This window comes from Coturnix japonica, chromosome 10, assembly GCF_001577835.2.
Source record: "Coturnix japonica isolate 7356 chromosome 10, Coturnix japonica 2.1, whole genome shotgun sequence".
Taxonomy (NCBI): domain Eukaryota; kingdom Metazoa; phylum Chordata; class Aves; order Galliformes; family Phasianidae; genus Coturnix; species Coturnix japonica.
The window spans coordinates 8,717,292-8,788,447 of NC_029525.1; the positions used below are offsets into that span (position 1 = coordinate 8,717,292).

Sequence of the window (71,156 nt, forward strand, 5' to 3'; positions counted from 1 at the left end):
CCTGAGTCAGGGTTATGCTGGACAGCTGCTTGCTGTGGCAGCCCAAGGAGCCACCTCAGGCTTGCCCAAGGGAGATTCAGGCTGTACTGGATTACATTCTTAGGGTCATATTTAAGGCCTTAATCCGTGGAGTTATATTTGGTGGGACGGCGAAGGAGCAAGGTTTGTGTGCGTCTGCGGACGTGTCTGTGTGAGTCTGTACATGCACGCATGCCTAATTGCTTGTTTTCTGCAATACTGAAACTTTCATGGCCATCATCAGCTGATACCTGTGGACTCACCTTTGTGTAGGTTGTGATTGTTGATGTATGGAGCCAAGCTGGTTCATGTTGGATTTTATGGACTCTGGCATGAGTAATGTGATACTAATCTATAGATAAACGAATCTGCTGGTATTTATAACCAGTATGCAATTGCCTCACCCACTAACTCTGCGAGTTTGGGGACGTGACAGTTACAGTAGATAGTACTTTACTGTAGCTCTGAGCTCTTTGAGAACCTGCAGGATTGCCTAAATTTCTAAGGGAATATTTGATTTACCTTAAAGAAAACATCGGCCTTGCCTCTGGTCATTCTTACTGACAGGGAGCAGTGTGTCATCTGAGCCAGGACATAAAACACTTAAAGCCTGAGCCCAGTCAGTTAAATAAAACAATAAAATTATAATCTGTTCCTATCCTACATTATCTGGTAATTAACACATAAATAACAGTGAAATCGTAGCATGTTTTTTTGGGCCTTTTTCTGTTCTGAAGGTCACTGGGTCTCCATAGGACAAGGGGGATTCATCACACAGAATCAATTACAGGATTAGGTAATCCTCTAAAATGGGATTGAAAAGTGATTTTGTGTAGCAGAAGTTGCTATATATAATTATATATAGATAGCATTAAGTATCTTGTCATCTTGCGATTATGTACTGTGGGCATAGATTTGTTGCTAATATGTCTTTTCAACCGTCTGTGCCTGGAAAAGGCAGTACGGAGAAGTGTAGGTAAACAGCGCAGATGGTGAATCTGTACTGACTGAGTAGCTGTATGACAAATGAAATTTGGGAAATTAAAATTGTAGGCTGTGAGGAGGATCACCTATTAATCTTGGAAGTATGCCATTAAATCTAATTACAGTGTTTTGTTGATATTACCTTAGATGTTTGAAATGAATTCCCCATCAAATGATAGGTGATGAAATATACCTAACTGAAAAGCTAATCATTGGAAGAAAAGGGAGTTTTCTTGCTCTCAGTGATTGCTGGAGACATTGCAGGGGCTGAGGACCCAGCGGCACCCACCATGCTAAACCTGGTCCCAGCAGACACCACAGCATTGCCCTCACCTGGGCTCCTCCAATCCCAGTTCCCAGCCCAGTACAGCCCAACCCTCTCTGGGATGTTTATTAACAAGGTTATTCTTTTGCAAAGGCCAAGAATTAGTCACATTTTACCACTGCAGGAAAGTGACATGGCCAGAATTGTTGGCCTGAAAGAGTTTGCTTTTCAAAGTGAAGACTGATGGAGAGCCTACAGGCAGGAAAGACCAGTTTTACAGCATGACTCTGCCCAGTTTTGTTCCCTGCTCGAATCCCTTTTATTATCTTTGACATCCAGTCATCCAGATTTCACTATAAGCACATTTCAAGTAGTAAAATATGCAAGATACCGCATTATGAGTATTGTGCCTGTGGCTTGTCCTTGCTATGCAGGGTTCCTTTTGGCAGCCCCACAGCTGGAGCAGGGCAGGAGCTCCCAGCCTTCACCACCCTGCGTCCATGAGGGCAGAGCCTGCATGAGCCCTGCGGGCTGACCCATGCAGAGCTGCCAAAGCAGAAAAAAGTTATTCGTTTTCCAATTATTTTATCAATTACTGGAGTATCTCCTTTGCATCCCAATGGATATGGTGGAACTGAAGAGCCAGCGGATTGAATTTCAGTCAGACTTTTGCCTAAGTAAGAACTGAGAGCAGCTATTAGATTTATCATGCAAATACTCAGTACCGAGATAGTGCTTGGTATGCTTCACGAGGCAAACTGATGTCTGGTGATCGTGGGTATGCACAGAACTGCAGAGCGCACCCATTTCTTCCACCAGCCAGAAAGATAAATGACAAGAGCGGAAGCACATGCAGATGTTGATGTAGTGCAAAGCCAGTATAAAGTTGCCAAGTTGGGGTGCACAGCCCATTGGCGCTAGCAGAACATCATCGCTACGCCTCCAAGCTGACAGGCATTCCACCTGAGGCTTCTACACATCCCCATAAATGAGGAGGCAGGCTAGAAAGATAGAAAACAGAGAGAACAATGATATAAAAATTGAGGTTTTGACAGTCAGAAATACTTTAAAAACAACTCTCAACACAGTGCGCAAAAAGATGCTGAAAGAAAGTGATAAAATGGTTCTGTGTCTACCTATATTTTACCAAATGCTAATCGCTTAAAAGCACCTCCTGTAATTTACTGAGAGCTGGCAAGGGTGGAAGAGGAGGTTTCACGTCATTTGGAAAATATGAGAAAATTATTTTCTTTTCTTTAAGCATTGTAAAGAAATATGCTTGTGTGCTACCTGAATGGGATACTATTTACGGAGATAAAATTATGACATCTTTTGTTACACTTACCACCTTCATACAGCACTTGACTTATAACCAATTATTTGCCTGTATCAACACAGCGCAGGCCCATTACATTGGCAGTTTGCTATTTTTAGCCAATTGGTGTAAATCATGAGCGACAACTGTTCTGAAATGTCTCACTTCTGACTTGTGTTGATACTGCTGCAAGCTCAGGACGTGAGCAAGGAAAATGGCTGGCTCCGTTTTTACCTTTATTTCCCATGCAACAAGGGCTAGAGGGACTGAACGGAGGGGACTGAATGCTGTCCAGGCAGATAAAAGATCCATCTTCTTGGAATCTAAACCATGGGAGATGGAGGTGAATAAGTGGCCATAAACAGGGCAATAGCTAAAGTAAATGTTTGTGTAGATGACTGTTAAAGCAGTAGGCATCCATCTAATGGAGGCAGGCATTACTTTCGTGTCATTCTGCATTGTGCAACTTAATAGTGCAAGACCGTAACAAGCTACCAGCTTCAGCTGGTGTGGCTTCAGCCTCCTTCTGGTGATACGCTGTGAAACATTACAGCTTGAGCTTCATATTTTCCATATTTATATTCTAAAGTATCCCAAGGATTCTTTACCAAGCAGCAGAGACAAAAAGCCAGCTTCTTTGGAAATCGTTCCAAATTTATTCACACACTATACAGGCTTGCCCTGCGTGTGCAATGGCTCCCCTGACAGTGAGAAGGCACTGAGGCTCCAGAGCTGTATGAGCATAACGTTTTTGGATGGTTAATAGAAACCAACATTATCAGGCAGACCAATATTTACCCCTGCAATGGGAGCATTACTCATTGAATAGCAACTTAAACTGTCCAACTAATTTTATACACTCACAATAAATAAATTCTGCTCTCTTTTATTATCAAAATTAATTACAGACAAGGTAAGTCGTAACAGCCTCACTTTCAGCTTAGATTTAAGGACAGTGAATATAAAAACTGTGCATATCTGATTCATCAGAAATGAAGTGCCTAACCCGCATTAAATTACCCTGTCTGCTGCCATGCGGGGGCAGATGTCTATACACAATGTTGCAATGTGGTGCCTTTTGGAGGGACGAAACAGGAGGGAGGAGGAAAAGAGTTAGCTAAAATATAATGACTCTTAGGATATAGCATCATCACATCCTGACACTACTGTGATGTGGCCATTCTTCTGGAACTGACATTTGCTGTTTTTATTGGAAATGACATAACTTAAATGAATAGGTCCTCAAAATATACGTTTCAATTTCATTCAGGAGCCATCGCTCCCGCAGTAGTGTGCTGAGTCACCCACTGAGCTCTGGCGCAGGCCAAGGGAACCCGGCTGTGCTATCCTGCGTGGTTGGCCCTAGGGATGTGCCATGTTAGCAGAGTTCCCCAAGCTGCTGCCCCAGCCCATGCAGTGTGCCCCATCCCACCACACCACTGCTTGGTGATGGGAGATGCTATCAATCAGCTGTGCTTCCTCAGCCCAGCTCAGCCTTGGCTATGAACCCAATGGAGGAATTCAAGTGGAATGAAATGTCTGCTTTAAGCACACGTTAGTTTTATATTATCTGTGTTTTAATGAAGCAAAATCTCAATTTGTTGTTCTAACAGATGGTGGTTCTTCTATCTATATGTAAATTTTGAATATTCTGCTTACATTTTCAGATTTGTGAACATGAGTGTTGCTTAAGTCTGTAAAACACTTAGAGGGTGAAAAATCCCTTAGACTATAGGAATAATCCGTAAGATACACTTCTGAGATGGGGTCGGGGAGCGCCGTCCTTACAGTTCAGTACCCAGGGACAGTCTGGCCGGAGCCGGGCGGCTCTCAGGCACTGCTGGCCCCGCTCTGGGCTCAGTCCTTCTGGAGGTGACTGTGCTGTTAGATTCCGCTGATGTGCTTCTTTTACAAATCAATCATTGTAGGGGTAATTAACATTTAAAAGCCAGGTTTCTTTTAATTCCATTAATATATTTGTGACAAGAAATGTGTTGGCAGAATCCAAAGGTTAAGAGTTACAATGAAGAACAAGTTTTAGAATAAATGAAAGTTAAGGCCTAAAAGGGGCTGACAGTACCCCATTAATCTGCACACTATTGACACAATAGTGCTCTGTTGTGTCAGTGAGGGTTTAAGAAGCTTTGCGGCACATGTAACTGATGGTTTATCATATCAATAGGAGCCTGCGTGTATTGGTGCTTAAAAACCTGTGGCTGTATAATTCCCTGCCGGCACCCGCTGTAAGTGCCACATACTTTAAATCCCCACAGAAAGTGGCTCGAGCCGTACTGCAAGTTTTGAAACTGGAATAAACCACCATCTTTAAAATTCCAGCGTAGATCTGCCTACGCTCGACTATCCCAAAGCTCCGTACTTCAAATCAAAAGCCTTCACCACACAGCGATGTGATCCGATGCTCTGCATCGCATTCATCACACCGCGATGTCTGGGACGGGCAATGGGAGAGAGATCACGCAGGTTGGGACGGCAGCCCCGATCCCAGCCTGGGGTGACTGCCCGTGGACAGGCACCGAGCAGCTCTGGGAGCCAAGCGCTTCTTTTAGGTCACATTTGTGCTCTGAGCCTTTTTGTCTTCACGTTGCAATCCATTTCCCAACGCAGTGAATAGCCTCTATCGTAGCATTTTCCTGTGCTGTACAAATGTCTTAGACGAGGGCTGTGTCTGAGAAGGAGAAAATCAGGTCCTTGCACCTTTAACCAAGCAGCAGCACTTGGGGTGCAACATAGCAGCGCTGTGTTTGCTGTGAGGAAGCCCATAATGATCTCGCCTTTAGCCTGTCACCACTAGGAAACATCAGAGAGAGACAGCCAAGGGACGGACTTGCCAAAAACGTCCTATTCCCATGGCTGAGAGATTTTGTTGGCACCATCTCTAAAGAGAATTTACTATGGGCCGCATCCTGGCGCCCTCGCACAGAGGAGTCGGTTCCCGAGAGGCAGCGCTCCCCCTGCAAGGAGCACAGAGCCCGCAGGGGCCGCTCGCTGCCACCCGGTGCCACGCAACCCACCGCCCACAGGGCACAGGGCAGGGGCTCGGGCTCCCACAGGCTGGGAGCGACCGACAAGCGATGGTTTCTGTTACTTAAATATATTTCGTTGCCCTTTAAGCCTTAATTAATTAGCGTTTCACGTGAAAAAAACACCACCAACAATAACATAACCCTAATGAATGTGATGTGTGACAGCTGTTCCCCGGACTTCACGTCTGGGATCCAGCCCTTTGTTTCTGGAATAGACGTGGGCATTTCGGACGGGCACTTAAGGATGTCATTTCAAGGACGTTCCCCCCCACCACCCTCGAAGTACTCATCTGCAAAACTGACTCTCATTAGGCTGCAAAATTGCACTGCGAGCGATGGCTTTGGAAGTACGAAAGCACCGTCTGTGTCGAGGCGCAGAGCTGGCCACGCTCCGGCCGCACCTCCGCCGCCCGTTCCCCCCGGGCCACCCGAGCCGCGGGGCCGGACCGACGGAGCGCGCACATCACGCGGAGCTCCGCGGGGCCGCCCGTAGGCAGCGGTGTGAGCGGGGCGCGTCCGGCGCTGCCCGAGGCGGGGGCGGGCGGAGGCGGGAGCCGGGGCGGCGCCGGGGCCGGTACCGGGGTAGGGCCGCCCCCACCCCCCGTACGGCGCTGCTCTGCGCGGGGCTCGGCCGGGGGCCGCCGGGCCGCTCCCCGGAGCGGTGAGGGCTGCTCGGGACGGGGCGGTGGGGAGAGGGCGGCGGGGCGCGGGCTTTGCGCGGAGGCGGAGCGAGGCTGGGCGCGGCGAGGGGCGGGTGAAAACAAACACATTAAAGGGAGGAGAAAAGGGGAAAAAAAAAAGAGAGAGAAACAGGGGAAAAAAAATAATAAGGCAGGAGGGGGGCGGGAAGGGGTGGGCTCTGTGCGGCGCGCCGCCCCCGCGCTGGCTGGGCAGCGAGCGGAGCGCCGGGATGGGGCGGCCGGCGGGGGGCAGCGGGCGCAGGAGGCAGCCCCGCCGGCGGGCGGCGGCCCCGGGCAGCGACAGCGGCAGGTAGAGGCACCGCGACGGGCACGGGGCGGGGGGACGGAGCGACGGCGCGGGTCCGTCCCCGGCAGATCGCAGCGGGAGCTCGGGGCGGCTCAGCGGCGGGGACTCGGTGGGGAGCGGTGATTTACGGGCTCCCGGCGGCTGTCGGGCACTGGGAGGCAGAGGGAGCTGCGCTCCGCTTTCCGATCTGTTACGGAGGGACGCAAACCCGAGAGTCGGCTCCGAATTGTCTCCGCTCGTGGCTGGGGCGGCCGCGCTCCGTCCTCGGCTCCTGCGGAAGCGGCGCTCAGGTGCGGAGCGGGGAAACTTTGTGCGTGAGCGGGCAGCGGCCGGGCGGCGGCGTGCGGGCTCCGGGGGAACGCCTGCTTTGTTGTTTGTAAGCGCTGGACGGATATTAAAGGTCACACCGATATTTCCAGGTGGATATTCTCCCTGCGCTTTAAAGGTTTCGCTGCTTGTTTTCTTCCTGGTTGCTTTTTTTATGTTTCTTTTCGGATGATTTCCATTGCGTTTTGTCTCGTAAGCTGGAAAACGCAATTAAGTGCGCTTTAGGCTGACATGTTGAAAATCCTGTCGTTCCGGCGGGTATCCCACTTGTTAGCATGAATACAGGGCCGTGCTGGTCTGCAATTAGTGGCTTTTCCCGTCGTGGAGTTGTTTCTCACTTCAGGTCCGGGTGATGTCTGTGGCACAGCGTTTCCCTGCGAGGAGCTGAGCAGAGCCATTTGTATTTAGATGCGTGCGTGGCTCGGAATACATTGGCTGTTGAGCGTAGCAGCAGCTCTGATGGTTCATCATGCTCACATATGTGGTGCTTGCTGTACAGATGGTATTGTGGCTTCTCCGTGTACACACGCACACATTTCACACGTAATGTGCAGGAATTACAGCAAACTTCCTCTGGAACGCTGCTCAGGGCTCAGTAAATGGGTGGCATTCTTCCCGTGGTTATTTCCTTTGAGGAAAACGCGCCTCTTTCTGGGGGTACCTTTGTGCCCGGAGCTGGTTGTGTTTCTCTCCCAACTTAAATTCACTTAAATATATTTGAGGGAACAGCTTCCCGCTGTCTCTTAGTGCTGCTGAACGGCTCTCACATACAGATACTTTCACAGAGGACGTTCCGAGGTTCTTTCCTTCCAAGTCCAACAGGAAGTTCATTGTAAATCCCTGCGATCACTTTTGTGGCAGAAGAGAATAGACTTCCCCCCCCCCCCCCCCACTTTATTCACAGCATAAAATTCTCTGCACCTCTAAAGTCTGCTTAAGTCACTATTCAGTAAATTAAGCCGTATGTAATCACATTTAATGTAGTAAGTGATGGGCACGTTGTGTTGTGTTGGCAGATGCTGTACAAACATTTACTCTGGCTTAGATAAATACAAATTGCCAGTGGAGTGCTCTGACTCTTTTTCTGCATAACCATGAACTTTAACATTTTTTATATTAAGCAACATAAAGCTCAGTTGTTTGGAAAACAGGAAGAGAAAGTTTGCAGTTGGAATTTATTACTATTCTGAATTATGCGGCTCGGTCTCCAAAAGGACAGCCAAGAAGCATAACCCAGAGGTCTGAACTGCTTTGCTTAACAAGCTTCTTGCTTCCATCTGCATCTTTGGTTCCAGCGAGCAGACGCCCCCTCCCCGCATCCTGTGCTCTGTTGGTACCTGCTCTCATTTATGGTTGAGATGGAACAAAGATAACATCATCTAACAGTGCTTTGTGTGATGCAGGAGTGTGTGCCAGGAATACAGCCGTGGTCCCATCACAACCAGCTGTGTGCCTGCAGCTCCGTCTCGCGCCCTTTTGCTGGGCCACCTGAAGGGCTCCACTGCTGCAGTCAGTGCTCAGCCCTGGGAGCTGCTGGGACTTGGATGGAGAATTGTGAGGAGCACACGGTTAGATAGGATGCTTAATTACACATGCAATTAATTCTGACTAAATGGGTCTTCGATCCGATCAGTCCCATTGTGGGAGATACGTGGAAGTAAAGAGAAGAAGTCATAGAAGCTCCCTTCAGAGCATGTGTTAGGTGTTTGTAATAACTCATCTGACTGTCACACACTGACTGCAGCTCTTGGTTATTATGGTTATCTTTTTATTGTCTTAGAAACATTATAGCACTTAGCACAGGATTCAGCATTCCTTGAAGTGGAGTGAAGCTCATTTAGCTGCACGGAGCTTCCGTACAAATGTTGAAATGCTCTGGTTGTGCTTCCTTCTGAAAAGCAGAAATGTGAAGTCAAGTGGAGATCCTGGGTGTGGAGGTGGCCAGTTCTCATCAGGTGTCATGCGAGTGATGTGACAGGGACCCCTCTGGTTGTGGTCTGCCTTTGTAAGACAAAGGAAACGGCTAAATGAGCAGCTTCTGTGCTTATACAAGCTTATGTTGGGCTTAATTATGTTGCACTCTGGTATTTTTCAGAGAATGCTCTGTGTGTTTGCATTGCTTACTGAATAGAGATGGTGGTTGATTACATATTTGTATGTTAAACCTACCAATATTTCCAGTTAAGAAAAATCAGATGTCTTTCCATTGGAAAAGGTAGTAATCTGCTCCATAAGTAATTAAGAAAAGATGGAAGGTATATTATTTGCATTGGTTAGTGTAAGTTATTTTCAGTCTTAGCAGCTCTGTGTGTAATTAAAACAGTTCAAATGTTGCTTTCGTCAAAACTGCTGCTAGAACAGATGATGCCTTTTCTTATGCATCAGATAAGCTACTGCAGTTACCACTGAAATTCGTCTGAGCCATTTTATTAAGTTGTTACTCGCTCTGTGAATAGCTGCCAGCCTTGAGTTCAAAAGAAAGTAGGTTCTGATTTGTTCCCATGTCACATGGAGGAGATGTGCAGCAAAAAATCGTACTATTGCCCTTCCGATGCCGTTTCCAGGAGCTCTGTGTGCCATACCCACTTTCCCTGGCAGTGGTGTGACAGTAATTACAGTGGGCTCACTGTAATTCCTCCAAACAGGAAAGCTGTCGAGTGGTCCCACTTCCAGAGTCAAACGTTGGTGGAACCACAGAGCTCAGAGCTGCAGCTCACATACATAGATAACATATGAATTGTGCTGATTTCCCAAACTCTTCTGTGCCTTTCGGCCTTTGTTAAGTAACCCAGATTAGCATTTTAACAACCCTGAAGTGAACTCCTGCCATTCTCCCCGCTTGGACAGTGCGTGCAGGCCATCCATCACCCTGTCCTTGGCCACAACAGCCTACTGCCTCCACAGCCATTTGGAGCTGCACAGAAACCACCCAACTGTGAACAGCACAGCTGGCCACAGCAATTTTTCCTTCCACGCCACTGGCAGCATTGTCTGGCTATGGTAACTAAAGCTAACACCCAGAACAGGGAGCTGTTTTGTGCTGGCACCCAGACTCCATGGGCACAACTGGACAGGCCGCAAGATGGTTGCTGGGGTGGCGAGAGGAGGTGGCCATGGGGCTCCTTCTCACCTGAGCCCAGCATGCAGGATGCAACCTGTTGTGAGAGGGGATGGTGCTCACCCTGAGGGAGCCTGCTGGCTGCACCGGCTCCTTCAGCATGCAGGCTGGGCTGCCAGCTGCGGAAACACAACCTGTGGCTTCAACTTAGCCACGCAAACAGGCAGAGAGCACGGAGGATTTCAGCTGTGTGTTTCACACATTCTTGGAGAAGCCTTTTTAGTTCCACAACGGAAACCATGTGATTTCACAGGATCCGTGCCCAGACTCTTAAGACTTGCTACAGATGAGTTCCTTGGGTTGTTTTGCAGATGTACAAATGCAATAGGGAAGAAGTTGTGGGATTTATTGCTTAATGGTGACCTGAGCTCTAAGTGGCAGGTAACTTTTCCTCGTGGTCCTGTGTTAATCTCTCTTGTGGTGATTTTTGCATAATTTAAGCAAATTGGCTTTGCCTGACTGCCTGCCCTGTGAGCCACAGCTTGCTTGCTAGGAGGGAGCCTTGCTTCAAGAGCAAAGGAGGTCAGGAGGTGTTGCCAGGCAGGAGGGGCTGGTGGACATGGGCTGGAAGAGGAGGAGCTCAAGCAAGCAAGTGACATTTGTTCTGTCCAGAATGGTTACAAACCTTGTAAATGAAATCAGTCCCTCGACAGCTTTGATTTATATTCTCATGCAGCAGATTGGCCTTGGTCTGCCTGACCTTGGTAACATTACAGAGGTCGCATTTGCACACAGATACTCCTCTTGCAGACAGGTTTGTTGTTGCTGTTATTTTTGTTAGCCATTGTGTCCAAGAGCCAAATCCCAGTCTGGGTTTCCAATTGGATAGGCCTCAGAGAGACACAGAATGAGAAGGAGGGACCCTGTTACCCACCAGGGATGGCTGCAGGGATGAGTAGCAGATGGGTGCTGTCAGGCAAGGCTGTAGGTTGACCTGTATACCCAGCAGCCAGGATGGTGTTGGTGTGGGGTGCACATGCTGGCAGGTGTCAGAGGCAAGGAGGACTTCGATGAGGGTTTGTGCTGCAAGTGAGGATTAATTGGCTGGTGTGAACCGGTGGGCTCCACAAGTGTGTGGGGGCAGCAGGGAAGCAAACAGAGCTGCTTGTCTGTGAAGGGAACAAGCAAGCCGTGGAGACCAGCAGCACAGCACTTGCTGTCAGTACTGGGAGCAAACCCTCGGCAGAGATGAGAGGTGATCAGCTGGTCACTCAGCTCAGCTATTACTGGGATAATAGGCTTTTCTTAACATGAGCCGCATAGTTCATCACGCTCGTGCCAAATGGTCCCGACAGCTGGGCCTCAGCTCTCTGAGCAGCAGCGAGGTGCCAGCCCACGCCACCTGCTGGGGGGTGGCAGGTAGGGGTGTAGGACCTTCCCCCAGTCTTGCCGTGCTGCAGAACACGAGGCTTTTCCCTGAAGTCCCACTGATGTGCTTCCCAGGCACTTCACTGAGCACCGGTGGGGGACGAGGATAGTGGTGGCTCCTTGCAGCACTGACAGAAGGTGTTGCTGCTATTTCTGTATATGTCTATCATGACAGATGTGCTTTGGGGTCAGAAGAACATTGTCTGCTGGTATGTCCAGCCCCTGTTTATGTATCCCTTTCTTTGGGCACCCCTTCCCATGCTGTGTGTGAACAGTTGTGCATCCATCGGACCACGCAACAACCCTGGTTTGGGAGGCTGCAGAGAAAATTACATGTGTATTTAGCTTGCAGGAGCCTCAGCGTATACTTAAGTCTCCAGCTTTAAAATTTTAGATAGTGTTAGAATGAAGTCTACTGTCAGTAAGGGGCTGTGGCTCTGCCTGGTAGTGAAATGGTGGGTAAAAGCAAGAAAGAGTCATGAATGCTCAGCGCATTCCCCACACAGTGCAGTGCCCAGGTGTTAAGTACCAGGGTACCCAGTGCCTGGTGGCTCAGGGCTGTGTCCTACAGAAGCGACTCAAAGCTACCAGGCAGAAGCAGGAGAGGGGCCATTTACTTTCAAACAGTTGGCCAAGAGCCAGCGTTGGCACCCCTTGCAAATATAGCTATATTTGGTGTATTGCCGCCCAGAGACAAGTGCTGAAGGGAAGGGTAAGGATAAGAGGAAAAGCAGTGGTGTGAAAGCTGTCAACAGTGTGCGAACAACGTCCCCAGGTGTCTCATGAAAGGAGTAATAAGGGGTAAAAAATCATCTTGTGGAGTTGAATGGGTTCTTTCAATTTACAAAGTTCTGCTCTCCACGGCAGTTTCTTAAACCCAGCACGTGTTTATCAAAGATTAACACTGAGAAGCCGGTAATTTGTTTTTGCTCAGCGAATCATGTTTCCTCATGAAGTGAGTGCTATGTGGATATTTTTAGCGATGTATAGATGGTTTTGGTTTTTTCCTTAATGATAACCTCAAACTAAAATTCAGATCCCATGTTTTGGGGATTAATCTGCTTCCCTGCAAGGGTATAGATAGATGTTATTATTATTTTTGTTCTTTGTAGCACGGTGCAGGTTTTACTTTGAGAGTCGATTATGGTTTTTCCTCCTGCTAAAGCATCAGGTTTTCATCCTTGCCAGATATGTAACAAGCACCGTTCATGATTGAACAGTGGTCTTACTTGGCAAACTATGCCAACACAAACCTCAGTGTACTTAGTGCAGCTGGAGAGAAAAACAGAACTGCAGATATGTACTGTGTGTGGTTCAGATATGATCCTTTAGTCACATTCTTGCACTGGCCCAGTGCTACCAGGGATAACACAAGGGTTTTGGGAAACATTGTAGCTGTCTTGGGGTCCTGGGAAGCCAGAATGGAAGGGGAGAGGGAGCACGCTGTAATCCAGAGCTCTAAAGCCTCGGGTCCTTCCTGATCTGCCACAGATTTCCTTATGACCTTGATTCAAGCTTCGTGAACAGTACACTAATAATTTAATGTTTTTAACTTCTGAAGCACTGATTTGTGGCTTACAAACCCAAGCATTGGAAGTAGTGTGGCAGAAATATGACAATGCGTGTTGCTATGGGGTGATACAGCTCAGGCAGAAGATGGGGACAGAGGGCTGGTGCCAGCACCATGTTCTGTGCCAGGGCTGGTGTGTGCTGGCAGCTTCCCATGGGAAAAAGGCAGTTCTGAAGGGCTGAGATTTACCTGGAGTGGTGTGATATGGCACAGGGATGTGTCACAGTGTGGGGCCCAAAGCAGGCAGCCTCCAACCTCAAACTGTCAGAGAGGAGCCAGGGAGCAGCAATGGGGCAATAAGTTACCTGACTGCTTTTATATCCATTTAATAACTTCTACTGAATGTAAGGTGAGGAGTCAAGCTGGCTCGAACCCTGCAGTTATACCTCTGACTTTAAAGTAAATAAAAGCAAACCAAGCCCTCCCCAGTGCCCTGCTGTGATGCCCCCGGTGCTCTCGAGCATCAGTGCACAGACCTCTCTCCAGGAGCCCCTTGTGCTGCCCTAGGCTTGCAGCAGCACCCCTGTAGCCCCTCTCCCCCACCAGTTCCCATGTCTGTGCATACACTTACAGATGCTCACTCACAGACTACAAAAGCAGCAAATATAATAATGTGATCCAACTGTTCGGTGCTAGGCTAGAAAGAAGTGTTTTTCTGCCATTATGTGAAAATTTAGCGTGACTGGAACAGAGTCTGCATTTGATTAGGCAATTTAAGAAATGTAAGAGACTTCATACTGTAGGGCAGTGCTGCAAAACAATTGCTCAGAACATGTTCTAAAATTGGTTTGCCTTCACCAGATTTCCATGTGTTTCTGCACGGCATCTCAAATGAAAATATGAAGAGTCACGTGGCAAGGGGCTGCATTTTGATATTGTAGTAAATAAAAGCAGCAGTTTAAACAATTATTCTAAATGCTGAATTGCTTTTGAGAGGAGAAAACACAAAACTCTCCCTTTATTTGTTTTCCAGCCTGGGAAGGACGTTTCATAACACATCCTTTGACTGATGTTAGTTAATCTTTAATGCTTAACAAGATAATAGTACTCGTAACTTTGAGCTCAGGCTTCCTCTGGTTTTCCATGCCTGCATTTGTACACGTAATTGATTGTGGCCAGGAAAGTGGCAAAGCACATGCTCTGCATGTACAAAGAAGGAACGGGGTGGCCAGCTACCAGACTTGTCCATGCAGAAAAACCAAGACTGGCTAAAACCCCCCTGTTCACTGGTCTCCGGAGGCATTATTTCTGTGGGCAGGGCTAGCTGGCTGCTCCAGCATACTGATAATACCAGCGTGGTGCTTAGGATGCCCTGATGTGTTTCTTGCCAGCTGATAGTCTTGCTCTCCCCTCCCATTTTCCAGCAGCCATTTACTATCTCTTTGAAGTGAGCTGCGTCACTTTGCCGAGCAGCTTGAGCCAACAACCCCATGTCCAGTGAGGTGTAACTCTGCTGTACTCCACATGGGGAGTGCTGATGGGAAGAGGAGATGCTTTCTGGAGTGAGGTTGATGCCAGCATTGTCTGGGGCATGACCTGTTAGCTGGATATCTTAAAGACCCTAGCACTGGAGTTGCTCTGTGTGAAGGGAGCTTTGGCATAGCTGTGCTCATGCACATCACGGCTGAGACCTTCGCTGTACTCACACCTGCACATACCGGCTCCTACCTGTCTCAGCACTGCCTTATCAGGTGCTGCCTAATGGTGCTGAAAGGAGTGGCAGCCTTGCTGTTTAAATCACATTGGCCTATGGGCAGAGTGGGTTCTTGCTTCCCTTACAGCCCATGTTTGTAGCGGACTCTTAGAGGATGGAATAGGAGATACTTTCGTCTAGGTTTAGGGTTTTGTTTGAGGCTGTGTTGGGGTGGTTTGTTTGTTTTTGTATCCAAGCCTGTATGTACTATAAGTAGCGAGATCTTTGCCATCTCAGTTTGAGACATCTCTGGTTTTCAGGATAAACTTGAGATTTCAGACTCAAAAGCACACAGAAAATGCCTGACACCCCACGCCCAACTGTGGGCTGGCAGCATACCCTGCATGATGGGCTAAAGCCACCTGCCCAAGTGGGATGGCATTGTATTCTGTGCTTTGGGGTTGGAGCTTGCGTTGTCAGTCCTGCCCACAGACTGGAATTAATGAGGTCAGTGCTGAGAGTGCAGCACAAACCCCCAACATCCCTCTCCTCTGCACCCCTCCTTGAGCACTTCTGTGAATAAACACAGCCTTTGCTCGGGTGGTCACAGCTGGGCATAAGCAGTTTGAATTGATTTAACACAAGGCCTGCTAAAGTGGTGAATCCAGAGCAGGGCATGAGCTGAAGTGTCTGCGCTTTATCTCTTGCAGCTCAAGCCCAGCACACTTTCTAAGGAGCGTGTGCTTGCAGGAGTTCTGCACAACAGCAGATCTGTCCGTAGATATGAGCTGAAATCAAAGGTTGTTTGCAGCTGGAGGACTTTTGTATCACCCTGGTAAAGGAAGGTAGTTAACATTCACTCTCAAAAATTAACTCAAAATAAACATAATTGAAGCAATCACTTATGGTTTGCTCAGCATTTTATTTCCTTTCCTGCTGAAACTATCTTGCATTTGAGTAAATTTTTAATCGCAGGAGAATTTAGCCCTCAACATGCACCTAATCAGCCACTAATCATTTGCATCTTTAAAAGTCACCCTATCCATTTTGCAAGTGTTGTCAGCTTGTTCAGAGAAGAGGGGTGTGCATTCTGTAATGTTAAAAGCCTGCAAACAACTGAGGTGTAACCAGCAATACCATAAGGCAATTAAGATGAAAGCTGTGATGCTCAGTGGTGAGGTTTCATTGCTAAATATTAAACTTTTTTTTTGTACTTAGTCAGATCAAGAGGTGTTAATGCAGCAGTCCTTAAAAGAAGTCGTGTTATCTTAAAATAGCACGTTTGCTATTTGCACTTTTGTGCTCAATTAATGTCAGAGCTCTAAACATCCTAAATTTTTCTTCAGAGCTGCAGATGTTCAGACTGTTGTTAGATGTTCGGATGGTGCAGAGCACAGTTTACAAGCTGAGTGTGCCTTTGTAGGGCAGAAACTTTTTTTTCTTATCTATTTATTTATACATAACAGTGCTGTAAGTTTTTAAAGGGATGTCAGTAATAATTTAATCGCGCTTCTGTTGTTACAACCACAAATATTTTCCTGTGTTATTTGATAATTAGCTGAAGCAATTTGTCACCAAGCTCCACAATATGGATTTACCACATCATAGCAAGTCTGTAGATTTAAATGTACATTAAATCTCTGTGTCAGGCAGTGCCTGCAGCACGTTACTGAAGTCAGCCTTCATCAACAGAAACATGTTTACAGGAGAACACATCTGAAAAAACAAGTTGCAATTGCATCATTAGGAAATCTGTGTGAATATATGACCTGAAATGGGAGAATGATCCCCTGCTTCTCACATACCTGCACCTACATACCCACATGGATTAATAAGGCTGTTGTTGTTGTTGCATTGTATGTATAGAGCTTTCTGGCGTGTAAACAAAAGGCAGTTTGACACAGTGAGACATAGGGGGACTAAAAATAGAGAGATGACAGAATTTTTTCTCCCTTTTGGTAGAGTTCAAACCTATAGAGTTCAATGCAACCCGGGGCTGTGTTGGTCATATATTTTGGCTCAGATCATACAAAATTGCTGCATTTTCCTGTTCTGATGACCATCGCACTTTGCCCTTCGAGGCCCTCAGGTGGCAGTGCTGTGGGTGCTTCAGGCCCTGCCTGGCTGAGGGATGTGACACATCCACGGTGCCGATGTGTGCATTTTTACAGAGGACTCAGGGCTTCGTGGGAGGCCTGCACCATGTTTGTGTGTTTTGTGCTAAATGTTTCATCTTCCAAAAAGATGGACTTGTTTGACAAGTTCAGCAAGAGCCTGCCTGCCTTTGCTTACTACTGCTGGTCAAGGCAGAGCACCAGCACGGTACCAGGGAGCCAGTCTGTGCCTCCTCCCACATGGGAGCAGGTCCCACCAGCAGTGAGCCACCTGCAGAGCCTCACTCCCATAAGCATGAATCCCTGCCAGTGCTTCTGCTAACCTGGTGAGGGCCGGAATCTGAACCAGACCTTTTGCAGCTTGTGGTTCTCAGCACATGAGCAATCTGAACATCAAAAGATAAGCCCTGAGGCTTATTATTTAAACCTAACTAGTGCTTGGGATACAAAAAAGTTTTGGAGGGAGTTGATTACTAGTAGGTTCCCATTCACAGACTGACAGAACTGTTACTTGGTTACAAGAGGAGCTGTCTGTGACCTGCTCTCACCTGGCTGAGAGATCTTGTGGTCAGAAAACTTCACGGCACTAATAGGAGAAACTTCCTGAGCCACCTGTGAGCAGGAAGTAATGGAGGATTTCTCTGTATCTGCCTTATTGGTAGAGTGGTCTCATGCTCAAGCTTGCGGAGGTTTCATGTCAGAAGGGCTGGTTCATGCCATTAGAGCTGCTGGCAGGGAGCTTCTCATGCAGGGTCAGGACCACAGGACAGTGGGGATTTCCTGCTTAGTCAGCACCCACAGCCCTGTGGGACTGAGGGAAGCCACATCTCCAAACGTGACCAAGCTCACGGAGCAGCTCTGCCTGGTGCTCAGCATCACTGTTAACACATGGCTGTGGGTGCCAAGGAGGTGCTGTGTCTCACCTGGGAGCCTGGTTCCAGCCTGTGGGAAGGGAGGCAGTGCAGTCATTGAAGCCTCTTTGTGTTACATGTCTGTTTTTCAGCTTGTTTTTTTATTGCAGCCTTATTCTCTTTTGCCTCACCAACTTCTCCCAAAGTAACTTTCAAGATACATTTTCCACTCTGACCTATCTCAAACTTCTGCCTGGATTTGCCATACCACGCTCCCATCTGTGCTTAGCATTTTGCGAAACATTTATTGTGTTAAGGAGACTTATAATTTTGTTTTGAGCAAATAGAAGATATTGCATCAGTCTGGGTTGAAGCTATTTTGTGCAGTTTCTCTCCAGCTGGCTGAGTGCCCTTTCCCTTCCCCCTCCTCCTACGTGGCAGCGCACGCAGAGCTGACTGATGGAGTGTCACCCGCGCCTTGTCAGAGGCTGCAGAGATTAATGGGCAGGGAACAGCGGCCTCTTCCCCTTCATGTGTGATTGTTTGAAGGAAGGGCTCATATTTTAACAGAAGCGATACCCTTCTCCTCTGGGTTCCCCCAGTCAGAGTTGAAGGATGGGACTCGTTTCTGAGATTGAAGGGTGCCAGGCATAGGGTCTGTGGGTATCTGGGCCCACTGCTGGCCTTCCTCTTACCCAGCAGCACTCAGCCTGAAGCTCATTTCACTCAGGCTGCTCCCTCTGCACCAGCATGGGTTTGTGCCAGCAGCAAACATCACTAGCTCTGCTCCTTTGTATTTGTAGACATGATGAGTGGTGGCACAGAACAGATGCCAGAAGGTCTCTGGTCTGTTCCTTTCCTTCCTCCCTCGGTGCCCATGGCCAACTCTCCCGTGCTGCAGGGAGAGCTGCTGCAACCCAGAGCAGCTCAGGTGCTTTGAGCACTTTGCTTGTTGGCCTTGGTCACAAATTCAGCCTTGGTCTGCACCTCAATTGCCCAGCTGCAGAACAGGCAGAGCAGTGTGGTAATTTCCAAAAGATTGCATTTGGCATGAACTATTTCCTAGCATTTCTAAATTTATAAGAGAAATTAATTAAAGACCGGTCTGGATCCTGGCTGCGGAAAAACAATCAGACCCAGAGTATGATTGTTTGCTACATTTTCTTGAGGGTAGAGATTGCCAGCATTTCATAATCAACTCTTCTGGTCCAAACAGATACTTATTTGTAGTCCACAGTAGTGACTTCCATAATAGGTTTGACTGAAACAGGAATTATGCCTTTCACACCAGCATATCTGTGCGTACCAGAAGCACACACCTGGCTGTCATAAAGCCCTGTTCCAAAGGCTTCTCTGATTATCTGCAGAACAGCTGCTCGCCAAGTTCATTATCTTTGCAGTGGCAAAGTCTGTGTCCAGCCAACTAAAAGATTCATTTAAGTGCCTCTTAAAGCAGGTGCCCTTTGTCTGTGTGTAAGAAATCAGGGTAGTGGTTCATTTTCTGGTAATATTTTAATAAGGAAAACATCAAGGAAACTTGTGCTGACCTGGCTGGGTATGGGCTGCTGACCCCATCCGGTCAGCATAAGTGTTACCACCTCTTCTGTGTTCTCACAGTTCATATCTCGTGTATATTCAGAGTTTTGGGGTTTGTTTCTGTTCTTGATGCAGTCTCAGGGGAAACACATCCTGTGGTTTGACATTTATGAAAGTTTGCCTTGTTTTCTAGGGACTAAAAGTTGGGATTACAGCATACTGGATAGTGACCCTAACTGAGAGAACAGTCTCGTTCATGGTATACCTGGCATTTTGGTTGTTTCCTTTCTGGTTTTGTAACGGTGATATTTTTGGGTCATGGCTGTAGTGGTCCATACACAACAAACTGCCCTTTTGTCCTCAGCCACCTTCTGAGTCCAGAAGGCAGTATTTGCTTTTGTAAAGGAAGTTGCATGCAAGTTTCAATTTGTTGCCCCATTGAATTCTTCCTCGGTGAGGTGCAGGGAGGAAGGAGGGAATAAAGAAACTCTTCCTACTACATGCTCATGCTAGCAGAAGTTGTACAACTTCCAGGCTGTGTGCATTTTGCAGCCAGGATAAGGTCTCTTTGAGTCACCGTGTGTGGCCATGAACTGCCTCATCTTCTATACTAACTAAAGTTTCCATGGCTGGGTGACCATCTTGTTGCATCCCTGTTTGTATTCATTCATTCTCTAAGAAAGCAAGGCTTCAGGGAGGGCTTTTACTTGGCACTGGACAGATGTTCCTGCCCAGCATATGCCAGTTAGGTGCCTCCCTGCCTCTCCTCTCCTTGGGACAGCAGTGGGGCAGATATTTGGAGTCTGCTCCAGAAAAGGGACCATATAACCATTAATGATCTGTTATTGTGTCTGGGAGCTGCTGTGCTGCAGGACTTTGCTGAAATGTGCTTTCACAAGAAAGAACTAATTTGACTAACTTTATTAATTCCAGTTTGTTTTAAGATTGCTCATTAGTAATTTAATGCAAGATGCTTCAGCTGGAGAGGCCATGTCAGGACAAGGAGGAGCAGAGGGAAAGTGCCAGGAATCATTAGTGTTTATTAACCACTCCGCTCATCAATCTTGAGTGAGAGTTCAGCCCATCCGTTCTGGACGGGTGGACTGGGATACAGGAATATCATTAACAGGGGAAAATGCTCCTTTTCAGGTCAGTCTGTGATGGCCACGCATTCAGACAACACCCACAGCCACAACTGCCCTCACCAAACAGCGCCTGTACTGCTGCTGGTCTCCTCGCAGCCTGACCTGAACTCAGAGAGCTCGTCAGCTCTGTGGATGGAAAGAGCCTTGCCCCTAGCCAGCTGTAGGATTAATTAACAAATACAGTTTTCTCAACCCAAGTAAACATTACTAAAAGGTTAAGTGTTGTTATGAAGGGGTTTTTTAATTGCTTTTCAAATTATTAAATGATTAATACTTAAGTGCTTTGCTGGATCAGGCCTGGCACTTTGTGCTGGCGATGGATGCATCTCACAGCAATTGTAACACTAAAATCGAAAGGCTTTTTTTTATTTTTTATTTTTTTTTCTGTTTAGAGAACTCATTTAATAACTGATTCCAGCAACTGCACGGCATTGGAGTGGTGACTCAAAGCTCTGACCTGTGAATCGGGGCTGAATGAGTGCTTCCAAAAGGTTGGAGGAGGGAATAGTACTGCATTTGCCAGGTTTCTAATGAGAAATATAACCCCTGCCCAGACCACTTGTGGTTGTTACGGATCGCATTTCACTTTGAGATGTTTTCTTGCATCCTACCCAAATTGCAACTTGAGTAGCTGAATTCTGCTCACTAAAATATCTCTGCAATTTAATTGGAGAAGCAATGTTTCCATTCCCCCTCTTAAAAACTTTGCTGTATAACGCTTTGCTGCTATCACAGTATGTGCTGTGCAATATATAGAGCACACATCAAACAAGCGGAGAGCAAACAAAGCAAACCCTGAAAGCTGCTGGTGAGTTGCAAGCTTTTGGTGGCAGCAGTTGTAACCAGGAGAAGGCAGGATCTTAGGCAGCCCGTACAGCACCATGATCAGAGTCTCTTTGCCACACGTGCAAATCATGCATCAAATGCTGTTGCACTACCAAGGCAGTGTTTATACATCTACTGTGCACGTGTGTGAACCGCAGCACCAGGCATCTGGTCCCAGACAGAAGGGCTTTTGCAATGAGCACGTTAGGCTTAGAAACAAGCAATAATTTTAAAACATGGAATGGCTGTGGAGACAGATTGTGTGTGTCATGACTTTTGGTGGATAAGATTTAGGCATTTTATGGGGAATGGATGTTATTGGATGACATTCGGTGATAGAGGGGATGGAGAGAGATTGCAGTTTAATTAAAATTCTAATCCGAAGTTTGACAATTTTTCTTGCCAGGTCAGCAGCCTGCATGTTCTGTTTATTATTCCTGTGAATTAAATGGGCTGGCAATCATCAGCTTCTTCAGAAATGCCTGTAAATCCACCTAAAAATTAGCAAACACACAGATGTTTCAGAGCAGCTTTGAGCAGGGATATGACATGCAGGGTTTTCCACCAGCGTGCGCACAGGAACCTCTCATAAGCACCAGTTCAGTCAGCTGGTGCCAGCGCTCAAATGCAAAGGAGATGCACCATTTGCAGTAAGAAGTCACCGTGCTTGTCCTGCACTGCTGCAATCTCATGGTCCTGTTCCTGTTTTCCAGGTAGCTTGACAGTGTCTCCAGGAAGGCAGCGCCCATTGGTCGCCAGCCATGAGGCTTACTCTGCTGTGCGCCTCGGTGATGCTAATGAGTCTGTCCCAGTGCCGAGCTGTCAGCTTTCCTGAAGATGAGGACCCTATTAACGTTGTTGACTACCACTGTAAGTAATCTGCAAATGGTGCCAGCCACTGGGGGAAGGCTTGTAGTGCTTGCTTTTTTTTTTCTTCTTTAAATCCCTGGGAAGTTACGAAAAAGATCTGTTTCCTTTCAAATGGAGATATGTTTACTGGCTTTGTATCTTTAATAGAACACTTAATCATTTTCTTAAAAAAGCAATCAGAAATACAGCAATAACTTCAGGAAAAAGAACATTTGCTGACGTTAGCCATCTTTTTTTCATTTATATTCAAGACATTACTCAAGGAATTTAGTTTAAACCCTTCTACACCTAGTATATACAGCTAATCAATGCCATGTATTGATTCTTTAGCTCTATAATCCTGAGTGATGGTGTAGCCCACTTTTACTTGCAGATTCAAGGCAATATCCAGTATTTAGAGGACGCCCTTCAGGCAATGAATCGCAGCACAGACTGGACTTCCAACTGATGCTGAAAATTCGAGACACACTTTATATCGCTGGCAGGTAATCTTCCTTCAGTCAGTTCATTAGATTAAAATTCTTTTCTCTTCTGGTTTTGCATTAATGTGTAAAATTCATTTAGAAAAATCTGCAGAATATGATAAAAATTAGAACTGGGGGAGGACTTCCCAGAGAAATACACCATATCTATGACCAGCGCATGGAAATTGGATTTGAAGGCTGCAGTTACTGTAGTTACGCTAAACCCAGTGATCAAATACTCTTTTCCCTCTTTTATATTACTGCCCTGATAAAACCTCTCCTGATTACTTTAAACTGGGACCGACACATCAGGGACACAGGAAATGAGTATGAAACACTTCAATGTTTAGAGACTGGATTAGTCTTCAGCATAATGGAAAAGCAGTACAGTAAGGAAGAACTGGACAGTGTAAGTGCTATCTAAGGACTACACCGACAAGTCACCACCGCCCTGTGCTGCCTGTGTCCAAACCTCTCACATTTGCGTTACACACAGAAAATCCATAAATATTTTGTAAAAGTTTCTTGTCTAATAAAGTAGATTTATCAAAACTAAGCCTAATTAATTAATTAATTGACTTGTGTCTCTTTACTGCTTGCAAACAGGGATCAAGTTTACACTGTAAACTTAAATGAAGTTCCCAAATCAGAAGTTACTCCAAGCAGGGTGAGTAGATCAAAGAATGGCAAGGGAGGGCTGGTCTTTCCTTTTCTTTCCTCTTTCCTTTTCTTTCCTCTTTCCTTTTCTTTCCTCTTTCCTTTTCTTTCCTCTTTCCTTTTCTTTCCTCTTTCCTTTTTCTTTCCTCTTTCCTTTTCTTTCCTCTTTCCTTTCTTTCCTCTTCCTTTTCTTTCCTCTTTCCCTTTTCTTTCCTCTTTCCTTTTCTTTCCTTCTTCGTTCTTTCCCTTTCCTTTCTCTTCCTTTTCCTTTTTCTTCCTCTTTTCCTTCTTTCCCTTTCCTTTTCTTTCGTCTTTTCCTTTTCTTTCCTTCTTTCTCTTTTCCTTTCTCCTCTTTCCCTTTTCTTTCCCTTTCCTTTTCTTCCTCTTTCCTTTTCTTCCTTTCCTTCTTCATTTCCTCTTTCCTTCTTTCCTCTTTCTCTTTCCTTTTCCTTTCTCTCTTTTCTTTTCTTTCCTTTCCTTTTCTTTCCTCTTTCCTTTTTCTTTCTCTCTTTCCTGTTTCTTTCCTCTTTTCCTTTCTCTTTCCTTCTTTCACGTTTTCTTCACTCTTTCTTTTCTTTCCTCTTTCCTTTTCTTTCCTTTTCTTTCCTTTTCTTTCCTCTTCTTTCCTCTTCTTTCCTCTTCTTTCCTCTTCTTCTCTTTCTCTTGTTTCTTTCCTCTTTCCTTTTCTTTCCTCTTTCCTTTCTTCTCTTTCTTTCTCTTTTCCTTTCCTCTTTTCCTTTTCTTTCTCTGTGTGTTGCTCTCTTTCCTCCTTTTTCTTTCCTCTTCCTTTTCTTCTTCCTCTTCCTTCTTCTTTCCCTTCTGTTTCCTTCTTTCTTTTCCTCTTTCTTTCCCCTTCCCTTTTCTTTCTCTTTCCTTTTCTTTCTCTTTCCTTTTCTTTCTTCTTTCCTTTTCTTTCCTCTTTCCTCTTTCCTCTTTCCTCTTTCCTCTTTCCTCTTTCCTCTTTCCTCTTTCCTCTTTCCTCTTTCCTCTTTCCTTTTCTTCCTCTTTCCTTTTCTTTCACTCTTTTTTCCTTTCTTTCCTCTTTCTTTTCCTTCCTCTTTCCTTTTCTTTCCTCTTTCCTTTTCTTTCCCTCTTTTCCTCTTTCTCTTTTTTTTCTTTTTCTTTTTTTTAAATGAAATTTTCTTTTCTGCTTTGATTTCAACAGAAATTAACATGGAGGTCAAGGCAGGCCAATGACAGAGAAACTGTCGTCAAATGAAAAGGAAAACAGAAAGTAAGTTTATGTCCACGCATTGTCAAGACCAGTATTATTATGTAATCTAAGATATGCGATTAATACGTTTTAATCTCTTTTCAGGATGAATGCCATAACTTCATTAAAGTCTTTGTTCCAAGAAATGACGAGATGGTGTTTGTCTGTGGAACAAATGCATTTAATCCTATGTGCAGATACTATCGGGTAAGAAAATTGAATATGTCATTAATGTGTTGCTGGTCTTGCTTGCACCAATTATGCTGTAGCAAATATAGCTGGTGTGACTGGAGAGTGTTCCAAGGTGAAATCAAACCAGACGGAAGCCAATTTGCCAAATTAAGTTTTGTGAAAGGACAATGTTATGTTTTTATGCCAGTATACAAAACAGAAATGACAGTACCACCCATTTATTTTTCTTCTCTAGCTGAGTACCTTAGAGTATGATGGGGAGGAAATTAGTGGTTTGGCAAGATGCCCATTTGATGCCAGACAAACCAATGTCGCCCTCTTTGCTGGTAAGAACTTTTGCTTGTAATGAGTCTAAATGATTAATGACACTAAAGGAGCCAGGGAGCTTTTAAAGCTAGCACAGGAAAGCTAAAGGTGTCAAGGTGCCTCTGCTCTTAAATTTTTTAAAGGGCCTCCAAAGGATTAGAAGCTGACCTGTTAATAAATAGGTTAGATCAATTTGGGGAAGAATGGCAGTAAAAAAGGGGGGGGAAAGGAATGCAGACTAGTCAGAATTCTGTAGATTATTAAAGGCCTTTTAATACTACATTTTCAACTTCTATTTTAGATGGAAAATTGTATTCAGCAACAGTAGCGGATTTCCTGGCAAGTGATGCTGTTATTTATCGCAGCATGGGAGATGGGTCTGCCCTAAGGACAATAAAGTATGATTCCAAGTGGATAAAAGGTAATTTGGGGGGAGTATCTTCACATATACATGGTAAGTGTAATTTCAGCAGCACAGAGGTCAGATAATTCACAGCCAGCACGCTTTACACACATGCCACAGCATCAGCAAATGTGCAGCTTTCAATGCAGCATGATCACAGTAAGAAAGCATCTGATTACCAATAAAATAATTTGTTGTTGTTGTTAAATTCATTAATGAGTGATACCTGAGCTGAAATGCAATTCTTATGAGGCTTTTTTATGGTCTATTAGCCTTATGGTTCATTTGAGTGCACTCATATTTGGACATCCTAAAGTATCTGGAGGGGTGGAGACAACATTAGCTGGTATGGACCTATGGGAGAAGCCACTGAGTCACACAGCACAGCCAGTGTTGTGTGCTGACTGAACAGTTCTTGGAAGTAACTTTCTCCTTGCTCTTTATTACAGAGCCACACTTTCTCCATGCCATAGAATATGGGAACTACGTGTATTTCTTCTTTCGAGAAATTGCTGTAGAGCACAATAATTTAGGCAAGGTGGGTATTTTTCCAGCAAGCTCTCATTAGCCATGAGCCTTGGCAGAATGAAATCATCTGAAAAGTAGCAGTAACAAGTACAGCTTGCAATGTGAAATAAGGCTGTAGTACTGAATTTATGCAGTTATTCCAAAACTATAGTTTACAGGCAGAGGGGAAAAAAAACACAAGGTTGCATTCTTCTACCAAAAAGTTATTGGTATTCCTCATGCCGTGCAGTTAGGACAGCTCTATGCAGGTAGCTTTTGGTGTAGCTGTTGCCTTAACACTTGCAACAGTGAATGGAATATCTGAGGGTTTTTTTTCCATGCCTATGAAAGAAACAAAAGAACACAAAAGGAGAGTTTCAAAGAAGATTCTCTAATGTCCGTAGATAGTGAATAATTCAGTCATACCACTGCAGAGTATAATGCTAATGCCTCACCATGGAAGGATATTCTATAATAAATTATTAACTTCTTTACACGTGGTTAATTAAAGTCTTTAAATCTCACTATGATTTTGAATGGAAAAAAAAAAATGGGTGGGGGGGGACAAGCTGGCAGAGTTGCATTTGCTTGGTGATGCATTAAGATGCCTATGCACTAGCAGCTAAACATTGTTTGCTTTCTTCCTTTCTGCACAGATAAATAACAGCTGTCTTGCTGTTAAAATTATCTGCTTTTTTTTATTAACAGCTCAGAAACAAGCACTTTGCCCTTCAATCTCTCAAGCCTTCCTTCCTTTTCCTTTTTCCGCCCTTCACAGGCCGTGTATTCCCGTGTGGCACGCATATGCAAAAATGACATGGGGGGTTCCCAGAGAGTTCTGGAAAAACACTGGACATCCTTTCTGAAAGCTCGGCTCAACTGCTCCGTTCCTGGGGATTCGTTTTTCTACTTTGATGTCCTACAGTCTATCACGGACATAATAGAAATCAATGGAATCCCCACGGTTGTCGGTGTATTCACTACACAGCTTAACAGGTGAGAGATGAGCAACTTTACATCAAAGGTAGTTCTCTGGTTCTCTCTTGCACTGAGATTGGTGCTATTGTAGGTTGCTGAGTTCTTGCAACTCTTTTTCTTATTTTACAGCATCCCTGGTTCAGCAGTGTGTGCTTTCAGCATGGATGACATTGAGAAGGTCTTCAAAGGGAGATTTAAAGAACAAAAAACTCCTGACTCTGTTTGGACAGCCGTACCTGAAGACAAGGTGCCAAAGCCAAGGTAAAAAGTTTTTCCTTGTGGTACTATAATGTTGTCCTTGTAAAGAGCTACTTTAAATCAGCTGCACTCTTGAGTGTTGTATTGGGTTTAAAAAAAAAAAAAAAAGAAGAAGAAGAAGAAGAAGAAAAAAAAAAAAACAAGCAGAGCTTTACTCTTCCACCATAAGGATGCTCATTAGCAGGCTGTCTTCTCTCATTAACTGAAATACCAAGAGGGGAAAAAACAATGTTGTTCTCCTTTCAGACCTGGCTGCTGTGCAAAACATGGCCTAGCAGAAGCTTACAAAACCTCCATTGATTTCCCAGACGAAACATTGTCCTTCATCAAATCTCATCCGCTGATGGATTCAGCTGTTCCCTCAATCATTGAGGAGCCTTGGTTTACCAAAACACGCGTCAGGTATGACGTCATTCAAAAAATGAAGCATGTGAGAAGGAAAACAAGAAAACACTGTTTGTTAATGTTGCATCTTTTGGCCTTGATAGATACAGATTGACAGCAATTGCTGTAGACCACGCTGCTGGACCGCACCAGAACTACACAGTCATATTTGTTGGCTCAGAAGCAGGAGTAGTACTTAAAATCTTGGCAAAGACCAGACCTTTCTCTTTGAATGACAGTGTATTGCTGGAAGAGATTGAAGCATATAATCATGCAAAGTAAGTATTACGAGGACACCTGAAATATGTAGCTTTTTATCTAGTGTGGTACCAAGCTAAACAAAAATGATAGTGAACAAAAACTAATTCATTAATGCCAACTTCATTGGTTGTTTGTCATTTCGCAGTGTCTCTCGTGTTGAATAACCTGAAAATATTTGGTTATTTGCCATTTTGCTTGGGTTGAGTGAACATCGTAATTCCACTGCAGTGACGTCAGTGATACAGTCTAATTCTTCCACAAATACACTTCTTCCTGAATATCAAACATCAGAACAATCTGCTGCTGTTAAAAAGAAATGATGAGAGCTTATCTCGAGTGTTTCTCAACAGTAACCAATAATATATAAGCTATATCTAATCATTGTAAACTTGTTTATTCTGGAGTGAAGAATTTGGGAGTGGAAGCATTCCAGTTCAGCTGGCACCCAGTTAGAACTCTTGTTCTGCTCTGTTGGGATATTTATGCCAAGCCTGAGAACAAAAAAAAAGAAAGTTGTTTTTTTCCTACATGCTCAAAAGTCACCTAGCTGTAGCTAGGAGCCAGCATCTGATAACCCATAGGCCTGTTTGCAAATCACTCAGCAGAGACTAGTAAGTTACATTTCTATATGTAAAAGCTCTAATTTCAGTATCTACATGGACAATAGTAAATAAGATGTTTTCAATATAAACTGTGACCAAAGTACTACAGTTGTAAAACAATGGCTTCCCGTTCTTTTTGCTGTCTAGGTGTAATGCTGAGAGCGAGGAAGACAGAAGAGTCATTTCCCTTCAGCTGGATAGAGACCACCATGCTCTGTTTGTGGCGTTCTCCAGCTGTGTCATCAGAATTCCTCTGAGCCGGTGTGAGCGTCACGGGTCATGTAAAAAGTACGGCCCCGTTCCTGAACTCCCCTTAAAGGAAGGTCGCCAACATCTCTAGGGAAGGAAGTAAAAACAAAAAATGCATGATTTTTTGGGTTTTTTCTCTTGCAAGGGCGTGTATTGCCTCTCGGGATCCATACTGTGGCTGGTTAGACCACGAGGCGTGTGGGAGAGTGACACCAGGCATGCCGTAAGTACTACTTTTTCAATTAGGTCAACAGCTCTACTATGTATTTATAGAGCACACAGGGCTGTATCCTGTGCCTGTTCCCTTGCACTTTATTAATAAATCTCCATTTTTCCTAGAGCTGTTTTTCCTAGGTACTGTACATATAAAGAGAACAGAATGCTTAAGTCTGACCTAATTATGCAATCTCTGGGTGAAGACTTCTTTTCAGTGGGAGATTTACACGTGTGTGCGTGTGTGAGGACAAGCAGACTCATAGGATGAGATGTTGGAAGCAGGGAATCAACAAATTGCTGCCTATAATCCTGCACAGTTCAGACAGGGCAGTACACGCCATCTCCTGCCAGGCATGCTCACAGTAAATTACAAATAGGAAAACACAGGTTTCAGACTTGGAAAAAAAAAAGTAAGGTTTTGCCTCCATGCTGAAGCTAGGGCGATGCATATACATATCAAAGGCTCTTTGCACAAATCTAGTGAGTAATATGGAGTGCCTTAGCAGCTGTATCTTAAAAGGAAGCCTTTGTAGCAGGGCAGCAAACTTCAGCCAATATAATTGCATATTTGTACACAAAACCAAGAGTACACCCAGTGTAGAAGATCCAGTGAGGCTGCTATGAAGAAAACATGATCTTTTTGGTTTCCTGGCATAAGCACATGTATATGAAGTGTTAAAGCCTGAATGTAATTAATTTGAATATTGTGTAAAACATGGGGTTTGGTCATGCACTGTAGCTCTTGCTTTTCTAAGGTGACAGAACAAGTATGATTCAATTTCTTGCTTCCAGAAAAAAGAAAAAAAAAATCACCATTTGTTTCTATATTAATACTGTTAATTGCAGGTTCTCTTTGTTTGTTTCATACAACCACAGCACTGGAGGATATGTACAAGATGTAGAATATGGCAACACAGCGCAGCTTGGGGACTGCCATGGTAAGACATAGCCATTGCTTCTCATTTGTAATGTCTCAGCAATAGTCTGTGGCCACACTTCACTGTAGATGTTAAATTTATTATGAGCTTTTCAGTAACATGAACGCATCACCTGGTGTAACTGTGAATGTTCACAAAGCTGAGCTTTTTTGGTCCTGTGTGGCAGTTTTGTCTTTCTTCTCCTTCACCTGTTTGCAACTATTTGGGGTCTACAGGAAAGTATTGAAGAATTGATTTTGAAAAGCAGTAATATTTCCGGTTTTATTTCCCGTCACTCAGCTCTGAGATCTTTTGCTTTCTTTTTGTTACTTTTTACTGATTACTTGTTCCTTTAATTCTTTTAGAAATTTTGCCTACTACAGCTACACCAGATTACAAAATATTTGGCGACCCAACATCTGGTTAGTTTTTTTTAATTTTTTGAATTAATGACCTTTACTTTCCTTCAGTTCAGCATTTTCAGCCCTTTTTTCCTTCCTTTTGCACAGTTGGCAATCCTTCATTTTTGTGCTTTTACTCATGTTCCCACTGATGGTAAAGATAGTGAGACTCTTCTCACTCAGCACTTCACCCTGTGTAGTCGCATGTTAACAGCTCATTATTTATTGAGACATCTTTTATTAAAGAGCCTGATTAACATAGATGACATCTTCACTGCACGAAAGTCCACTGAGCTTTACTCTGTACCCCCAGCCATGCATTTGTGAATGCCCCTGTTGGTCATCTCTAGTAGATGAATGGCAGAATTTCATCATCTTCCTCCTTGCCTCTCCTTTTCTCCTTCCTCCTTTCCCAGCAAGCTTTTGGCACAAATACACATTCTCTAAAATGTGTATTTTCTATATTTTTAAACTGTTTTAAGTAGTTGGTGCTAATGGGAAAAAGAAATATAACATCACAGACTGTCATGTTTAATGAGGAGTTGTGCAGACAGAGGTGGCTTAGAAAATTTTAGGCATTGTTGTTGAATGGACTTTCACATCCTTTCTACCTTCACTGATCTTTTTCTAAGAGTGTTTTCGCTGTCAGCCCTTGGTGTGTTCCAGGAGTCAGGACCCAATGCTCTTCTGTTGAACTCAAAAGCAGAATCTTGTTGTTGACTTCAACAGGAGCAAGACTGAGCCCTGATCTTCTACTGCCTGCTCCCAGAACTTGGTCTCTGTTTTCAAACCAAGGGAACATTCCTGACTGGCAAATCTGAAAAGAACCTGTTTGTATGTTTAATTTGTAAAAGAGAGACAAATTATTTCTGGTTGTTTTAGCTTCTGATTATATTTCTGTAACTTGAAGTAATGTCTGAGACAAAATCTTCCATAGATACATATAGATATATGTATACACACACACCCATAATGTAACTTAGAGGTTCAGTTAGGAAAGCAAAACAAAACTGTATTATTTGGAAATGCTACTTTGCTTGCATTAGTGGTTATCAAGCAATTTTTCAACCTGGTATTTTATAATAGATACAATTGAACCTGTTTTTCAAGTCCTGATTGAGCGTGCTTTTGGAGTACTGTCAGATTTCGAGCTGCAGCCATTCATGCCTAGATGTACTGGGACAGTGAACACAAAATACTTGAGTGTGCAAAGTAGACTTTGGATTGTAAACCCAATTTGTTTCCTCCTCATGCATTTTCACATAGGCAATAGTAATCCTGTTCAGTAAGTGTACTACAAAGAAGCCAAGATCTATACAGTACTGTTCCTTAGGAGCCATTACAAAATAGAGGTTAAAAAAATTCCTTTCATCATCCCCTCAAGAAATGGCTTATTCAACAGTTCCTGGTGTACTGTAACAGCACTAATGGAGCCGATCTGGTTTCTCAGGAGTAACCTGTAGTAAGCATGTATCTTTCTAAGTAATTTTTTTTTTTTAAGATGTGTAGAAGGTAATGGAATATGTTGTCTCCAGTGAACAGTATAGCAATTAAGTAGAGTAAGTTCTGCTTTTCATCTCCACCAGTTGCTTACGTTAACTTTTGCATTGCTTTCATGTTTGACTTCTCTGGCTTTTTGGCTAGCAGCTGTTGATGTTTTAATGTATTTTTGTCATACTTTACTTAAAAGTTTTGAACCAATTGATTTTAATCAGCCCTCTGTACTTCCGTGGGCTGCATTTTGCTCCGTCAAGTAACCTCCCGTTAAAAGCTGTCTGCAGCTATAGCTTAGATATACCGTGAAACAGTGAGGAAAGCCTGACTGTAATACACATTAATAAAATCTGTTTACCACCACAGACATGAAGTTCTCCTCAGCTTCCATTACCACAATGGCAAGTATCCCAGTTATATCACCTAGAGTGATTGGTTCCTGGAAACCTAAAGTGACTGGCTCTCGGAAATTTGTAGTTCAAGATGACCCAAACACTTCTGATTATTCTGATCCATTATCAGGTGTCCCAAAGGGTAAGGCCTTACCAGGGAATACATTGCAGCTGAATGGAAACCTGATAGTCTCAGCATTTTGTAAGGTTTAAATGTAACAGCCGTGATTGTTGGGCTATGCTTTATACCCATTTCCTGTGAATATGCAGACAGTGCAATCATGGTTCTCATACCTATTTAACCAGCATACAGAGTGCTGCTTAAAGGTTATAATGAGGAGATGCAGATAATAAGCTCAGCATCTTGGTGTTGGGGTGCTCCAAAACTCCCACTAAAATTAGTGGATGCACTAAAAAAGAAAAAAGATGTATCTGCACCTCTGGTGGTTGTTTCCAGATAAGCCTAGTTTGGAAAAGACTGTTAGTCCTTGTGAGCAGTTGCTTACAAGAGCTCAATTTTCTTGTTTTGCTTTTGGGGTTTTTTTTGGGGGGAAGAGGATGTTGGGAGTAGGGGAGGAATTGAGGCAAAACTCAACAGATTCATGTTTTAAATGGGGCACATCCCAAACTCCATTCTCTGGATATGAGGATCCAATTAGAAATGATCTCCTCCGTACTTGGAGACACAGGCACAGTTTTTAATCTGAACACAGAAAGAAACATGTACTGCATGTAATTCATCTTTCTGTAGCCGTTCTTTCAGCTAAGTGAAGCTTTGATTAGGCTCTTAAAGCAACAAAGATTTCAATTCAGCAGGACTATTGCAGTCAATCAAAGACTCAAGAAGCTTCCAACCCCATAAAGGAAACTTAAAAGAAGTCTTCATCAGCGCACAGAATAGCAGGGTGACAGGCATGTTTGCACAATTCTGTATTCTGAAAAATCTCTCTAGCCAAAAAACATTTCTGTTTTTATTACCATTCACCAAAACATATCAGGTTTCCTATCAGCCATTACAGCAGTGCATTTGTCATTTTAATTTGTTGCAGTTATTTTCCATTTTGCTTTAAGTTTTTTTTTTTTTGTTATCATTTGCTCTTGGTTCTGAATCACCTTTTGTGTCATAGCTATTAGTGAACTTTACTCATGTTCTTTCTTCTTCTGCACAGTACCATTAAAACCTATAGCCCTGAAAGTTTAACAGTGTCCAAAGGCCTCGCCTCTAACAAAAATGAATCTGTAGCTTCAGTCTTGCTCTTTTGTTTGAATGTCCTTTGGGATAGTTAACAGAGTTACTTCCATTAAGAACTAACATTATCTTAGCTGCAAGATGTCTGTGGTTGCTTTAAAAAATCTCAAGAAACAAAGGGAGCTGGTTAATACGTGAATCACAAACTAATCCAATATTCAACTATGTCTAAGCAAAAAGTTCTCTAAATTTTAACACTCTGTAGTAACTTAACCTTGCAAGGTGTGTGTGTGGTGTTGTTTTTTTTTTCTATATTATGCAAATATTTGTGTTTGTTATCGACTACAAGTAGAAAGGAAAACTTGTGTTTTATTAGAATACTGTAATCTTTAATTTAAAGAAGTGTATGCTTACCTGATCAAACTGCACTATTCCAGGGCGAGCGAGCTGTGGATGCATTAGTTCACAAGTTTTGCACCATATTATATTGGTGTGGTTTTAACAATGCAGTACGTAAGTTAAGCTATACAGTTCTACGTAACATTTGCATAATCCTGTCTCTCTTTTGATACTGATTTATGAGTTGGGCAGAAAATTGAGAGAGAAATCCATCTATGAGTTATTAATTGCTGTCTGGCCCAGTAGCACCTTCTAACCTCAATTTTCCAGCAGAAATCGTTAATGTTAATAGCATTCAGGCCCCCTATTTGTAAGCCTTAAAGGAAACTTGGGGACAGGCTAAACAGATAGCATACAGTGTACAACCAAATGTAGTATGAGGTGCGAAGCTCTGACAAACATCAGAGCTTGTCCAAAGAAAGTAGACAGTCTAAATAGAGTCTAAACAGTCTAAATAGAGCTGATCAATGCTAACTTGGTCCTACTTATTTATAAAATTATTAGCATGCAGAAATGCTGTGGATTGCAGAGATATACTAACAGTGGGCACAGAGCACTCACAAACTTAAGGCTGCTGCTGTCCTTCTCCAAGGCAGGCTAACTACTTCTGATATAGATTTGCGTACGTGTAAATTTATGATTCACTGCATGTCTTTTACAGGTGTAAGGTGGGAAGTGCAGTCGGGAGAGTCCAACCAAATGGTACACATGAATGTCCTAATCACGTGTGTCTTTGCTGCTTTTGTCCTGGGAGCCTTTATTGCGGGAGTGGCCGTGTACTGTTATCGGGATGTGTTTGTACGGAAATCCAGAAAAATACACAAAGATGCAGAATCTGCCCAGTCCTGTACGGACTCCAGTGGGAGCTTTGCTAAACTGAATGGGCTTTTTGATAGTCCCGTCAAAGAATATCAACAAAACATTGATTCGCCCAAACTCTACACCAACCTGCTGACAAGCAGAAAGGAATTGCCACCAAATGGTGACATGAAGTCGATGATGATGGACCACAGGGGCCAGCCTCCGGAATTAGCTGCACTTCCAACTCCTGAATCCACACCAGTTCTTCAGCAAAAGACTCTGCAAGCCATGAAAAGTCAGTCAGACAAAGCACATGGTAACCTGAATGCTTCGCGAAAGGAAACCCCGCTAAAAAGCCCACAGTTTTTTCCTTCCAGTCCTCCACCCCACTCTCCTCTGAGTCACGGACATATACCCAGTGCTATCGTTCTTCCCAATGCTACTCATGATTACAATACTTCTTTCTCAAATTCTAATGCGCACAAGGCAGACAAAAAGATGCAACATATTGATCATCCACTTACAAAACCATCCAGCAAAAGAGACCACAGGAGGTCTGTTGATTCCAGGAACACCCTGAATGATTTTCTGAAACACTTAAATGAAACTACTAGTAATCCCAAAGCAATCATGGGAGATATTCAAGTGGCCCACCAGACTTTAATGCTGGATCCAATGGGAAATATGTCTGAGATCCCACCTAAAGTCCCCAACAGGGAGGCATCTTTATACTCTCCACCATCAACTCTTCCGAGAAACAGCCCCACAAAACGGGTGGACGTTCCCACCACACCTGCAGTACCGATGACCTCTTTGGAAAGGCAGAGAGGTTATCACAAAAATTCTTCACAAAGGCATTCAATATCTGCCCTTCCTAAAAACTTAAACTCACCAAATGGTGTTTTGTTATCCAGACAGCCCAGTATTAATCGGGGGGGTTACGTGACTCCCACAGCAGGCACAAAGATGGACTACATGCAAGGAACCCCTGTCAGTGTTCACCTCCAGCCTTCCTTGTCCAGGCAAAGCAGTTACACAAGCAACGGCACTCTTCCTCGTACAGGAATAAAGAGGACACCCTCGTTAAAACCTGATGTGCCACCAAAACCCTCATTTGTTCCTCAAACAACATCAGTCAGACCACTGAACAAATACAGTTACTAGGACATGTCTGTCCTAAAAATGAGCGTGGCATTGACCTGTACAGGTTGTGAGATGGTTTTGTGGTAGACACATAAGACAGAGACTTGCTTGTAATTAAAGAGAACAAAGTGGCCAAAGAAACTGTCTTTACTTCAGCAACATCTGTGTCTTGCCACAGGTAGCTACAGCAAGACTTTGTGTACTTGCTAAGAGCAAATGAAAAAAGAAAAACAAAACAAAGGAAAGTGCTGGTCATTACATTTCTTTTGTTTGGAGCTAAGGAGACATGTAGCACAATGGGGTGGGGGCTACTTTACTGTTCTGAATAGCTAAAAAAAATGGAAAAAAAAAATTAAAAAAAAATATCTTGGGAAAAGAAATCTGTAAGCAAATACTTGAAAAATGGGTTCCATTTTAGACTGCCATTAAGCGTGGTCCTTCCCATTAAATGTGAACATTTTAATATGTATGCATTCACCTTGCCTCTTGCACAAATGTCAGAAAATGGTAATGTCTCATTGAATATCTGGGTTAATAATCAATTTGCTGGAATTCAGTCTCTGGCCCAACTGTAGCATTTATTTTTATTTCTTTTTTTCTCCTTGTGTGTGGCATTTTGTTTGTGCCACAGATAAAGCTGTGCGTGTGTGTGGGTGTATGTGTGTACCGTACACACTAGGATGTACTTAGATTCCCATTGCATCTTTTATGCTATGGAATTGTTTACATTGAGCATGACTGAACAAACAGATGACTCTGCCTTCTGCAGCCCATTGGGTTCAGTTTGGCGACAGCCAAGGAAGAACTGCGCGTTGCCGCCAGCCTTGTGCATGACAGCCTCGATGAAGTAATCGCCCAGCAAAAGAGTGCATATAGATACCTTTAATTCTCTATAACTCTGTTATGCTGCTATCGATTCAGAGCTGTACATTTCAAATCTAGTTGTTTGGGCTGGAATGGGGGAGTTCTGCTGTGTTTCCACAGTGCCTCCATCCAAATACCTGGCCACTGTGAACCTGAGCCCCTGTACTTCTCATTGAAGGCAGCTAATAACAATTCATTTGGCAAAGGCCTGCGTAACTGGAGAAGGTTACACTTATTTTTTGTTGCATTTAAAGATGCCCTGCAGTCTGATGGACTCTTGTCAGTGAAAAAAAAGAGAAAGAAAGACACATCATTAATTGGCCCAGCAGAAGCAGTCTGTGAAAAATCAACAGTAGTGCAATCAATTTGTTTTTGTTGTGTAATGTAAGGGTTTGTTTTTGGTTTGTTTTAGTTTTTTTTCTTCCAAAGTCATGCAGGTAATGACAATATTCTGTAAATATTATGTGTGAGTTTACCTGAATCTGTGCATTTTGTGCCTTATTCATGCAAATGATAAAAGTACTAAAAAAAAAAAAATATATCTGTCAAGTGTTCTCACTGTAGCACACATCTCCTGAGTGCCAGTTGTAAAACCTCTCAACAGCACCCCCCCTCCCATACCAAAAAAGATAATAAGCAAGGATAATTAACGATAACTAAAGGCAGCCTACAATCCAAGAAGACAGCAGCATTAAATCACCTTGCCATGATAAACATTCCACTCCAGCTCTCCGAAGGATCAAACAGTTATAATGTGAAATCAAATGAGGTTTCTAGGGTAATGGAACACCTGCTAAAGTTGTGTAAGCTATTTAGTAGGTTTTACAGTATCCACTTGCAGCTGATGTTCAACACAGATGGCTATTTTAGCTTGCAAACTACACACTACCACATTGTTTATTGAACATAACTATAGAAATAACCGTGGCAGAGGAATATTCATGAATTAGCGGGACAAATAACTGCAATGGGTTTCAGAGACGGTGGAGATTTATGTTATGTGTTCGAAGGGGAGAAAAGGTTAGTCACTGAAAACTGGATCTCTTTTACAGAACAAAGAATAAAGGACAGAAGTAGTCATTTTTCCTTGTAAGGCTGTAAGGGACATTTATTTCCTGAGACCTCTGGATCCAAAAAAATCAATGATCTCTCTTCCTAAACACTTCTGTCTTGCAACTAAAACACTACAGATTAATAACATAAAAATGTACTCGGTTGTCAAAAGACAAAAACTGATCTGAGTTCACTCTACAAATATTAATTAATAAAGACTTGTGTGAAATCAAAAGATAAATGTATGTGAACCCTGATAACCTCCTGTAACATTGTGCTGCCTTGTAGATGGTAATGTGAGTTCTCTCAGTATTTATGTTGAAATTTCTAACATTCAACCTAGTCTTTATTCTGTTAATTTAATAATAAAAGATGCTTTATCCATTTGTGCAAAGGTAAACGCAGATTGTATCTTTTTTAATGGTACGGCATAAAAAAGTAACCCTTAAATGAAGCTGCTCTATACTATAGAGTACTTTAACATGTATAGATATCTTGTAAACTTGTATTGTGGATGTGTAAATAATACGTTCTTTGGGTTTTTAACACCGCATGTAAAGTGAAAATAAAATATTCCAATGTACCAAACGTGTAAATTCATTGTTGTTAAGGCGAGTTTTAGGTGTGTTTGTTGGAATTTTAATAGGAATAAATCTGCTTACCTTTGGTAGCTCAGTAAGGAAGGCAGAGAGACATCCTCTCATCAGCATTACAGGCATCAAACGGCTTGCAGCAGGTGATGGTGATGCACACAGGTGTACTGCCATTTTCAGTGCAGCTGCATGCCCTCATGCATGTTTCTGAGGTTCTGCAGATGAGTGTTGGCATCCTGAGTGAAATACAAAACATCACAGTGACTGCCATGCATTGAGAGAGTGTAGGGCAGCCAGGGCAGCCACGCCAAGCAGATGCATTTGGTTTGAAAACTATGTAATAGACCTCCACACGAAGCCTCCATTGGAGCTTGATCCAATTTGAGCTCTGTTACCTATCAGCCTCCTTTGTTAGAGTCAGAAATACACCAGCTTCAGTGGAGCTTCGGGAGTGGGTCCACAGGAGGGCCACTAAGATGATCAGAGGGGCTGGAACACCTCTCCCACGAGGAAAGGTTGAGGGAACTGGACTTGTTTAGCTTGGAGAGGGATCCGGGGAGACCTCATTGTGGCCTTCCAGTACTTGAAGGGAGAGTATAAATAGTAGGGGGAACATCTGTTCACAGGGGTGGATAGTGATGGGACAAGGGGGAGTGGTTTTAACTAAGACAGGGGTGGTTTAGGTTGGATATTAGGAGGAAGTGGAACGGGTTGCCCAAGGAGGCTGTGGATCCCCCATCCCTGCAGGCACATCAAGGCCAGGCTGGATGTGACTCTGGGCAGCCTGGTCTGGTGGCTGGAAACCCTGCACATAGCAGGGGGGTTGGAACTGGACGGTCATTGTGGTCCTTCTCAACCCAAGCCATTCTGTGATTCAATTACGGAAAACTTCTGAAACAGGATGGATTTTTCTTCCTTAAATGTAGGCTACAAAAAGATAGAGATCATTCATGGCAAAATTAATTACAGACCTACACAGAGCAGGACATTCCTACATACTTAGTAATGCTTGATACTTGAAATTCACCTTTCAGGCAGACAATAAAGCCCAACAGAAAGATACATGCTCTACATTTAGGATGTGCCAACAGCACAGATAATTTTAAAATAATCAGGGTCATTTAGTATCACAATACAAATATGAAATATTCTTTTAATTAAAAGCTGATTTTAGATAATGGATAAAAATGATTTCTTATGAGATTACAGTGTCACAGTATTAATCATCTGAAATTACTGTGCACGTTAGAACAATGCAGTGACACCTGGTTCCTTCTTACTGAGAAGAAAAAATTAAAGGGAAAGGAAACAGTGCTAAAAAAATCCCTAAACATAAAGCACAATGTGTATTTTTCCAGTATAGAAGCAAATATTTCTTTTTACTAATTTGTTGTAAACCTGTGCAGCTTTTCTACTATGCCTACATTAAGGAGGTGTCAGCCAGGAGTGCCAGAGGTGTTCGCTATGGAGGGGCACTGCCTTTTGAAGTTCATCCACCTGAGTGATTAGCAGCCTTTGAGGGCTGGGTTGTGAGACATTGCAAACAGTGCACACGAAGAGTCCATCCAGGACACAGAATGGAGTATGAGCATTCGTTTTGATGCCCACTGAAGCAGCCTTCACAACCCACATGATGTGGTGGCTGGCTAGGTCAGGCAGCCCAGTATACCCTCCTGGGGTATCCAGTGGGTGCATTCACACACATGGAAAAGCACTACTGAGAGAGAAAGGGAAAGTATGAGACAGGACGACCCATGCATCATCACAGCCTGCTGTCCTGCACCAGGACGGAGTGAGGCCCTGCTCCTCTCAGACTTCCTTCATCTTTTTGCAGCCAATCACAACATAAATAACTGTCAGGAGCACACAAGCCAGAAAAAAAGACAAGACATAACCAAAAACACTGCCGGCACATAGTAGCAAGATGATGATTGCAAGAAAACCAATTTGTAAGGCTGTAAGTAGCTATCTGTATGACTATGCTGCCAGCACAAACCTATGGCCTTTTAAATTGGGGTCTTAAAGTAATCAGTGCAGTTACAAAATTCAGGATGCCTCTGTCTTAGTGCTGTCTTGCTAATGGCTCACTCTGTGACCCCAGGAAGATTATGCAGGGCTTAGTCACTGTAATGGAGCCAGGGAAGGCAGCGCTCAGCTGGAGTAGGCACAGTTTTTCTGTTAGTAATGCTTTCCACTTACTGAGGTTTTATTATATTTCCTCTCCTTTTGTGATTCTGAGCACTAGCGAGGATATCTTGCAGGTAAATAAAGGGAAGGAGAAGTCTCTTCCCGCCTGGGAAAGGTTAACATCGGCAGGAACGGGGAGGAGCTGCCATTTCTCCAGATACCCATTAATTTCATGGATAGGAAAACGTTCTTTTAAAAATTGATCAGGACAAAATACTGTCATAAATGCAGCATCTGGACTTCAGCTGGGAAGTGTGAGCTTTTCATATAGAAAGCAGTACCAGGAGACCCACCTACCAAGGCTGCATTTGTTGTTCAAATGTCATCGTAGCACAGTATGAAAGAGCAAGAAACCAAAGGATTGGGGAGGAAAGAAAACATTAAATATTTAATTAGGTTCAGCTCAGAGAGCTGTAGACACTCATCTTTTTATTCACTCATACTAACATGCGGCTGGTGTGAGGGTCTGACTCCACACCAGCCACTGCTGTTTGCCTGCAAATGCTTTGTAGACACATTGCACTGGCCAGACACACATCTGAAATTATCATCTATCCTGAACTCTCAACCAAGAAAACGTTTCTGCTCTGCCTGAAATGAAATTTATTGGAAGCTCTGATTTTATTAGTGCATTCTGAATTCATCCGATGACCTGATTTATGGTCTGCTTTTTTGGTTGGTTTTTTTTTTCCTACAGTCGCAAACAACTTTTCCAAGCTCTGCTTGTTAAAACTGTAACTAAATCCAAGCAGCAAAAGCCACTGACCAGAGCTCAGTCTCAGGGTGCCCACATCTAGGTAACATCTTGGACCCCAGCAGGGATGGTGAGACCTCTCTACCAGAACAGTGTCTCTGTCCTCTGTGTCAGCCAGGCAGCAGCAGCTCCTGTGGGGCTCCTGCTGCTGAAATACTCCAGGGGAATGAAAGCAGAAGAAAATCTACCACATGAATAGGCTGTCCTGACCATTGGTATGAATGGTCCCATCTATCAATAAAAAGAAGCTTACTACAGGAAAACCCGAATGGCAAATAAGTAAATAAGTACTCCAACCCTCACAGATCTCACTGTCCTTGTTTTGTGACTCACAGGCTGTTTTTCTAAGGAAGAGTCCCTCCAGCTTGAAAGAAAATGAGCAAAGAATGCCAGTTCTCTATAAAGGCTCTTCTGTAGGATCATACCTGGCTGTAAAAGCTGTTCTGTAACTTTTTCCAGTAGCTGACCTTGCCATTGGCAAAGGCAGACCATGAGCTAACTGGTTTGCTTCTGTAGCTGTCTGACAGCCATCAGCATGTGTCTATTCCTGCACAAAAAATGGACAGCTGCCTAGGAAGAGAAGAAAGGTGGCAATTGGCTTTTAATGTGGGTCACTTTAAGCACAGCCTTATTCCTCCACTCTTTGATTTACAATGCTGGTCCCACATGAGGGAAAAAAAAAAAATCAAAAGTAGACCAGAGCAGATGAATCATAAAAGCAATGCACACGCTAACTGTGCTTCCCTTTCTGTGCAATGAATATCCATGTGATTACTCTGATTTCCTCCAGAATACATATTGGTCAATTAACAGCTTGAGATTTTTTTTGTTACGGACTAATGACAAATTTTTATAATCAGGCCGTGCTGTATAACCATGAATGGCTATTAGTCACAGGTTATTGTGCCTGGCCAACGATTAGGTGAGCGAGAAGCACTTCCAATATTAATGCTGTGCGTGAGAATTGATTTCTGTGAAGGCTTGTGCATGCAGCTCTCACATTTAGTCGCTGCCACTGCTAGCACGGGTGAAATACTGACTCCATCAAATGCAATGGCAGAGCTGCATGAGGCCAGGCCCTCACCTTTAATCACTTAGATGTTCCCAGGAAGCAAATGGTAAGGTGTGAGCAAGGTCACAGCAAGATGGGTGAACACATACAGGAAGGCATTTTCTGTACAAGGACAGGACCCTCCTTAGCAGGGGTTGGACCTGGTGACCTCCAGAGGTCCCTTCCAACCCCTACAATTCTGTGATGCCTTGACAGAATCCCATCAGCAGCTCTGTCCATGCATGATGGATAAGGAGACTTCAGAGTAAGAAAAACGGCAGTGTGCAAACAGCCTCCGAGGGAGTTCCAGCAAGTCCTGCAATAGCAGCTGGGCAAACCTGCTTAGACCAGCCAACTTTTGGCATGTGCAGGGATGGCACCATCTCTGGACAACAGTGTGTGGTTGTATGTTTTCCCAGTGCTAAATTTGCTGGGAAAGTCCATGACGTATTACATTGAACCACAGCATTAGGCTCCAGATGCTGAGCTCTCAGGCAGGTTGTGCTCCCTGAGCACACTGACACCAGCCTGGGGGGAGCAGATCATGGCAATGGAGGCAGAAGCAGACATTTTAGAGGATTTTTTCACTTCCATTTGTAACAGCCCAGGTAAAGAGTATCAAAATGCCAAAATCTGCTGAAGGAAATCTACTCAGTGAGTCTGGAAATCACTGAGCAGAACTGAGAACCGGAGATGAATGGCGGTAAAAATGATTACTCATCCTTTAAATCCTTCCTAGGAGAGCTTTCAGATTAAGCAGATCTCACACAAAGGTGAAGGCTTCCTTGTCCCCAGACTGAGTTTGCATAGCCAACTACTATTTTTATTGCAGCACACACTTCTCTCTGACATGCGTTGAGTGCACATCTCAAACAGTCCTTCGCTGTTCAGATCCTGGAGGATATGGGCAGACCCTAACACACAACGCACCCCTCTCCATGCAAGTCTTTCATCTGAAGTGACACGGTGATCAAAGGCGAGGTTACACGGCGCGCAGCACACTGAGAGAAAATCACAAGGTATTTCAGAGCTGCTTCATTGCTGGATGGGTAGTTCAGAGAGCACTTGCAAATGAAATTTTACTATATGTGATATATTCCATATTACAAGCATTCCTTGCTGGATCCCGCTGCATCAGTTAAACTGCAGTGCTTGGGAAGAGGCTGCATTTCCTCCTCCACAGGAATGGCACCTCCAGACAGAATTTCTCCCCATCATCTGAGGGACGGGATGGTCCACAATGGGCTCTATCTGCATCGGGTACTCCAGACCAAGAGACACGGAGCATCACATAGGACACAAACTAAGAACAGTTGCCAAAAATGCACTTTTTGTCACATTTCAGACTACAACCACTTAGAAACCTGTCATCTCAGTTTGATGGGGGAGGAGTAAATATCTGCCCTGAAACCGGTTGACAGAACAGACAGTTTTATGATGTTGGCTTCTAACAATAACTTGCACAAGTGCCACACAGTTAACAGTGTCAGCAGTTTCTATCTAAATCCAATACTGCATTTTTTATAGTCCTCCCTGTGCTCTCTAAAACAGTTCCACTTGTCCTGCCCAGGATCATAACTAACCTGCCTTGAAGCCTCATTTTGATATTTTACTGCTCATTTGCTTTTCATAAACTCCTGCCAATGAAGCCTTCTCCCCTTTCTGCTGCTTCCCTGGATACTTTCACCCCACTCCTCCCTGCTTCACATCCAAGGTCAAGCCAAAGTCAGAGGAGTCCCACCCCAAACAGTTTGCCTTTCTTGTGTCATCTGATCTCACCTCCAAGCCCATCCGCATGAATCACAAGGCAGACTTCCCTGGGGATGGTTCTATTAGCTCCTTCCAACCTAGCATGGACTCCTCCATCCCACTGATGTCACTTGGATGTTCACATTTGCAACTGTGAATGTTTCTTTTAGACACCCATCAAATACCCATAAGTAGGTCGGCCACAGTAAGGCCAGGCAGAGCAGTAGAAAGTCCCACACTGAACCAGGAACATGGAAGCAAGTCTGGAAAACCAGTAGCAACCGGCATGAGATACATGTCTGAATGCCACTCATGCCTCTGAAAAGCCTCTCAGCTGTTAGGTGCATTTAATCCTCCCCCTGTTCAGACATTAACAAAGACGCCAGCTGTGATGTGTAGGCACAGGGAAGAACCATGGCACCTCTGGACAGCATGCCCCTAATTCCAACATGAAGATGCTATAAATGCCAGCTAGCTAAAAGCTTGGGATGAAGAGAGGGTTCCAACCAATTACCTCAGACCTTTAAGTCCACAATACCTGACTTAAGTATTTCTGAACTATTAAAGTTGCAGTATGTGTTTTCATTCGGGGGTCTATTTTCCTAGCTGGATTGCTTTGCTTTTCTGGCTGCTGTTTTTAAATAAAGCAATTCTGGAATAGTCGTCACAGAATTGCAGGTGTTGGAAGGGATCTCTGGAGATCACTGAGTCCAACTGCCTGCTAAAGCAGGTTCCCTACAATGGGACTCACAGGAGTGTCCAGATAGATACTGAATATCTCCAGGGAAAGGACTCCACCACATCTCTGAGTGCCTTCTTACTATAACACTCTAATGTGATGGGATGTACACCGAGAGTAGCACAATCCTAGACTACAGCAAATGAAAACAAACCCAGATACAGCAGCTCTGGACACAGAAACAAAGGTAGAAAAACTGCTTACCTTCAGAAGGCTTCAGGTAGACAGGCTTCTCCAGTGAGATGCCCTCGCCTCTACTGACAACCCTTAAATGAGGTCTGGGAAGGGGTGCATCCTGGCTGCAGCCCTTCCAGTCTCTCAGGTGCATTGAATTGTATTGCATGCACCTGAACTCCCCTGGGTTGGCCCTGCCAAGGTGCTCAATCACTGCTTCAAGCTGTGACTTTGCATATCAGCTATACTCACTCTCACATTAAAGAAGTTCTTACCCATGTTTGCATGGAACTTAATAAGTCAATGTGGACTTATTCCCAAGAATATCAGAAAAGTTTATATGAAATGCACCAGTTTGAACTCCGTTTCTGTCTAATTTAATAAATTTATGTGAGCCAATTGGTGATATATATATATATTTTTAATTAACCTTGGAGGTTAAATGGAAGTTTACTAAAATCGGAACATGTTAAATGAATAATTTCTCTTGGCCTCTTTCAGGAAGTCTCTATCTTAACCCAATAATCAGTTCAGCTGCAAAGAGATCGATAAGGTCTTTCAATGCTGTGAGTAGAAGGCATACATTAAAAAGTTAGTAACAAATGTGATAGACTGTAGAAACTATTACATCCCTTTATGCTGGGTTTTTTTGACATTAAATCTATCTGCTAAAAATTCCTGAGAAAAGGTTACTGCCCAGACACTAATGTTGCCAAATGGAATAATTTGTTAGCATTGCTTGAGAAGATTTCCTGGCACTTGGCCCTAAAATACAAGTCCTGTGTGTTAAATCCTCATTACAGAAGAAGCCATAGTTTTAATCATGAAACCAAAAATAGCCTCAGACATTAAACACTGCTGGGTCTTCCCATCCCATAAACAGACAAAGCACATTATCATTCCCTAGACTGTAAAATCCCAGTTCAGAATTTGCCCCTTCCTCATAAGACTCCCAGTCTAGCTGCCCACCAGCTGCAGCACACACAGCCCACAGCCCTGGGCCGCTCTCACCGGGAACATCTCCGCACAGCCACCACCACATTTCCATCAATCTCTTCAGCCAAATGTGCAAACTCCTAGCAAAGAGGGGTGACTTTTTAATGACAGAGCACCTGCGGCAATGCACAGGAGCTGAGCTGCACTGCTCCCAGGGGAGCAGCACGCAGCTGTACAGCCATTGCAGGAGGCACAGCTAACGTGCAAGAAGAACTTCACGTCACAGAAACCCCTCCATGGATTTAAATCCTCAGAGAAAAGAGTCTCAACTGATTCCCATGATACTCCTGCAGAACAGAAATCACCTGGTAAATGACATGTGGTCATGTAAGGGATTTACCAGTAGCTGGGTTCTCATCACCAACTCAGAGCTTCCTTGGTGGCCCCATTTTGTTCCTGTTAGGTAAACAAGACTGGCATGCAGAAAAGCTCTCCGACTAAAGCGCTTTATATTAGGTGCCCGATTGAAATAAGCATTTCAATTACATTCATTAAGGAAGTTATTACTTGTTAATTGAATAGCAACAGACTGCTAAGGATCACTTATTGAGGTCTAATAAGTATGTAAGAGCAAATTCTACTCTTCATGTAATTCCATCAGCAATAAACTAGAGTAATTAGCTTCTTACTAACAAACTTCAATTGTGGGGAATGTTGAGGCAGATAATTGGCACTTAGGAAGATACCTATAGTAAGTTAGTGCCGTATCAATTAGCATACTTACTAAATGTCAGTTTAAACTCTGAACAAATAATTGATACCAATGTGTGGTGGGTTACTTGGCTAAATGCTATTTAAATGCTTAACCTGTCATATTCAGAGAAAATAAAACAAGTCCTCTGGCTGTGCTATTCCAAAATGCCTATAGATGCTTCATTACCAGGTACAAAACCTACAGGCTACAGACAACAACCACCAGTAAGGACACTGGGGTGCTGGCTACACACCGACACATGTGAGTGACTGAAGATGCCCTCTTGCCTGCTCAGGAGACTGCCCTGATACTTCACTGCTTCACACTGTGTGCAGGTGGTTCAGGACCACCCAATTCCCCGCTGCTTGCACTTCAGCAGAACCACCCCAAGACCTCAGTCCCGTTCCAGTTCAATCAAATTGAAGTTTGTGCCTCATGACACGGAAGTTTCATTTTATAGATAAAGATTCTGAGGCACCAAAGCAGTCCCTGCCCTACCTGAAGGTGACTCAGAAAGCTCACAGCAGCTCTGGGATCAACACCTTCTGTAGGAAGCAGCATGTATGAGATATCTTCCTATGGCGCTTGGGCTCCAATACCAATCTGAGCTGATGGAAGGAGGTGAACATCAGTGACTGGTGAAAACAAGTAGCAGCAGAATCGACCCTTCATGTCTGTAATTTTATCACAGCTCTATGTCCTTCGCCAAATATTTTCCAGATGTTCTGGAAAGGCTCAGCCTCCCTGTTTGAAATGGAAATGTCTCTGATTTCTGACTTGATGTGCAGTTTCTTTGCCAGAAATAAAGAATTCTGCCGTGGCACAGAGCATATGAAGGACTTCTGTTTGCAGGCAGACCTCGAGCCCTTGCTCCCAGCAGCAACCACAGAAGCAGCAGTTGAAGGGGAAGGAAAGAAACACACACTTCAGGGAGGACATCAGCCCTTGGTGGCAGAGGGAATGGACGGGAGCTGCAGTGCAGGTGTCTGGAGGGGGATAGAAGCACATATGAGGGTAGAACCAAAGCTGAAGAAGGGAAGGCAAGTGAGAATCCCAGGTGGGACACATTGGGAAATGGGGCAGATGGGAGGGAAGCAAGGAGCACACAGAACTGGGGCCTGGGAGCCTGCGAGAGGGAGGCAGGAAGCTGCTGGCAGGGCAATGCTTGTCATTTTAAGGGATCTCTGCAAATCAATTTTAGAAACTTCTATTTTAAAGCAGATTCTCCCCTCCCCTGTCTCCACACAAACAAATACACACGGATCCATCATGTGGAAATACTTCAGACTCATCTATTTAAAAAAATTGACAGCATATCCATGTCAGCTACGAGTGTGATTTTTTTTCAGCTATGCCAGCAAAAGCCCTAATGTAGACACAGCTGTAATATGAGCAAAAGGGGGAAAAAAAGTTTATTTTTGCCAATACAGCTTCTTTTGCTCAGGCAAGTGATACAAGCTATATTTTCTACAGGTTTTTTCCTTGTGTAAGCTTCTGCAGAGTGACTGCACTGTCAGAGTAGCCTTGCCTGAATAACTAGGGTGGAAAAAAGTGTCCACAAGGCCTTAAATTGTGCTGGAGAAAGGACAGTGCCTAGCACTGTGAAATCCTGTTAGTGCCTGAAGTGGTAGGTATGGGTGCAATACAGCTACATCATAATAATGAATTATCAACTTTTTCCCAGCTCCGGAAGAATGACAGCTGAATCCTTCTCACCCCCAGCCTTTCAAACAAGCAGCTCCAACCCACTGCAGCGTTATGGGTAATCAGTGTCTGCTTAGAGTAAATCATATCTCAAAATTTAGAGCTGGCTCCTCGTCCACGGACGCCTCAGGAAGTTGAGAAGTGTGGGAAGGACTTTTCTGTTCTGAATGAATGGAAAAAAATCAAATATTTGGAGGAAAGGCAGTCTCAAATAATAAATAATGCAGAAACTCCAATATAGCTTTTAAAGCTTCAGTGCCCTTATAATTTAATGTTTAAATGCTATGCTGTTCCTTTGGAAGCCTTTTCTATCTCACTGCTGATGATGGTCTGTCTTCTCAGACGCTTGAATAATGTCTCTCTTCCTCTTCTAACATCTTCCTTGACTACCCCTCATGCATAGTAATGCTAATAATCGTGCAGCTTTCGGTGACATTTTTCTTCTTTTAAATTAATGCCTAGTTTTATGCAGGGCTGCTCTGCTCAGCGCCTCGCCTCCTGCACACCTCCTTCTCTTCACAACGTACCTGTGTACGTACAAAAGTCTATTTACTGCTGCCCATTATGAGCTGTTCATGTTCCATTTAGCAGTATGCAGGAGAATCAAGCTAATTGATTACTTATATTGAATAAATTGTGGTGAAGCACTAACGATGCAGTTGAGATTAGCTTGCTATTATGATGCAAACATATACAAATATATAAGTAATCATAATTCCTCCTGAAAGAACTTTGTCATTTTCATCATTAAATAGGTACCTTTTGCATCTGAAACGGACTTGATATGCAGCAATGACACAGCGGATAACGCTACGTGCAGTCATGCAGAAGGACACATTTTGTACGACCTGATCAGCACGAAGTTTTACAGTTCTTTCCTCAGAGGTGTATTCAGATTCATTCAATCATCTCCTAAATGTAATAATGTAAATATGGACAATAGATAAGCACTAAGCTCATTTGTCAAGGAGAACTAGGAAATTCATCTCAAGTCCTGAATGAAAGAAGGACCGAACACACAAATAGAATCCAAGATGTAACTGTTAGTCCAGTCCTTTCATCAGCAGGGAGCACACAAATGTGCTTTGTGCTTCTAAGTTATTTTTAAGCACCTTCACAGCCATCATTAAATGTTAAAAAGATCTTGTATCTTCGGGAGAGAGCGCAGTTGAAGATCCTGGCTGTTTCCAGAGCTTCCTGAAATAGACATGCTCACGTGTAAATGGCCAATATAGAATTTCAAATGCATTTTATATAAATAATTCTGGTAGGAACCCTGGACTAAAATCATTCTCATGGCACTGATACAAGTGCACAGTTGGTCTATGAACGTGCAGCCATTTCAAAGAGCAATCACACACATCTGAGCACTATTCCAGCAGTAGTTGATAAAGAAACCACCACCACCTCAGCCTACTCTATCCTTGCCCTCCTGCCTACCCACTCAGTTCTGCTGCCACGCTCTGTATTGCCACTGTAAAATCCAGAGAGAATTTTTCTGCTTAAGCATAGTCTCAAAACAAAGTCATATCCCACACTCTCAGGAGTCACGCTATTAAGCATCAGAAGCAAATTATAAGCAAGCGCTTAAAATAAAGGTGAAACATACAGGCATCTTCAGAACTTTGAACACGATTACAGCAAATGCCATCGTTTGCTTTTCCTTTGAACAGATGTTAACAAGTAAAGCATTTTACTTGTCTTTGTTTTCCGGGGAAACATAAATACTGCATAAAATACACCTCCTTGCCAGCTAAGCTTTGTTTACAGGATGGCAGCTTGTTCTAACCATGCGTATACTTTCCAAGAGCTGAAAGCTGATGGCTGAGCAGGAACAGTTTGGGATGCTATATACACGTGAAATGCGCTTTTCATCAAGTGCTTGAGAAAACCTTAAATGTCTCAGATTGCTTGAAGATCTGCAGCACAGCTCAGCAGAATGGAGCTCCAACAAGGGTTGCGCAAAACACCTAAAATACTACTGGAGCTAACACACTAGTATAAGCAGCAGCTTCCAAAGGGACTCAGTGCTACCTTTGCCTTGGTAAGGAAGGATTGTGGCAGACACCTAGCAAGAGGTTACTGAAAGCACCCATGTCTATGCAAGGTGCTAATGCACAATCAAGACACATCCTACTTAGGGCTTCCAGTTGTTCCAGCTCCCCTAACTGTGCCCACAGAAGCACTTCTTGCTCAGGGGCTGAGCAACTGCTTACAGCCCTGCAGATCCCTTCAACAAGGTACCCCAGACCTTGGTGCTGCAACACCATCTTTCCCAGTGCTGGGCTCCCAGTGGCACCTTCCTGGTGCAGGTTCACTGTACACCAGAAAATACAGCACAGACTGATACTGCTGTGGGCACACAAAAAGTCTGGGGAAGATTTTATGCAAAAATTCAAGACCCTTCTGTATGTCAGCACCGCTGTGGTGCTAGGTGTGCTTCGTGCAGAGCAAACACCAAGTGATGTTGCAGGAGATGAGTCTCCCAGCATTGTGTGCAGTTTTGTGAGGATAGAAAAAAGCTTTGTCCTCACTCTCCCACCAGGAAAATGTGGGGACTTCTGCCAATTCAACATGCATTGATCCAAAGTTAACTGTTTCAATATGTCCATGATGGGATTGTTTTGCCTCTAAAACTGCAAGCTGGCTGGATATCCATTGCGAGGACCTACAGATTGAATGGAAACTGGAATGGTTTCCACTGTTTTTGTGTAAGTCTGCCTTGTGAAAGAAATGAGAGCACAAGATCTAAACAAATCTCTCAGTCAGTCCGAGGAAGAAATGCCCTGGGTGCTTCTGTTTCACTTGAATGTCCCAACTCTGATTTCTCATTTCTTCTAGATGCAAAACAAGAAAATGATATGTCTACGAGTGCTTGTACAGTCTGGCTAGTACAAACTGGGCTGTGCATTATAGATTAGCAAATGAAATATTAGCATCAAGTAACTCCACGCAGTGTGCAACATCTGGGAAAAAGTCATAGAGCAATTTTCATTATTTTTATAGGAGAAAACTGCAAATGGTAGAAGGTAGAAGGGGGAATTCTAACAGATTGTACATTGCCAGAGACTCTCTTTCCAGCTGTAGCAAACCTGATAATAAAACCCACAATCACCTCAGAGCTCAAACATCAGCAGAAACAAGGCAGCCCCCGCGGAGAGCTTCCATGCATGATAGGCTTTAAAAATTGCAGCTCCCTACAGGTAAGGAGTAGTCTGGGTGCTTTGGAGAAAGCCTGCAAACATCTAAAGGATCAAGGCGTAGCCTTAAGTGAGAGGTTTCTTTTTTGGTTTCCTTGGGGGAGGTTTTTCTGGCATAGTGCATTATATAAAACAGAGAGCAAACACTTTACTTATGAGAAAAGGAAGAGGATATCCTCGATAAGCATATATTCATAGGATTATAAAGTAGAGATGATTAGAAAGCTAAAACAAAGGAGACAGGAGGAATTGTAGGGACAAAACGTTCTTGACTGGCTGCAGGGGGGAAAAAAATGGAGAACTGCAAAACAGCAGCCCCTGTTATTTGCAAACACGTACCAAGGAGGCTGAGAATAGATCCAATGACAGCTGCAGCCTAATTGATAGGAGACTCGCCTAACAGGTTGTCAGACTGCTGCGTGGCTTCAGTCCAGGCCACGTTGCTGGAGGCACAATGTTAGAAACACTGACAAACGTTTACTAAAAATAAATAAAAAAGTATTCCAGGGCAAAGGGAAATATGGCTCCAAGTGACTACTTGCAAAATTGCGTTAGATCTCTAGGAAAGAGGAAAGTAAGCAGCAGAACGTGTGAGAGTCCCCCCAGGGCCCACAGGACAGATGCAGGCAGGCTGCCAAGGCACTCCAGGATTGTGCTGCCTGTCAGGAGCATTGGCTCTGGGTGTACTGAGAGCAGACCTCCACAGAAGCAACGAAAATAACCACCAGATCAGCAAAGAGCACAATCAAGAGAGCTGACTAGCTGCAGAAGAAAATTAGATTTGATCTATAGAGATGGATTTGTTTAGTGGTAGGAAGGAAACCACAGAGGCAAGTCTCTGAACTCTCCTGTTACCCACCAGGAAAAGGATGTTGGGTTTCCTTGGCCGGTGGGGACAGGAAGCACTGCAAGAGACTTGAAAGTATCTTAGGCACAGCCCTCCACCCATCCCATGCAATGCACACAGCAAGAGTGTCACATTCAGTGTTCTTTGAAAATATTCAGCTACACACAAGGACAGAAGGCTTGGAAGATTCTTTGGTCTTGAGCTCCCAAGTCAGCAATGCATCCAAGCAAGCTGCAGAGCCAACGGGAGAACAAGAGAATGTGAAAGCAGAGGGTGGGGGGTGGGAAAAAAAAGAGAAACCATATGGATGAAAGTCTGTTAGGAGTATGATGGCTGCTCTCTTTGAAGGAGATCCAACCTTGGTAAAGCTGGGACTCTACGTGGGAGGGAAACAATCTTCTGAGTATAACACCTGACGTTTTAAGCAGCACCTACGGCAGAGTTGTTACTGTGCATGTGTGCACAGTCAGACCTTGAGCCATCAATACACATTTCCTCTGGACTTACTAGCACTGTTACAGACAAGCCAGGCAAGCAGCGCAGAAGAAAACAGTGCTGGCTAACCAGTGTAGCTTCAGCTGCTCTCCCGTTCTCCTCACTGACTTGGGGTTACTGTGCTTGGTATCTCTTGGTCAATCTCTGGTTACTAGTGAAAATAATCAGTTAATTAACACCTTTGGAATTCATCCCCAAGAATACTTCATTAATTCCTATGGCAGGGAACTTCAGAACAAGCACTTTCTTGGTTACATCAGCATATTCATTTCTGTCTCCAAGAATGCCTGAAGAAATTGTGAAATGCCTATAAACAATGTTTTGCAGAAATAAGCAAGTGACTCAACACAACAACCTGTAAACTGTACACTGTAAAATAAGAGCAAAATGAACCAAGGAATCATTTGTTCCTCTCTCCTTTACGGAGAAGTGACATCAGGTTTTTATGATCCCTGATTTAAAATTCAGAGGGAGCTTTTTTCTTCCACGTCACCATACAAAGGTACACTGGGCTACCATGAAAATTAATGGAGCGGCCACATGACTAACAACCCTCTGGAGTACTTTCAATATATGTTTCTCAGCACTTAGCAAACCCATGGGCAGACTCAGCTGCAGGAGAAGAGACAGTTATTCACCAGCCAGGAGTATCTGGATGATGGCAGCTCACTTCAGCCAGTGGTGCTGCTGCACAAGGGCAAGATGTTGTGAGAAATGGGCTTCAGAAGCAGCGCTCCCTGAAATCCCTGACTGCTCAATACAGTCCGCCACTGAAGAGCAACTATTACCAGACGGTTCTCCTTCATTAGGTCAGTTCTGCAACACAGTTTCCAGTGTGGGTAATAGGGAATACAAATAAGAAATTCAGAGCAAGGATCATGAAACACAAAGTTTCCAGTAAAAGGAGCCAAAATTCTCAAGAGGCTTCTGCTTAGTGGACGCATGTGTACTCTTAAAAATATCCAGCTTCTGCATGCAGGCATAACATAAGTCTTTCAGATAATTACATTAGGAGGTGCGTCTATTTCCAAGCTTCACCACCAAGCATCTCTGGATTATGCGCATTCTGAGAGCATCAAATCAGGAAAATTAAATCATTCAGAACTCTGTAACGCATTCACAGCTCACTGTCCAGTTTAAAATATTATTTACATTGCCTCCCGAGATGTAAACTCAAGTCCTGGACTGTGAGAAGTGTAAAGCCCTGCTCAAGTTTTGCCTTCTGCTTCACAAGGCCTGGAACTCAATGTTAGTTTAAGGTGCTCTGTGAGAGAATGGACTATAGACAGAAACACTGTTTTTGTATCATTTGCAAAAGTAAATGCTCTGAAGGGCATAATGCATTGCATTACAGCAACAGTCTGTGCTTGCCCTGGAGACCAAGAGTCTCAATTTTTCATATAAAAAATTGCACCCTCCTATACAAAATCCCATGCCATACTGGGTGAAATTTAGAAGCACAATTCCCTTCTTGTCCGTAATAACAAAAGAACTGAGCTCTATAAACAGTTTTCATATAAGGCAAACGTGCTCATTTGTAATGTGCTTTTGTAACTTCACTAGACCTTATAAAGCATTAATCTGTTCTGAATTCACAACACTGCTTCTTAAACAGTGGACTCTCACCCCAGAAACTAAGGACTCTGGAACACTGACCTCCCGCATCCAGCAATTTTTGATCATACGTTTGCATCCCAGAATTGCAGATCAGGTTTAGATCTAAGCTCAGTATATGTGCACATAGTGGGAGCAAGGAGTTATTTTCTAGGGCACATGAGTCAAATGCTCCATGCTGATAGAGAAAATTGTATGGTTATAGAATATAAAGGAGTAGCTGCTTCTTTACAGCCAGCCCACTTCAGCAGAAACCTCTGTAGGAAATAGGGTAGGATCATTTTCTTACTGAGCAAACCACCAAATGATCTTGCTTAGTGACTGGGAGAAGGAGATGGGAGGTAGCAGAGCCCAGGAATATTCAGTTGTAGTTTGGGGCTTTACAGTAAAAACAACTTTCTGCTTTTAAATGGAACAAACTATGGTTAGCTCATTTCTCCAGACAAGAAAGGAATTTTTGAAATGTCATAAGTTATTTGTAAATTGCATGTGTCACCTCAAGAAGCCCACTGAGCCACTGTGTGCAAAACTCACAAAAGGGCTGAGAATATCGGAATGAGATCCAAAGACCCCCAAAACCAAACTACCATAGTGAACATCAGACTTTTGCCCATCTGAAACTTCATCCCCTCTTTGTGTGTGAATCCTGGGCAAAGGCTGCAGGCACCTTCAGCAGGGTTTCTGCACCCAAATGACACAGTCATGTTCTGTATGGGCACCTGAACTTCTGAGCACTCATCTGGGATTCAGTTTGCTTTTCAGGTGAAAGTAAATCATTCCTACTCTGGTCATAGCATTACAGTTTCCAATTCATTTCTAACTCAAATTCAAGTAATCTGAGTGTCAGTTATTATTATTCAGGGCTGATATGCAGCAGGCATTAGGACCACAGGTCAAGGCCATTTGTTGACCATTCCTGATGCTATTCAACATAGCAACAGAATTACTCAAGAATGTCTTTGCAATGTGAGGATCACCAGCTATGCTCCTTTAGCAGAGTCACAATTCTCTTCTGCTACAATACTAAAATTCATCTTTGCAGGATACTGTCCAGGGCAAAACTGAAAAGACCTCCCCAGAACCAGGCCCTGTCACCCTCACCAAGCATATTTCCTACATTAAAAACAAACCTCAGCACAGATGGCAACAGCAACAACCTTGTTATGAAAATCCTCCGCAACCCTCCTTAACTCAAGTGGCTGCTGTGGGAAGGTAATACTTGATTATACCAACTGTTGGTGACAAGTAACAGTCTCAAGCATGGAGCTTAATAGCTCAAGGGTCAGAAAGTGGCAGAGCAGAGCACCACCATATCACCACCATGATGCTCTACCTCTGTCCTTCAACATCAATCCCTCTCAGTTCTTATTAAATTAAACTAGCTGTAAAAACAAGTTCCCACTCACCATTGTAACATTACCAAGTACATACACTGTGTTCTACCAAACAAAGGAGGAGGAAGCTCTGTGCAACCAAGGACACCAAAGGAAGAGCTCCAGGGTGCATCCCCAGCTGCCAGACGGCCCAACCAGCAAGTCATAAATGCATCTCTGCTCACACTGCTCTACACTACTCACAGGAGATACTGGGCAGTGATGCACATCTACAGTCCTGTATGAAATGAATAGAAGCTGTAGATCATCTGTCAATATTTTGGCACCAATTGCAGGGCTGGAGTCAAAGAGCTTTTGTTTGCCTGCCATTCACCACTCCCCAATTAGTGTTTTTGCTAATCATGTGAATAACAGTCGTTTTGTCAAGAAGCCTTTTTAGCTCCCTGTCAATTTAAATAAAGACCTTGTTAATTCTCAAAGCCATGGAAAATAGGCAGGTTGCATGTTCCAGGGGAACATTTATACTTCAGCGCTAGCAGGAAGCGATGCTTTACTGTAATTAGCCAATACTGGGACTCTTACTGTTCCAAATGGTCAGCTAGGAACTATCTCACTCACAGCTGCTACAAAAACAGGGATTATAGGCTGGCTGCAAAATTTCAAGTGCCCCAGGAAAAGATGTGTATTAAGCCTATGTGCTAAATACCATTTTGTACAGGTTATATCTTAGAAGATACAAGTAACTGTCTGTTAATGAACAAGTTGTTACTGAAAACAAACACTATAGTACAAAACAGAGGGAGATGAAAAGGTGTACACCTTTCCCCACTGAGATCCAGAGCAAAGATTTAATCATTTGGCCTTGCTGAAGAACTTGAAGGGACTAAAGAAAAGGCAACTGGATTTTTGTGGGGATCATGCATAGAAAAATTCAGTGACAAAGTGCACTTTCAGAGGTTGAAAGACAGATTTATCAATGATACCTCTTTTGTAATCTTCAATACATAGCAATCATAGCCAGTTGCATTTAACCTGATAAGAAATATGAGGCATTCCTAAAACAACAGACCTAAAACTTTTTGAGCAGACAGGTAAGCTCTTTCTGATCACCCTGACCCACCTTACACCCACACTTGTAAGCCCTTGTGAAGGTCCAAGCTGGCAGACCTGAAGAAGAGCATTCAAGGCAAACCTTTTAGAGAAGAGCAGCAACATCCTCAGAATCCACTTCCCAACAGGGTCATTGCAAGGAGGAACAGCCAAAGAATCAGTAAAGAAAAAGCAACCAAGAAACTAATGTCTACTCTTCATTTAACAAAGTGCTTTGCCCTTGTGTGGTTTTCCTTCCCCAGTTGGTAAAGAAGGACCAACAAGGAGAAAACACTGTGTGACAACCCAGTGAGCTAACAAGACATTTTACAGGTGTCCTACAGACAGAAGCATACTGCAACATGCCCACTTTAACATACACCTCTTAATTTTGTTTCCTTTTTATTTTTTTTCCTGCTCTCTACAATACAATTATGGATCAGCACTCTGACACATGAACGCATTCCATCATTCTAGATTACAGTGGTACCTTGCAATGCGTTGTATGACAGCTCAGTCATTACTCTCTGAAAATAATGACTATATTTGCAAAAAAGACTCCCCAAAAATAAAATGAAAATTATTATTGAAGTGATTTTCTCTGAATGTGTCAATTCACTTAATCCAGTGTAAAATTCAGCAAGCCTTAATCCTTCTGCTTATTTCCAATTCAGCAATATCATCCTTTTAGTTATTGCGTTTGCTCTTAATAGAAATTTTCCCCTGTGGATCATTTATATTCAAGAGACTGTTCAGGTCAACCAGTGCAAATATTTTTGGATCACTGGCGATGTCATCGTCCAGAGTCACATTTACTCTATTTCCCCTATTCACAGTGTGAATTTACTGGGTATGGGATGCTGAAAAAAGCTCTTGTTCTCATTCAAATCATATTTAACTGAAGAAGCAAAGCAGAACATCAATTAAGTCTGATTTGCATGAAATTGTGCATTCTGTATCCCAGCATTGAACAAAAGCACAGACTTTCTTTGAGCTCTGACATGTCTTGCTTCTGTGTTTAATTTTTCTCCTTGGTTCCTTCTGTTGAATTCACGTAATAAGTTTTCCATCACTTCACATCTGGTACTCTACCTGGCCACCATCCTACCCTAACAATAGCAGTTGCCTTCTATCTGCAGGTGCTGCATTTTCTCTGCCCGTACTTACAACCCTTAACAACCGAATCCAATTTAACCTGTTGAGAAACTGCCAGAAGGAGAGAAAGCAGGGAAATACAGCCTCACTGCTGGCTTCCCAGCTGAGAGCAGCACTGCATTTATATTTTGCAGCTCCTGCTTAAGCAGAGGACGCTGTGCCGCTTTGCTCACAGCTGCACTTTGATCCCCCAGGCTGAGCAGCGCTTTGCTCAGCTGCTTCCAAACTCCACTGCAGAGATAGCCCCAGACAAGCCTCTCTCCAGGAATCAGCCAAGTGAGAGATCAAAGCCAGAAAATTGCCCTTGTTTCCAACGCTCCTCCTGCGTTTAACACTTTGCACGCTTCCCTGCAGGCACCGCAAGGCCTCCCTGGCTGCTCCCAGCACCATGCAGAGCCCCAAGTGCTGCTGCTGGGAGAGGCAACACCGAGCAGGCCCCAAGACACGGCCGTGTGCCAAGTTATAGGAAATTAGGCCCCTTGTTTCTCTTACAAGAGACAAAGGAAATGAAAGACGAGCTCGAAGCAAGGCCGTGCGTACCCCCTATTCTTTATCCACCCCCTTCCAGACATTATTTACAGCCGCGCTGGAAGTGCTGGAGCCTGCCTTTAGCGCTCACTGAAGAAGGCAGTGGGAACCCTTCCAACGACTCTGTGGCCTCGCTGAAAACTGCTGAGGTTTGGTTTGTGCTCCTTTAAGGTTGCAGTGAGAGTATGAGTGGTGGGACACTAGCTAAACTGAAACTGCTGTTAGAAGCAGTGGGGGGAAGTTAACTATTCTCAAAGCTGAGAAAATAATAATAATAATAAACCTTTCCAATAAGGAGTGGTTTTTTTTCAACTTTAAAGAGCAGCTGCAGCTGGAGGGGTGCCAACAATGCAGACTCACTCAGCAGACACAAGCTGAACATCACAATAGCTTCTCGTATTGACGGGTTTAAGACCTGAGGAGTTGGAGGGCAGTCAATGCTCCCTTTTCCAGCTCCTTAACCCTCAAGATTCTGTTTCATTTTCAGAATCCTGGTTTAGGGATTCATGGTTCCAAGCATGGGCCAAGAATCTCAGGTTTAATTCCAGCACAGCCAGCTCAGCTCTTCATCTCATACAGACAGATAACTTGAGCACCATGCAAATTCATTGAGCATGGGCTGTTCAGACAGAGCATAAAAAATGGAGTAAATGGCTTTACAGCATTTCTCTAAGTGTAGCAATTTACTGTTGCAGTCCTGGGTTAGAAACTCTCTTTCTCCCTGTCCCACTGTAACATGCCGAATGAGACAGCTACCATTACTGCCAAATGAAAAATCTCAGTGACCTATCAGGATGGAAGCAGCTGTATAAAGGTAAAATGACAGATTATCACAAATGTCTGCAATCTTCAGATAAAGACAACACACAGAAGAATATAACTTGCTTAAATAACATGACCGTGATTAAAAATACACTTTTTTACCTGACGCTGATATTCAGATGGACAAACTGCATTTAAAAGCAATATGGATTTTGTAGGTCCAGGCATGTCCTTCCTTTTATTTAAAGAAAACATTCCCATCTTGAGTGTCTTGATTCCAGAGCTCTTCATTGTTTGTTGGTACCGCTGCCACCTTGATGTGAGCAAGAATTGTCAAAAATAGCCCTACGGGAGCAGCAGCATCATGAGCCCTGTGCCAGGCATGGGATGTAGCAGCAGTGAGGGTCTAGGGGCACATCGATTTTGTCATTCCCAACAAGAGTAGAGAGACAAGGTGCTGTGCCGTCATCCAAAGCCTCCTGTGTCCAAGCAGACCAAGTATTGCTAGCACAAGTGCTGCTTCACTATAGGCTTCACTAAAGGGTTTGATACATGCTTTCCTGCTGCAGCCAGACAAACAGGAACAGTATTTCCTTTATCATTTTATTTGCTTGGAAGATGGTACAGAAATTTCAGATGCTCTTTCCTGATATGTGGGGAGAAAAGAGAGAAAGAAAAGAGTATCTAGAAAGCTGGTAAATGTACAGTAAGAGCAAACATAAGCAAGAATAGAGAACAAAAGCAGATATCAAGTCAACAGAGGATTAAGTGGCACAAACCTGAAAAAACAGTGTTTTTTCAGTTCAGTAAACTGAATCAGTTACTGTAAGAGACACTGAAAGGGGAGCAGAAATGTGATTTAAAACAGTTTTGTGTGGTTAACACACACAATGCAAGATCCTAAAGGAAGAGTGTCTTCTACAGGAGGTACCCAAGGAACTGGCAGAGCTCTGCTGGGTAGAGCAGCACAGCAGCAAAGAGATTGGGAAAGACTGCATGAAGCCAAAGAGTGGGATAGAGGAGTGGAAGAGAAGGAGATGGATGAGGAAGAGAATATTGTTTTGAAGCACAACACAGCTAGCCTCTGAATGCATCTTAAACTCTTATTTCCCATTTTCTCCCAGCTGGATGGGTAATTGCCTGTCTGTAGAATTATATTCATCACTTTCAAGTCTACAGTCTCCAATACCAGCACAAGGAGTGCTTTTAGACAAAGCTATGTCTCACCATAGGCTACAAGAACAGAACAGGACCCCCTTCCCCTCGTGAATATGAGATCAGTCTCTAAGAAAAGCACAGGAAACATCAGGAATTCCCAAGGATCGATGGGGTAAGATATTCCTATGGTTTCAGGCATATATATTGTATTCCTTCCCCAAGCCTTCCTTGTGCAGCCTGATTTATTAGCCTTAGTCAGCATTCTGTCTTAGAGAGCTGCCAGAAAAGTGCATTGGGATGAAACATCTGGTAAATTTGCTCAAATTCTATTATGAAATAACTTCAAGATTCAAGGAAAAGCAAACAAGTCATTGTCTTTAAAAAGTGATTCACTTTGCTGTCAGAAAACACCGGCAATCAGCAGTATGCATTAGTTCTCTTTTCAGGTCTGTCAAGGGAGAATAGCTCCAATTGTGAAGCGCTCTGGACCAGGTGGAAGGCCACATGATTCACTGCTAGTTTAGCAAAATTCTTCTTGTTCACCGATGTTCATTGTCCAACTGCCACACAACATTTCCTTATATTTTATACTACCCAGGGGGAGAACAGTGAGTGTGGGACACAGCAGGTTTGCATCCCTCCCACAAGATACAGTGCAGTTCTGCATGAGGTTTAGCACTGTATAGGTGCAAGCCTCCTCAGAGTCAGTCTGGGGATTCCTAAAGCAGTTTGGCATTACATCCTGCAAAAGAAACCAAATGAGAAAATGCTCAGTGTGGCGGTAAACAGATCCAGCCCATCCACCTACAGTCAAAAAGAGGAGGAACTTATAGCACTATATTTCTCTATGTTGTCTCCACACTTACACAAACCCATTGACCTCAAACTCCCATGTCACCCATCCATGTTGGGTAGGGAACAGAGGCCAATATTTCTGTCTCTAAATTGGAACAACACCTACAGAGAAATTGCTCTTCATTTCTACATGTGAATTCCAGTCCTCCCCAATCACTTGGGCTGTTTGTGGTGAACAGTGAACACCTCCCACAAAAGAACTCTTCAGCAGTAGTTTAATTTCTACAGAAGACCATTCCTCTCTTACCATCAGAAGCTTTAATAAGTGAATGTGCTGTAGGAAAAGAATGTATTGGTAGATCAAACTATAGCTCTTGACTGTATTCATCCACAGGGGATATTTTTTAATTGGTGAGGAGCCCTTACAGAGACACCTGACTTTCATATATACCTGTGGTGCGCGGCATATTTGAGACAGATTTAGCTAGGAAAAGACAGATCAAAAGACAGTGAACACATTATAGATCATTACAGGAAACAACTGCACTAAGAACTAGACCATCTATCTGTAAAGGAGTAGATACCTGCATTTAGGGTAGGTAATGCACTGGATGATGGTATAGGAAGAAATATGCTTATCTGTGCAATCCACACAACACTCTGCCTGCAGTCAGCACATTCTTGTGTGTACTGGCATGAGCCATTTGAAACTGATTTTCCATCTGTGCCAGTTCTCATGTTACACCATGCCAGGCTGTTGGAGCTTGGACACTGAATGAGGCAAATCCCTGCCACCCTGTTTGGCTCGGGGTGATTTCAGGACAAGACAAAGCACTGACAGTAAAACCAGATAAGACAAAGTGAAAAAACACAGCAATTAGAAATGCCGTCAGAGCTGGAATTCTCTGGGAATGCATGATAGAATAGATGAAGGCTTAAAAGCACTGCAGACAGTAACATGTCTGCCAAAAGGAGAACAATTGTCAGAGCAGGGAATTCTTCAGGCCAGGGCTAGTCATGAAGAAGTTGATGCTTTTTGCAGTTCTCAGTTAATCTGTGCAAAGAAGTCTGAACAGAAAGAAGTCATACGGAGACAGGAGCAGAGCCATAGCCACAAAAGATTTAAACATCTCAGAGAGCTTTTGAAGCAGAAGCTGCAGATGAGACTTCTGTCAACAGAGAGAGCTTTTGGACCATCTCATAGTAAGACACCAGTCTCAGTGTGGCGGGTGCTTCTGAGAATGCCATCTGAACCTGCCAAGAAGGGGAAGTCAGTGAGTCTGGGGGCTGGGGGATTGTAGGCAGGTGAGAGAGTATAGACAACGTGAAAAAAAGAGAAAGGTGAACAAAGGTGCAAGAAACTCATCATTGGATCTGACTGAAAAGCAACACATCAAGCTATGAACAATGCCTATCACATGGAGAAGAGGCACAAGAATGTCAAGGAGCTTTTCTGAATGAGACCACAGCATGGAAGTCGCAGCAGTGCCAGAAATAGTGACTTCACCAATGAAAGAACCACCACAGATAAAAAGTGGGTAAAAAAAGCCTTCCCATTTACCAAGCTAGACCCTCTAATAATCCCCACTGTGGGAGGATGTGAACTGCATGCCTGAATAAATAATGAACTGGAAAAGAAAGAAAATGCAATAAAGAGCACCATGGGGAAAAGACTACACCCTGGGGTAGGACCCACGCCAAGACCGCATCCTCAGTGGGGTGAGCTGGGCACGGGGGCAGCAGGAAAGAGCAGTGGGAGAGCTGGGCAGCAGGCTGACCACTGGCTGGCACAGTGTCCAGGGCCTGCAAAAAACAGAGACAAAAGCTGGGGGGTGCAGATAACAAAGCTTTTACAGAATGTGTCTGTTGGGAAGAGCCAGAAAGGAGCAGTCACACCAGCCTGTCAGTACACGGACTGGACAGAAAACCGGCGTTTCCCCAGTGAAGCATGTACCTGAAGTTGTCACAGATTTAACAGAGAATAGGACTAAACTATTGCCCATGATGCAGAAGTAGTGAGTTCTGTTTCAAATGACCTTAAAACACGTTTTCTCATTTTCTATCAGAAAACATGCAGCAACTGCTACATTTACCATCACACTGCACTCAAAAACAAATGTGTCCTGATCATCACATTTGGAGGAGACAGAGCTCTGCAAGAGCAGACACTAGTTCACTGCAAACACCTCAGCTAGATAAAGTCCACTTTTGAAATGTTAAAATTAGACAAATAGTTATTCCCTGGTTCAAGCTAACACAATTCCCCTCTGCCAAGCAGCACTAACAGAGCAACATCAGGCCTGTCACCTACTTGTCCATTCTGACAAAGCAAAGGACAGCTGCAGCCTCACTGCCCCAAGTAGTCTGCAGGAGCCTCTCTCTCTTTCCCTGTTCTTCACCTTTTTGCCCTGTTAGAGAGAAAAGGCCATGAAGAAAACTAGCAGAAAGAGCGCAAGCTGTCAGAGACATCTCTTAGGACTCCTGTAGTTCACCCAGATCCAGCACATCAGCAGAAATCCAACCTCAATTCCAGCCTCAGAGACTCCTAAATGCAGCAGGAAGAAAGGGACAGACACAGGGTGGGGAATGAGTAACTGTGAAAAGGTGGGAGCAGTGTAGAACAGCTTTTTCAGCAGCTCCTGTCAATATGGTGCTACCTCCTCGCTCTAGTTGACAGACTGACTTTTTAGTTCTGAGGCCTCTTGCAAGCTTTATTTTCTTTTTAACATTTATTTCTCTACTTGTCATCTTGACAGAACATTGTTTTCATGACTTTCACCATAATGGCTCTTTATTCTAGCCATAAAATCCAACAATGAATGATCCTGAAAATATAGTGGAGAAAGCCCTTCCCTACACTTCTATGGGTTTTGGTGAGACAAGGGGTAGAAAAGGAGACAAGCAAACTGATTTCTCCAGATGCTCAAACTCTCTCCATTCACTTTCTGCAGCGTGATTCTTACCCCAGTAGACCAGACCCACCTTCTGCTGAGATGAGTTCTCCTGAGAATTCAGTGTTGCTGGGACAGAGCTGATAACAGTTCCTTGTGGCCATTTCAGTGTATCCAGCTGATACTGCAAATGAAGCAGGGAGAAAACCTGGAAGATACAAGGTGCACGTCTTTCTGGAGGCTGCTTGGTAAGACCTAGCAAGGGGGCTGCTAAAAACCTTGTAGGAATTTCAGTGCTGGGACCTTGTGCTGCAGTGCCCTTGCCAGCCCTATCCAAACCACAGCCCTTAGCCCAGTCCTCACTGCAAATGCCTTCTGGCAGTGCTTGAGGAATATAGAGGTCTCAAGCATCAGCTGGGAATTAGGGCCATCACTGGCCGACTGTAGCCCAGCCCCAGCCATGAGAATGCAGCCCCTCAGCGGCCCACACATTTTCCTCCACTCCCCCAGTTCCTTTTGTGGTGCTCAGCTCGCACAAGCTTTGGGTATAGCAGTGCCACAAGGAGTGACAAGATAAGCGTGAGGCGGATTGAGAACAGAAGGGGCGGCAAGCTGCATTTTCTCTCCTCTTTTCCTTGTAAAGCTACCATTGCTTTTGCTCTTTGTTGCCTACCATGCTTTTCTTTATGACTCAGAAGCAGCAAGATTTGAACAAGAGAGAAAAAAAAAAAAAATCTTTTAAAACACTTTAGGGATATAATCAATATAAATTAATGGATTTTTTTTTTTCCTCCAGGGAAGCACAGGCTCCACACTTCCTTCTGTCTTTTTTTTGCTACCCCAGGCCTTTTGTTCTCTGGCAAAAGCTCCTCATTGAAGTGCATGGCATTTTCTGGGCACTATATCTTCAGTATATTCTTTGCAGCAGTGTAATTTTTTTGATAGTCACTTGAATAATCAGCAGTCAGTGTTAAAATACAGCATTGTACATTGACACCCTTAACCCTCAGGAAGCAGCAGAAGATGAAGAGGGAAGCCTGCAGTTCTTACTGGCCTCATTTTCTTTCCTTGAAAACTAACTCTTTCTTTCCTACAGACAAGTATCGCACACAGTTAAAGCCAACCCTAGTTATCTATAGTCAGCTCTTGTTCCTGTTCCTAATAGCACACAACTGCAGTACCAGAGCTGCTTAAGCCAGTAAGGGACTAACAAAGCTTCTAAGGTTGTTGCAAAATGAATTGTTTCCGAAACAGCTCTCTGTGCTCTTAACCTGAACACATCCTCAGATGTGGTGACACTTAAAAAGAGCTGTAAAAATTGCTCATTTACTTAATTTTTTTAGTTAATTTGTTAAGCATTGAGCACAAGGCTAGTCTAGAAGCCGGTTACTTTAGCTCCTGCTCTTTCAATACCAGGATGTACTTTATAAATATATTAACAGGACAGAAGAAATTAAGGAAGGAGACACAGGGCTAAGTCTGGAGGAAGGAAAGCCTGTTCTATTATCACATCTGAAACCATTTACTTTTGTTACATGTTACATGTACATTATGTTTTAAGTACTCAGCTTTTTAAATGCTAATTCAAGCTGACTGTTTCTTGCTGACAGCCAGCCATATGTGACCCCTGTTCTGTATAAACATTACACACCATGCAAGTCTACGTAGTTGCAGACAATGGGATTTTTCCTTCCTGTAAAACAAAAATCCTGTCAGTCTGTACCAATAGCTTACTGTCTCTTCACTCTTGCTTTGAACTTGCAGTGTGAGACTCAGATATAAAGGATTTTACAGTCAGAAGTGTGTCCTGCTGGAGGCTCCTCCTGCTTCAACCTATATTGCACTTGTCCTCTTGCAGGAGTACTGTCATTGCCACCAAAAGTTAAACTGAAAACCAGAAGTGGTGGTAATCTCTCCTGAGACAGTGTAATGGCTTTCAAAGGGCTTGCAGAAGAACTGTCAGCCTCCTTCATTCTTGCCTACCTCATGAGCACGAACACTTCTGAAGTTCTTGAGTCATCCTTAATCAGCAGCATTGATGGAAAATATGTTTGCGGCCTACTGTGATAACTGTCAAGACAATAAAATCACAAAAAGAAGCCATAGAGGCATTTTAACTCAGGAATTTTGAGCCTTCCTGTTGGCTAAGGTGATGCAGGAAAATGATGGCTCTGCAAGCACATACACATAGAGTGGCTTTGTCCAGGGAGAAGTGAAGAATCTACCAGTGCAGTGGAATGGGATGTTCAGCACTTTAGGCAAGACCCTGCACAACAAGCAGAACCAGACGCAGAAATCACAGAGATAAGGCTTAGGCTGAAACTGGGTAAAGAAATGAGGCCAAATGGGAGCTCTGGCTTACCACAGTTAAGAGTCTGTTGCTTGCTGAAATGCTGTCCATCCTTCTGAAGGTGCTCTCTTTAGATATATAGCAGACACTGTAACAAATTTTCACTATCCCCTTTCCATCAGGTTTGTTACTTGGACTTGGAAAAGCCAAAACTGGAATACAGTATTTTGTGATTCAGCACATATAGAATCATAAAATGCTTTAGGTTGGTAGGGACTTTTAGTGATCTGCTTCTAAATTCCTGCTGTGGGCAGGGCTGCCACCCCCAGATCGTCACAGGCCTCCATCTGGACATAGAGCCATTGAGTGCAACTCACTGGTTGCAACCATTCAACCAGTTCTTTACCCACCAAACAGTCCAGCTTTCAAATCCACCTCTCACCAATTTAGAGATAAGAACGTGGTGGGGGACCATATCAAAGGCATTACACAAGTCCAGATAAATTACATCAGTTGCCTTTCTTATGTCTACCTATGCCATAAAGCCATCACAGAGGGCAGCCAGATTGGTCAGCCATGATCTGCCCTTAGAAAAGCCATGCTAGTTGTCTCAGATCAGTCCTCATTTCACATGTGCCTTAACATGTCTTCCAGTAGGATCTGTTCCACAGTCTTTCCAGACACATAGATAAGGCTTGTCACTCCGTAGATCACCAGGTCTTCCTTTCTTAAAAATAGGGCTGATGTTTTCCTTTTTTTCCACAACTTCTCCTGACAGCTATGACTTTTCAGATATGATGGAGAGTGTCTCAACAACTGCCATCAGCCAGTTCCTTCAAACTCTGGGAGGCATGTTATCTAGTCCCATAAACTTGAACATATTCAGCCTCATGAGGAAGTCATGAACTTGCTCTGCTCCTACAGTGGTAGAGGATTTCTATGTCCTTAAGGACAGTTTCCCAGGGGATGCCATGCAGTAATTCCTTAAACAGCCTAAAGTTAGAAGAATGAGGGCAATCCAGTTGGATAAATCACTGGGAGAAAGGACGCAAAAATTACTGGGAGAAAGGACACAAAAAGGGAAATGAATGAGCACATAACTGAAAGATATGAAAAAGGTATTTGAGACAAGAAGTGGTCAAGGAAGTATGGGAACAAATCTAAAAGAATAACGCTTGGCAAGGAAAGGCTGAAAGGACGAGTGGGAAAAGGTTTTTAAGGAATAAAGACAAATAAGAATTTTTCAAGCGAATAAGAAGCAAAATGTCAGCAGGGTATCTAAGAGAGTGCCAGGGTTATTTCATAACAGAAGGAAAAGATTGCAGAAAACTGAAATGAAATCTTTAGCAAGTGTTTATAAAGAAAGAATGTAGGACTGAGGTAGGAGAGAGAATTACTTTTTTCCATGAGAGGGGAACAGTACTCAAAGAACTCCAGGTCAGAAATAGAAAGGATAAAGAAATTACAGCTCTACATAGTACAGTCTCCCACACAGAGTCATATATGAGGTGGTGAGGTCTCCTAACAGAGAATTTTAAACATATTCTATGAGAAACAAAAAGCAGAAAAAAAATTGGGACTCATTTGTTCTACACAAGGCAGAAACCTATATAACCTCCCAACCTTAGGTACCGTGAGAGCAAAGTTCATCGTCAAGAACTCATTCTTAAACTATTTTAATCTCCCTGTTGTTGCAAGGGTCTTACAGGGAAAGACAGATTGTGTGAGCATGCACACTACAGCTCACAGCACCAGGCACTGGCCCCGCTTCATAACTCAGGCCTGCTACAGGAATAACAACAGCCGGATCTTTTATCAGCATCTGTAATTCAGGCAGGGATTTCTGGAAATCACAAGATGGCCAAGCTCACCTATGGGGACAGTCAGTGACTTGCACTGGAAGCATTCACCAGAACTATGAGGATCAGAATTAGAAAGGAAGTAGCATCATTGAGATGGGAAAGACTTCAGGCAAAAACCATTGGAACTTCACAGTCAAACTCTACCCACTGTTCTCATTCTCATACAAACAGAATAATCCTTTTACAGCTATGAGTACATGACCAGAAAAGGAACTCAACACGTGTCCCTTTAAGTGGGTAAGTTATGCAGCCACACGGCTGATGTGTTTTGAATAAACCTCATCTGGATGCTTGTCCCAAAGGACAGTCAGTGCCAAACAGCTGGCAACAGCATGCACTCTGAGCTGCCTAGACTTCACCTTGTATTCAGTCTCATACTTTATTCAGTCTTTAAAAACAAAATATATGGGCATAGGGCTAGAATCAATAAATTGCAGCAGCTAGGGGAACACTGGAGAAGTAATAAATACTGTCAAATGCTGATGCTTTCTACTTAAATTGTTTTTGTTCAACTTAGCTTTCCTCTCTGCCATCTCTTCATGATTGCTATTAGAACACAAGGTGACCTTTCCATGCTTAATTACCCAAACAAAATACACAGAACTTTAATGCTTAAAATGCCCCTTGTGCATTCTACTGCTCTTGCAGATGTTTGAAATAATCTTACCTAATCTCTTCCTTTTCAGGTTAGAATGAATGTGGTGTGAAATAATTGAAGAAAATAAACAAGAGAAAGAAGGAAGAATAATCATATGTTGACATACACAAGCTAAGTGATAGAGTCAGTATTTCTGTATCTGTATATACAGGAAAGCATTCTCCAGCACTTCGGCTCTTCTGAAACAGCTGTTTGATGACAGTGCTCTGCCTTTATGTACCCATATTCACGCAAGGATCTGAAGGCGTCCCTCAAAGTGTCACACAGAGCTCAGTGTGGCAACCAGAAACTTCCAGTATCATCATTTTACACAAGAGTAAATTGGGTCCTATGACCTGGATAACTTATCTCTGCTCATCACAGAAAAAATCAGTGAAAAACCTCGGAGTACAACACAACACTACTCATTAGGCTCTAATCATCATCTTTGCTCTGTGGGCACCCCTGCAGATTGTTAATACTGTGCAGTGGGAAGTCCTCCTTGACCATAAGCATGTGGGGAAGAAGCAGTCCCTCAGGCAGGAGCAGGGCAAGAGTGGAGCTCAACCTGAGCACTGCTCAGAGCACGTGTTCACAGATGCTCCTCTGCCCGTAGGACTGAAACACTGCCCACTGACCTCACTGCCTGTCCCTTGAGGCACATTCAGCCATGCTGTGCATCTAAGCATTTCACCTGCTGCTCCTGTGATGAGGTTATGTCACTGTCTGTCGATGTAGCTGTGCTGGTACAGGGGCAAATGAGGTTCTAAATCAATTGTTCAAGGAAGAGATTGTAGGTATACCCTGAAATCCAGTCGGATTCAACCTGCCTTTACCACTGGAAAAGGAGAAGCTATTAAAGCCATCACCACATCCCTTCTGTGAACAACTTCCAGAGTCCTCAGCTGGATGAAGAGTCAGATCACAACTCAAAACACCACACAGATCCTCAGGCAGAGGCCTAATAAAACCTTACAATAGGCTAGAAGTATGGAAATGTTAGGCACACTTTGAAGGAGCTAAGCTATGGCAAACAAAATGTTAAAACCTGCTTCTATATGATGAGGCACTGAAATAGTTCAGCCAATTAGACTGCTTGATTGGCTGACATTCCTAACACTATCATTTTGCGTGCAGGGTGCCTCATGCATGAATGAAGATAGCGTTTGAAGGTTTTGATTTTGCCAGTGCTTTTATGTTTCTTTCTGGAATAAACAAGTTAAAATTAATTTCACTAGTATTTCGACTATAAATGCCCTAGTACACCTAATGAATTATTATTTATTTAGTAACTGTTTGGTTATTTAAAAACTTAATAACAAATAGATGTAGTGACCTGAACCACTTTCCCTCTGAATTACTGAATTCCTCATTTGCAGTTTAGATAGCAAGATAGAATTGCTCAGCTTCACTTCACAGCCCTCTGGCCTGGCACCCAAATGGACACAGAGGCAATTGAGATCATTCAAATGGTGATACCCCCAGGGTGCACTGTGCATTTAAAGAGAATAACTGAGAAATGAGATGAACATTTAATACAGGCGAAAAAATGTCCCTTAGGCAAAGATTTCACTAGTCGCTAGAGAGACTTGTGGGATCATCCTTTTCCCACACAGACAGGCCACACAAATGACATGATGCTGTTTTCAGCTCCCTGTTGTGCAAGCAGTCCTAGAAGCATAACTAAGCCTGCCCTCTATCCCACACACAAGAGTCAAGGTGCTGTAATTATACATTTAATTCCCCAACGTTTCACTAAAATACTACTAAGCATTTACACTCTATCCTTCACTGAAGATATCTATGACACTTCTAGAAGTAGACAATCATCAGCTCTCTTTCACAGATGACAAAAGGTATAGAATGGAAACAGCTAAAATTAGGAGTTACCTTTAGTAATCAGGAGTTACCTTTAGTACTTTTAAACTAAACTCAAAATAATTGTCTCCTCTTTCCCAGTGCAGACAGAGGGGTCTGCCTTTATTTATATCTCAGTGATTCCACAAGAGAATGAAATTTGGTGTAAGTGATGTACCCAGTTTCCCAGACATGTTCTTGGGTACCCTTGTACAGACACAGGAGCACATGAACCTCTTCTATTTCTGCTTTCAATGGCTAGTAAGAGGGAAACAAACTTCAGAAACCAGTCCACAGCAGTATGAGCCAGTCAGGGTCAGCAGCACTCACTCTGTGAACCTGTGAGAGTGTGATGAGCCATGTACTACCTCATGACTTAGCAACCCACGTGAACTACAGCTTTCCCCTCTGACTGGAATAACAGTCTTGAAAAAAACCTGGTTGTTCCATGAGGATGTAATCACAGGCCTTGATGTATTCTCTGGAGTGACAGAAGTCCTGGGGGTGATGATAGATCTATCCTGACCAACCACTATCAGATTATCCACACAGGTTTAAGTGTTATTAGCCTGACTCACCTTTGAATCAGTCCATTTCCATGCTGGCAGAAAGGAAGAGGCTCCAGTGCCACCATCAGCTAAGAGCTGGAGTGAGGCAGACCTCAGACCTCCTGTCTGAAATGCAGCTG

At 43.6% G+C, this 71,156-nt stretch overlaps 2 protein-coding genes and 1 long non-coding RNA gene across 9 annotated transcripts; all 3 read left to right on the forward strand.

The window, feature by feature from the left end:
* Positions 1-6,744: 6,744 nt before the first annotated feature.
* LOC107318685 (semaphorin-6D-like) lies at positions 6,745-24,310 on the forward strand. The gene is made up of 5 exons (XM_032446929.1): positions 6,745-6,903; positions 21,814-21,970; positions 22,344-22,455; positions 23,041-23,101; positions 24,257-24,310. The coding sequence occupies exons 2-5, from the start codon at positions 21,862-21,864 to the stop codon at positions 24,308-24,310; spliced, it is 336 nt and encodes a 111-aa protein (XP_032302820.1). The 5' UTR covers positions 6,745-6,903; positions 21,814-21,861.
* Positions 24,311-24,388: 78 nt separating this feature from the next.
* Positions 24,389-37,896, forward strand: LOC107318756 (semaphorin-6D). Of its 7 annotated transcripts, none has more exons than XM_015872960.2 (14): positions 24,389-24,511; positions 24,732-24,822; positions 25,104-25,223; positions 25,655-25,743; positions 26,491-26,708; positions 26,820-26,951; positions 27,195-27,350; positions 27,437-27,610; positions 28,343-28,483; positions 28,590-28,667; positions 29,507-29,598; positions 29,943-29,999; positions 31,839-32,006; positions 34,114-37,896. In XM_015872960.2, exons 1-14 carry the CDS (start codon positions 24,458-24,460, stop codon positions 35,415-35,417), a joined length of 2,874 nt encoding a protein of 957 aa, XP_015728446.1. In that variant the 5' UTR covers positions 24,389-24,457; the 3' UTR covers positions 35,418-37,896. The 7 variants fall into 7 exon arrangements, with proteins under 7 accessions (XP_015728446.1, XP_015728447.1, XP_015728450.1 ...); XM_015872961.2 differs by having other exon boundaries at positions 29,537-29,598; XM_015872964.2 differs by lacking the exon at positions 31,839-32,006.
* An 8,552-nt stretch (positions 37,897-46,448) lies between these two features.
* LOC107318752 lies at positions 46,449-48,591 on the forward strand. Its single transcript, XR_001557478.2, has 3 exons — positions 46,449-46,511; positions 47,103-47,232; positions 47,935-48,591. It is a non-coding gene; the product is annotated as an uncharacterized LOC107318752 (long non-coding RNA).
* Positions 48,592-71,156: the final 22,565 nt, after the last annotated feature.

What these genes read in the sequence shown, in the direction of transcription:
- LOC107318685 (XM_032446929.1), top strand. Translation starts at nt 21,862, where the DNA reads ATGAGGCTTACTCTGCTGTGCGCCTCGGTGATGCTAATGAGTCTGTCC. An exon ending in ACACTTTATATCGCTGGCAG is followed by an intron (nt 22,456 to 23,040) that starts GTAATCTTCCTT and finishes GCTTGCAAACAG; the next exon opens with GGATCAAGTTTACACTGTAA. An exon ending in CAGAAGTTACTCCAAGCAGG is followed by an intron (nt 23,102 to 24,256) that starts GTGAGTAGATCA and finishes TGATTTCAACAG; the next exon opens with AAATTAACATGGAGGTCAAG.
- LOC107318756 (XM_015872960.2), top strand. Translation starts at nt 24,458, where the DNA reads ATGGTGTTTGTCTGTGGAACAAATGCATTTAATCCTATGTGCAGATAC. An exon ending in CAATGTCGCCCTCTTTGCTG is followed by an intron (nt 24,823 to 25,103) that starts GTAAGAACTTTT and finishes CTTCTATTTTAG; the next exon opens with ATGGAAAATTGTATTCAGCA. An exon ending in CGTCACGGGTCATGTAAAAA is followed by an intron (nt 28,484 to 28,589) that starts GTACGGCCCCGT and finishes TTCTCTTGCAAG; the next exon opens with GGCGTGTATTGCCTCTCGGG.